At 41.2% G+C, this 60,948-nt stretch overlaps 3 protein-coding genes, 1 long non-coding RNA gene and 1 pseudogene across 11 annotated transcripts; 3 read left to right on the top strand and 2 right to left on the bottom strand.

Annotated features, from left to right (window-relative positions):
* The first annotated feature begins 573 nt into the window (after positions 1-573).
* On the top strand, positions 574-4,819 carry LOC133924093 (uncharacterized). Its single transcript, XR_009910761.1, has 3 exons — positions 574-861; positions 2,393-2,498; positions 3,784-4,819. It is a non-coding gene; the product is annotated as an uncharacterized LOC133924093 (long non-coding RNA).
* On the bottom strand, positions 3,844-16,118 carry LOC133924091 (protein NUCLEAR FUSION DEFECTIVE 4-like; annotated as a pseudogene).
* Positions 16,119-18,849: 2,731 nt separating this feature from the next.
* LOC133924092 (probable LRR receptor-like serine/threonine-protein kinase At1g56140) lies at positions 18,850-23,613 on the top strand. 6 transcript variants are annotated; one of them, XM_062369474.1, is made up of 10 exons: positions 18,850-19,941; positions 20,031-20,174; positions 20,966-21,171; positions 21,280-21,333; positions 22,000-22,103; positions 22,524-22,594; positions 22,704-22,775; positions 22,858-22,929; positions 23,215-23,286; positions 23,381-23,613. In XM_062369474.1, the coding sequence occupies exons 5-10, from the start codon at positions 22,092-22,094 to the stop codon at positions 23,511-23,513; spliced, it is 432 nt and encodes a 143-aa protein (XP_062225458.1). In that variant the 5' UTR covers positions 18,850-19,941; positions 20,031-20,174; positions 20,966-21,171; positions 21,280-21,333; positions 22,000-22,091; the 3' UTR covers positions 23,514-23,613. The 6 variants fall into 6 exon arrangements, 3 of the variants coding, with proteins under 3 accessions (XP_062225458.1, XP_062225457.1, XP_062225456.1); XM_062369473.1 differs by having other exon boundaries at positions 18,851-19,941; positions 22,018-22,103; XM_062369472.1 differs by having other exon boundaries at positions 18,854-19,941; positions 22,018-22,395.
* Positions 23,614-23,831: 218 nt separating this feature from the next.
* Positions 23,832-27,297, top strand: LOC133924090 (mediator of RNA polymerase II transcription subunit 30-like). The gene is made up of 3 exons (XM_062369471.1): positions 23,832-24,293; positions 25,425-25,502; positions 26,946-27,297. The coding sequence occupies exons 1-3, from the start codon at positions 23,943-23,945 to the stop codon at positions 27,042-27,044; spliced, it is 528 nt and encodes a 175-aa protein (XP_062225455.1). The 5' UTR covers positions 23,832-23,942; the 3' UTR covers positions 27,045-27,297.
* A 424-nt stretch (positions 27,298-27,721) lies between these two features.
* LOC133924089 (calmodulin-binding transcription activator 4-like) lies at positions 27,722-37,963 on the bottom strand. 3 transcript variants are annotated; one of them, XM_062369470.1, is made up of 14 exons: positions 37,666-37,963; positions 36,967-37,008; positions 35,793-35,918; positions 35,591-35,706; positions 34,406-34,494; positions 34,134-34,179; positions 33,293-33,457; positions 33,034-33,217; positions 31,619-31,743; positions 30,840-31,238; positions 30,070-30,752; positions 28,917-29,493; positions 28,479-28,802; positions 27,722-28,109 (listed from the first exon to the last, which is right to left on the bottom strand). In XM_062369470.1, exons 1-14 carry the CDS (start codon positions 37,673-37,675, stop codon positions 28,026-28,028), a joined length of 2,970 nt encoding a protein of 989 aa, XP_062225454.1. In that variant the 5' UTR covers positions 37,676-37,963; the 3' UTR covers positions 27,722-28,025. The 3 variants fall into 3 exon arrangements, with proteins under 3 accessions (XP_062225454.1, XP_062225451.1, XP_062225452.1); XM_062369467.1 differs by having other exon boundaries at positions 33,034-33,457; XM_062369468.1 differs by lacking the exon at positions 36,967-37,008 and having other exon boundaries at positions 33,034-33,457.
* Between the last annotated feature and the right edge of the window lie 22,985 nt (positions 37,964-60,948).

Here is a 60,948-nt window from a genome sequence, read left to right as displayed (position 1 = left end):
GAGCCTTTGAAAAAAAACAAATTTAGAGAGAAAATAGAGAGAAAACGAATTTATCTGAAAAAAGGAAATATTTTGTCCCCACCACACAAAAAATAAAATAAAATAAATTGTGGTGCTGTGGTGAAATGGCCAGATCCTCCTAATTACGAAAAGAAGTTTTATACTTTTTGTGACAAACACGAGGCCGTTTTGTATCTCATGCGTGCGCTGATGACAGCCAGGAAGCAACCGATTTGACGTGCGGATTAAGATAAATAATCACATGATCCTTCCGCTACATAAAAAAGGTACAAAATATCAGCTAGGAATGAAAAAAATAATTCGGCCGGATTTGTCTGGACCTTTCACACCGAGAATCATTAATCTTCTTCTACCAGGTTAATATATCATTTTCTACTTTGCAATTAATATATGGGTTTACATTGCCGATAAGTCCATTAAGAAATGCAGTTATTACATTACGAGTGAGCTAAAAAAACATTTTCTTTTCCTTTAGCCTGATTCACATCAGATCTAGTTGACAAACTATAATACCATGGATGACTAGTTTAATAGCCCTGATGGAGCGCTATACAAACTCTCTCTTATGTATATATACAAACTCTCTCTTTCCTGTGTAACAGATGAGATCGGCATAGGCATTAGAGATAGAGTTCATCACGTGTATCTGCCTATCCCGACTCAAACTCTGCTTGTACTGTTCGCCGGGTATCTCTACCGGCCTATATTAATGAACTCGTGCGGCTGGAGAGAGGTGCAAGCGCTTATGCCTATTGCAAGTTAGATGGCATCAGGGCCTCTCTAAACTTCGACTTCATCCTGAAGACCGGTCGGAAGATCATCTCCCACTACCGCAGAAAGGTACTTCAGTGTCGGCTCAAAGGGCCATTCACTCCTGGTTTTACATTCGGCAATGATTTTTTAGCACTGAAAGTCACGTCTCAATCACTACCGGCTCCAAAGAACCCTTCGCTACTGGTTTTACATTCGGTAGAGATTTTTCGGCACTGAAAGCTATGCCCCATTCATTGCCGGTACAACTAGCAGTGAAAATGGCTCCCGGGAGCGAAAAAATAAACGAACCAACTCAGTTGCTGCCGCCGTAGCACCTGCTTGGCCCCCCGCCCGCTCAGCTCGCCGGCTTCGCATTGCTCCGTCTTGCACAAGAAAATTTGGGGGCACGAAAGCCATCACCACAGAACACACCGAAGACACCAATCGCCTCCGCCTTGCGCGCTCCTTGACGGCAAAGGAGTAGCACAACCACCATGACCGGATTTGGCCACATCCACAAACCAACCTCCCCGCTGTCCCCGAGTAGCTCAAGACCTACCAGCAGCCATATGGGCTCACCCGAGGAGGACGCGGACGACACCGGCCCCCATGATGACCATGACGTGAGGCGACTGCCGCGGCGACGGCAAGGAAGGGCGGGAGGGGCTTGCGCAGCACCACGACGAAGGAGGAGGAAGGGTGGCAGCATATGCAAGAAGGTCGATATATATATATATATATATATATATATATATATATATATATATAGAGAGAGAGAGAGAGAGAGAGAGAGAGAGAGAGAGAGAGAGAGAGAGAGAGAGAGAGATGAGCGGATGAGAGTGTGAGGGCACTTAGAAAATATCAGCGTGGAGATGAGTTGGCCAAGCGGATGTGAGCCAAAGGCTTATTGAACCAAAATTCCGGCTCTGCTCCAACCATCATTGCAGACTTGAATTATAAATCAGCAGTGATAGTATAAGTATTGATTTATGCCAAGAGCCGACACTGATACTGTGTGTTAGTGTCAGTTCAATCTGGCTCAATCATTGATTGAGCACGGGATGTTACGAACCAGCACTGATACTTCATCAGTGCTGGTTCTGACCTAGTTGGCACGAATGACCTGTTCTGTTGTAGTGTCCTTCTGTCCCTGGCTTGCTATTCTTGAAGAACTCGGTGATCAACACCACTCAGCCGCTAATAGATCATCATCTGCTGTTGTCGGGCTGCTACTGATGGTGAATCAGTGATTCATTTTCTATTGCCAGAGGTACTATTGCAGGGTGATTCATCTATAGTATCCTGAGGATGGAGTCTTTGCCAGTTAGATATGCAAAACACGTTTCTTCATGGTGTTCAAGAGGAGGATGTGTTTATAAGACAACAACCAGGTTATGAAGAAAATTCTATACCACACTACATTTGCAAATTAGACAAGGCACTATATGGCTTGAAACAAGTGCTCATGGCGTGGTATTCTCGGCTAAGCATGAATTTGCAAGAATTAGGTTTCAAACCATCCAAAACTAACACTTCTCTATTCTTTTATAGAAAAGGCAACGTTATGATAATTATACTTGTATATGTTAATGTCATAATTGTTGCAAGCCCTTCGCAGGAAGCAACTATGGCACTATTGAAAGATCTTAAAGATGATTTTACTCTAAAAGACCTTGGGGAGCTACACTATTTTCTGGGGATTGAGGTGACAAAAGTACGTGAAGGTATTATGTTTACACAAAAAAACTATGTTACGGATCTATTGAAATGTGTAAGGATGGCTACCTGTAAACCAGTTACTACACATCTTTCCACTTTAGAAAAATTGTCAGCTCATGTAGGGGAGTTGTTAGGTCCCAAAGATGCAATATAGTATAGAAGTATTGTGGGTGTTCTTCAATATTTGACTTTGACTCAACATGATATTACTTTCTCTGTTAATAAAGTGTGTCAATATCTACATGCTCCTACAACTCAACACTGGACTACAGTCAAAAGGGTCCTGCGATATGTTAAGTATACATTGGGTTTAGGATTAAAGGCCAGTCGTTCAATTTCTATGTTAGTCATTGCCTTCTTGGATGCAGACTGGGTAGGATGTCCTAATGATAAGCAATCCACTAGTGGTTTTGCTGTGTTCCTTGGAACAAATCTTATATCTTGAACTGCGCAAAAACAAGCAACAATATCAAGGTCTAGTACAAAAGTATAGTATAAAGCTTTGGTGAATGCTACAACTAAAATCATGTGGGTACAAACTTTACTTACCGAGTTAGGAATTTTTATTCTCATACTGCCAGGCTATAGTGTGATAATATTGGTGTTACTTATCTCATGGCAAATCTTGTGTTTCATGCACAAACAAAATATATTGAAGTTGCTTATCACTTTGTTAGAAAACGAGTTGCTTAGAAATTGGACATTCAGTTTGTTCCTAAAGGAGATCGAGTGGCTGATAGATTTACCAAAGCGTTGTCAGCTCGGTGTTTAGAATCTTTTAAACACAATCTTAACTTAGATAAATTATGATTGAGGGAGGGTATTAGAGTCTCGTATGTATGCAAACGCAATCTTAACAGATGAGATCGGCATAAGGCATTAGAGATAGAGTTCATCACGTGTATTTTTGCCTATGCCGACTCAAACTCTGCATGTACTGTTCGCCGGGTATCTCTACCGGCCTATATCAATGAACTCGTGCGGCCTTAGAGAGAGGTGAAAACACTTACGCCTATTGCAACTTAGACCAGAGACTCCTATATCATGGAAAGTAGGACCATGCGTATTACAGCTGAAGTACCCATCAGGAGATGAACATAATGATAATCGTGTGAGTAAATAGTTCTTTTCACTGTACTGAAAGTCTCAAAACTCATAGTCCAAGCATGGACTACACCCAGGAATACTTGTGCTTAAAATACAAGCTCTGAAAAGATCTGAGAATTTACAGATAAAATTAATTTTGTGTATATACTTTTTTTAAAGATCGTGTGTTAACTGTATATGCAGGAATATACAGTACATACAACAACAACAGGACGATTTGAATGTCTTCTGTCCATTGAAGTTTCATGTCTGAACAGACTGATAGAGGTGAGCATAAACCCGTTTAGTTCTGTGAACAACGACGAGGCTCAAGCCAGCTCCCATAATGCAGAACACGGTCATAATCAATGAGCTGACAAAGAAGCAAATAGACCCTTCACACTTCAATGGTCCATCTGCAAGAAAGCCTATCTTGTGAAGCATTTATGGAGACAACAATCCTGAGCTCTGATGGTGGTGAGCTTGTTTCTCAGCTTCGTAGTCATACAAGTTACTGGCAATAAGGCCTGAGAAGATGAGTGATCCTGTGGGGTTCGCTAGTGTGAGAAAATTGTACATTGCACCGAAGTGTTTTATTCGGAAAAGTTCAGAGACAGCAGCCGGCACAACAGCCCAATGAGCTCCTATCCGAGTCCAATCAGGAAGGTCCCTATGTACATAGTTCCAGGCCAAGCCGAAGCAAAGAGGAAATGCTCAGCAGCCATCAGTATCTGAGCAATCGCCAGTGCTATGTGCCTCGGGTCGTACACTCCCTGGTTAAAGGAATAGAGATCCAGGATGAGAACAAAGATTACAAAATATTCAAAACTTGTGAATGCAAAAGAACCATTCAACTCTAAGCGAACCCACATATAAAACAGTTAATGAGAACTAGATAAACTGAAAATAGAACAAGAAATTTGCTATTTATCTAAAAGCACTGCTATTGTGGAGCAAACTCCGAAAGTTAACATGTAAATATCCTAGCAGAATATCTGAATGGGCGTAAAATGTGTATGCCTAATCTCCTAGAAGTAGCAACCTCCAACACGACCTAGGAAGTTCCATATGCTTATCAACGAAACGAAGATATGAGCACCTTCATAACCGACAGCCTGGCTCATCTGACTCAGATTAGGAGAAATCAAGTTGAAATATATCTTGATTTATATATGATAAGTAATAAATAAGATTGTCGAGTTTTCGAATGACTGGGATGTTCGGAGGGTCTGTATATTTGTTTGGATAATCCGTAGAATTAGAGTTAATTCGGTTTTGCGAAGTGATCGTATATTTTTGTGAAGAGTCCGTACTTTTGTGAAGTGTCTGAATATTTTTATGAAGAGTCCGCACTTGAACAGTGCTTTCAACAATGATGAATAGTATTTTCAGCTCTGAACTTCTTCAATGTATTGTAACTTTTTGGAAGTACTTTGAATTGATTCGAGATTTCAATTGAGCATTTTAATTATGGACTAGCTGGAGTTAGAGTTGGAGATATATATTTGCTTGTCTCATGGTATGCAGGTGATGGATGCAACTTGACGGTAGATGGCGGGATGATCAGAGCTAAGTGGGGAGCTTGATGCCGAACGATCGAGAAGGCCGGGCAGAGTCAAGAATGATCCTAGCAGTACACATAGAGGTCAAGCAAGGCATGGGATGAAGGATGATGAATGTGGCGTGTTGGCGAAGTCAAACGAAGGGGATGCCGATGCAAGTCACAAGGCGGCTCGTGGGATCGAGAGCTGGAGAGACTTACCGGTGGTCAACATCTCAAGATAGAGTACACGTATCGACATCGGAGCACTTGCTTGAGGCAAAACAAGTGGCAACTGTCATGCTTTGAAAAGCATGCTAGAGTTCCACGGTTTGGCCACAAAATCGTGAGAGGACTAGAGGGTCACGTGGCATCATTGTGAAGCTTGCGTCAAGACGAAACTAAGTCGTGAAGAAGTCGTGACTGTTTGATGGATGAAGCGAAAAATAGACCAAAATGCCCCGGTGGTGAGTATGTGTATATTACTGATGAGGGGTATTTTGGGAACAAAGAAACTTAAGGGCTCAGGCACCTCCCTAGGTCTATAAATAGAGCAGTAAGGCTGTAGAGAGAGGTTGAGCTGGCCATTTGAGTGCCTAGATATATGTTTTGGAGGAAAGAAAATTGTAGACTTATCCTTTGTAATAGGTTAGAGCTTTTGTGAGAGAAATCTCTGTAATCTGCCGAAAATAGGGCTGGTCTCTGTGCTAAATGAAGATGTTTATCTTGCATATGCTCGTGCTCTTCTCATTCTAGTTTCCTGCTTTTGGTTCCCTTACTTTCATTGCAAGTTTTTCCTTTTTCAAGTTGATTTTTGTTTTTGCCTTTGAGCAGCGATCTTTTTATTTTGTGGAGTTGTTCTTCTTATTGCTAGATGCATAAATCTCACATACTCATGTGTATTGTAGGGTCTTGAGTTCCTTTGTATCTAGATCATCAACCTAGGGAGCACCTCCACCCGGTAACCATCTTTGATCTTTTGGTGATTCTTCTCAAGATTCAAGATTTGTGTGGGGTTTAGTCATGGATTGATTTGCTGAGACACATTGTGCTCTATTCCAACCATGAGACCCACTTCTTGTTAAATCTTCAAGTTTGGTTTTTAATTTTTTGTTGGTTGTTCTGGAAAATCCAGAACCTCCTGACCCAACTTTGGAACCTCCGCATCCTCCAGACTCTCCGAACAATTCTCCAGAACCTCCAGAACTTCTATGTTGGGTGAAGATTTTTTGCTACATGTTTGTGTTGCGTTTTATTGTGATTCTCTTTTAGAGATGCGTTGGGTGATCAAATAGGAGAATGTCATCTATTTTGCAAGTTAGAGATGCGTTGAGTGATCAAATAGGAGAATGTCATCTATTTTGCAAGAAATTTATTGAGGTGCCTATTCACATTCCTCTTGTCGTCACTATCGATCCTATAATTGGTATCAGAACCGGTTTGATCACTTGTTGACCCTAACCAGCTTTGTGATCCGTAGGCGATATGGAAAAAAGTGAGAAGATTTCGTTGTTTGATGGTCGTGATTTTTTGTACTGGAAGGTGCGTATGGAGCCTTATCCTCTAAGCCAAGGAAGTGTAATATAGGAAGTAGTTGATTTCAACTACGAGATCCCTGCTGCTCACACATGACTCAGGTTCAAATCGAATAGTATGAGGACAACAATAAGGCCAGAAATATTTTGTTCACTAGCCTGAGTCGGAATGAGTTTGACATGGTCCAGCATCTCTGTACTGTTAGGGAGATCTAGACTACTCTGAGTGTCTTTCATGAAGACACTAATCAGATTAAGGCCAGACGTCAAAGGAAATATAACCAAGAATACCAAATATTTGTGCAAGGGCTCGATGAATCTTTAGATGTTATGTTTGCTCGTTTTGATGGAATTGTGAGTAACCTTAGATCCACTAGTGTTTTGTCCTACTCTGACCATGAGAGGGTGATCAAGCTTCTCTATACTCTTGACCATAGCATATATGATGTGAAGATCTCAAGCATTAAAGAGCCACTAAATTATGACACGTTGACTTATGATGAACTCTTCAGCAAGCTTAAGTTCATCGAGATAGCCAAGGCAACTCGGATAGGCTTTGGAAACCCCCTGTCTCATAACATGGTATTGATTTTCGGATCTAGTGGTGGCAATCAGACTGGAGCTAGCTTTTCTTGTGCTAACACATTACCGAATGGGTTTGCTTTATCTTTCTTGGTTTTTATCATAGAAGAGCAGTGGACGTGTTTGATGATGAGGACCTTGCGCTGATTGTGAAGAAGTTCACCCGCTTCTACAACAGCTGCTGAGATCGGAGGAGGGGCGGTCCTTGTGCCTGCTTTGAGTGTGGTGATACCACCCACTTCAAGGCAGACTGCCCCAAGCTCAAGAAGAGGGATGATCACAACCACAATATCGATAAGCACAAGAAGACCAATAAGCCCTTATTCAAGAAGAACCGCAATAAGATGGCCAAGAAGGCGGCCAAGGCAGCTTCAAGAGCGTTCATGGCGGCTTTTAGCGATATCGACACCTCTTCAAGCGAGGAGGAGAACTCAGAGGAGGAGGAACCACAAGTGAAGAACAGGAAAAAGGCCAAGGATCCCGAGCTTGATCCTTTGAGGTATTTCCTTCCTACAACCAGCTTTCCATCTAAGTAGATACTTTGAATGATACTCTCGTTAGCCAGGATATGTTACTTAAGAAAATTATGCGTGAGTTGAAAGATCTTAGACCTAAGTATGAGTCTGTGTCTACTGAACTTGTATTGCTTAGGTCCAGGCCTGATGTTGAGGAGTGTGAGAGTTGTTTGATTATCATGACTGAACTTGCTGAGCTTCAGAATGTGTATGCTCAAGTTGCTAGTCGGCTTGAGAGTGCCGAGAAGAAGCTCCTTAAGGATGAGTCTAGGTCTACTCTCTTAGGTGTTTGCAAAAATTATCCTTTACTTGCAAAGGATGTTGAACTGAAAGACAAGCATCTTAAGGAGCTAGAATCTAGATTAGAGAGTGCTAGGTGCTCGAAGGATGTGTAGCTGAACTGTTCCACCTGCATAGTCCTTCAGGACAAGCTTAGCTAGTTTAGAAGGCAAGTTTAGAAACTCTTGACCGAGAATGAGTACCTCATTTCTCTAATGGAGAAGTGCTCAGAGGGCATAGGGAAAATGAATTTGATCTTGGCCAATACCAAAATATGTGCTGATAAAGCAGGTTTGGCTCTTGGGTTGGGTTTTGAGAGAGTGGCTTATAATAGGGATGGCAAGACTGTGTTTACTTAACCTACCACTCTAGAAGCTGAGAAATTCACAATCAATGTCACACCACAACTCATCAAGAAACCTACTCCACAACCCACAAAGAAGAAACATACACCACAGCCAAAGAAAGCTTCACAGCCTAAGATGAGAGCACATGTGAGAGAGTACAGAGTGGCCGACAGTTAAGTTCTTGAGAGACGCTACCACTGCACCTACTGCTAGAGAGAGGGTCACTTAGTTGGGTTTTACTTTCACCGTAGGAGAGATGAGCGGCGTGAGTGGGAGTGGAGTACCTGGGACATGTACTGCCCCTATTTTGGTGTACGTGAGCCTTTTTCTCACTCTTGCCCACGCATTTCTGACACTTTTTATTTCTTTCCTAGAGGTGTTGCCCAGCATAGATTTTATCATGACTCATATAGTTTTGGTCCACGTGTAAGAGGCTTTAAGTCCCAGCGCTTATGCGGACCACATTTTCCCCATCATGGTACTCGCTCCCAGCGTATTGGTATTAAATTACATGCATATACTATTTCTGCTTCAGGACAGATGACCCAGTACTGGAATCCCAAGAGGTTTATGACTAACTCTAGTACTGAGCCATCCACCTATTATTCTTCTCATATGTAGGTGGCAGGCGAAGGCCTAGAGAAGAAGTGGTTTATTGACTCTGATTGTTCATGTCATATGACCAGAGATTCATCATGGTTCTCCAGCCTTACCCTTGTGAAGCAACACGAGTACATCACATTCAGGGATGATCGGAAAGGAAGCGTGAAAGCAAAAGGTATGGTAAGAGTGAATGAGAGTTTCACTCTCAAGGATGTAGCTTTGATGGAGCATCTAGGATACAACCTTCTCTCTATATCTCAGTTGTTAGATGAGGAGTTGGAAATGCATTTCAAATGCAATACTTCTTGAGTTCTCGATTCTTCTGGAGTTTTGATTTGTAAGATTTCTCAAGTTGGGAGAATTTTTGGAGCCGATTTTTCTGAGTATTTCTAGTTTTTCTCGGTGTTTACTTGTTCAACCTTCTTCCGAGTTTTGGATATGGCATAGGAGACTAGGACACATGACCTTTAATTTTCTTACTCGTTTGAGTGCCCTAGGCTTGATTCTATGATTGCCCAAGCTCAAGTTTGAGAAGAACCTTATTTGTGCTCCTTGTCAGTATGGCAAGATGTTTGTTGCTCCTCACCCACCAGTTAATCTGGTGATGACTGAACGAACAAGAGAACTTCTCCATATGGTTCGTTTGGTGGGTAGAAAGTGGTATGTACTTATCATTGTTGATGATTGCTGTCGCTACTCTTGGATCTTCTTTCTTGTGAGCAATGATGAAATGTTCTCACACTTTCAAAGCTTGGCTTTGAGATTGTTCAAAGAAATTCCTGGTGCATTGAAAGCAATTCATAGTGATAATGGCACCAAGTTTAAGAACTATCTCTTTGATGCTTTCTGTCTTGAGCATGGTATTGAGCATCAATTTTTTGCCCCACGTGTTCCTCAGTAGAATGGCGTGGTTGAAAGAAAGAACATGACTTTATTAGAGATGGCTAGGACGATGCTCGGTGAGCATAGGACTCCTAGGAAGTTTTGGACTAAGATCATTAGCACAACGTGTTATATCTCAAATAGGATTTTCTTACGCTCGATTTGAATTTGACTTCTTATGAGTTGCGCTTTGAGAGTAAGCCAAAAGTTTCACATTTGAGAGTTTTTGGTTGTCGGTGCTTCATACTAAAGCATGACAATCTTGACAAGTTCGAGTCGCGCTCTTCTGATGGGATTTTTTTGGGGTATTTTCTTTATAGTTATGCTTATAGGGCTTACAATTTTGATACTAACACCATCATGGAAACATATGATGTGACTTTTGATGAACCAACCCCCTGTGCTAATTCTGTCTTTGAGTGTGCAGGTGATCAAGAGATGAGCGAGAGCATATTTGTAGATCGCTACCTTCCAGCTCTTGGTGATGACAAGGATGATCCACTACTTCCCTCGATCACACCTGCTCCAGAGCTAGCTCCTGCTTCTTTTAATTCAATAGAGAGTCTTGCAGCCTCTACATCCACTTCAGCTGCTCTCGAGCCTACACCAGTTGAGTTTGAGGGGAGGTTCTCTTAAGGCGTGAGGCTCCTCAACACATGCAGCGGTGACACCCTTCACACATGATGATCAGCGATCTCGATGAGAGGGTAACTAGGTCCAAATTCACTCACCATGCTCATTTTACTGATTTTACATTCGTTGCTTCCTTTAAGCCCCATGATGTTGGACATGCTTTATCATGAAGAGCTTCAAAATTTTGAGAGAAACCAAGTTTGAATTCTTGTAGAGCCACTCCCTAATGTTCACACCATAGGCACAAAATGGGTTTTCAAAAATAAACAAGGGGATGATAGGTCTGTAGTGAGAAACAAGGCTAGACTAGTGGCTCAGGGTTTCACTCAAATAGAAGGGGTATACTTTGGAGAGACCTTTGCACCGGTAGCTAGGCTAAAAGCTATTAGAATCCTTCTTGGTTTTGCAGTATCCTAGGGTTTCAAGCTGTATCAAATGGATGTCAAAAGAGCGTTCCTAAATGGTTTCATATAGGAAGAGGTCTATGTCAAGCAACCCCTGGCTTTGAGCACCTCAAATACTCTCAGAGAGTTTACAAGCTTCAGAAAGTTTTGTATAAGCTTAAGCAAGTACCTAGAGCTTGGTATGATAGACTTAGATCTTTCTTGTTAGATCATGTGTATGTCATGGGGTCAATTGATAAAACTTTATTCACTCTCAGGCATGGCAAGGATTTCCTACTTGTTCAGATTTACGTGCATGATATCATTTTTGGTGACTTTTCTCATGCACTTATGGCTAAGTTTGGAAAAAACTATGAGTAGAGAGTTTAAGATGCCGATGATGGGTAAGCTCAACTTCTTCTTTGAATTTCAAATCAAGTAATGCAAGCAAGGTACCTTCGTTCACTAGATGAAGTACACAAAAGAACTGCTAAAGAAGTTCGACATGAGCGACACGAAGCCCTTGGCGACCCCGATGGCCACATTGACGGTGCTTGATCCGGATGAAGATGGCGAGGTAGTGGACCAGCGCGAGTTCAGGAGCATGATCGGCTCTCTCCTGTACCTGACGGTGACGCAATGGAACTTCCACTTCGCCATCTGTCTCTGCACGCGCTTCCAAGCTTCACCAAGGACGTCTCACCGCCAAGCGGTGAAATGTATTCTGAGGTACCTTAAGCACACTCGAGTATGAACTTTGGTTTTTTGCATCATCTTCGCTCTCTCTTCGTGGCTTTTCGGATGCGGATTTTGCTAGTTGTAGAATGGATAGGAAGAATATCTCTGGTATTTGTCATTTCTTAGGTACTTCTCTTGTGTGTTGGTCTTTCCGCAAGCAGTTTACTACTAAAGCTGAATATGTAGTTGTTGCTCATAGATTTTGTGGATGATTACTACCTTGAGGGACTTTGGGTTAGATTTTAGGAGTGTGCCACTTTTGTGTGACAACACCAGTGACATAGCTTAGCCAATAACCTAGTTTAACACTCCAGAATCAAATACATATATGTGAGATTCCACTTCCTGAGAGACTACAATGAGAAGGGAGATATTGAGTTGAGCTACATAGATACCCAACACTAGCTAGCCGACATCTTTACCAAACCTCTAGATGCAACAAGGTTTATCTTTCTAAGGGGAGAGCTTGGTATATGATATCCCTATGGCATTGTGTGAGGAGTTACCTTTTTTATATATTATATCTTACTTTTGTTGCATTTACATTGCATAACATTTTTGTAAGATAATCATGTTAGCAAGCTTTACTTATATGTTCTTTGCACTTTCTTGTACTAGTTGTGAATTTGTGCTAATTGTAGTGGATGTATAACAATTTATGCTAGCTTAGGCTTTTATTGAAATATTGCATAAAATCTGTTGAGCAAGTTTGTCTTTTCTAAGAATGAATTTGAAATATGAACATAATCTCTTATCCTTAAATTAGGGCTAGTTCTGTGAAAAGCTTGTACTAGGCCATTTTGTTCAGTTCAGCGGATTGAGGGTCTTTGACCTTTATCTATGTAAATATTTAGCCTATGATTAATCCTTTGGAGAGCATGTGCTCTTTTGTGTCACAAAGGCACAACTTATTTTGGCTTTGTGAAAATTTGCATATCTTAAATCCTATGTTGAGTTAATAAAATGAATGATCAAGTTTTGAGCTAAAACTGAATCCAATATGGTGGCTGAAGGCTTCATGTGGTTTGCCAAAAAAGTGAACTCATGGTTGCTTAAAGCTCACTTAAGAATAGTTAAATAATCAAATGAGGAAGTTAACTTGTGTTTTTTTAATGTGCTAAGAATGTTCTTTTTCATGTTGTCAAACTAAGACTTAGATTGATATGTGGATATTTGCATAGCCTGTTGGGTTGAATTTGGTTGCCTAGTTTGAACTTGACATAGCACTAGTTTCTCTAATCTTTGCACTAATCATAAAACTGTGGATGATATTGTGGTAACATCTTTTGAATAATTGAACAACATGATCAAAACTTGCTTCACTCCCAGTGCTTGTGACATGAACTCACTTCGAGAACTTTGTGCGCATTTGACTTATATTGTTTACTTCTCATAGTACTTTGACATTTTTAGTCTTTACAAGTGCTTTGTGATCTATATGTAAAGCTTTATAGGCTTCCATTTCATTTGAACATCTTTGGCATTGCCTTGTATTCTTGATGTTTGTATTGCCAAAGGGGGTGAAAATATGACCAAAGATATTATGCACAAATATTCAACAAAGGAGGAGAAAATTGCATTTATCTAAAAATGAAAGGGGCAAAAATGGAAAATGTGCAATCATCAAGGAGGAGTATGTGTTTTTGGGTTTTTGAGTTTTCTTGCTCTTTTGAGGTTTTAGCTTCTCTTTGCCTCTCTTCAGCCTTTTGCAATACTTCTTATGCCGAGTGATGTGTTTTGCTCTTTCGTGAGTTTTTTGTTCACTTGGATGTACTTCATTTCTTTAAACTAAAATTTTTATGTTTTGAGGGTTGTCAATGCACTCATCAATGGGGAGATTGAGAAACCAAGTTGACATGCGTCATAGTTTATATGTGATGAGTGATCGACAAGGTTATCGATTTGGTTTGTCGAGTTTCCAAATGCCTAGGAAGTGCAGAGGGTCCGCATATTTGTTCGCATAATCTGTAGAATTGGAGTTAACTAGGTTTTGCGGAGTGTCCGCATATTTTTGCGAAGAGTCTGCACTTTTCGGAGTGTCCGAATATTTTTACGGAGAGTCCACACTTGAACAGTGTTTTCAGCAATAATGAATAGTATTTTTAGCTCTGAACTTCTTCTATGTATTAGAACTTTTTGGGAAGTGCTTTGAATTGATTTGAGATTTCAATTGAGTGTTTTGGTTATGGACTAACTGGAGTTGGAGTTGAAGATATGTGTTTGCTTGTCTCGTGGTGTGCAGGTAATGGATGCAACTTGGCGGTCGATGGCAGGATGATTGGGGCTAAGTGGGGAGCTTGGTGCCGAACGATCGAGGAGACTGGGAGGAGTCAAGGATGATCCTAGTAGTACATATGGAGTTCAAGCAAGGCATGGGATGAAGGATGATGAAGGCGGTGTGTTGACGAAGTCAAACGAAAGGAATACAGGTGCAAGTGACAAGGCGGCCTGAGGTATCAGAAGCAGGAGAGACTTGTGGTAGTCAAGATCACAAGACGGAGTACACGCGTCGACATTGGAGCACTTGCTTGAGGCAAAGCAAGTGGTGGCTAGTCACACTTTGAAAAGCGTGCTAGGGTTTCATGGTTTGGTCACAAAATAGTGGAGGATTGGAGGGTCACGTGGCATCATCGCGAAGCTTACGTTGAGGCGAAGCTAAATCGTGAAGAAGCCATGACCGTTCGATGAACGGAGCGAAAAATGGACCAAAATACCCCGATGATAGGTGAGAGTACATTACCGGTGAGAGGTATTTTGGGTACAAGGAAACTTAAAGACTAAGACACCTCCCTGTGCCTATAAATAGAGGGGTAGAGCTGTAGAGAGAGATTGAGCTAGCCATTTGAGTGTCTAGAGATAGATTTTGGAGGAAAAAAAAGGTAGACTTAGCCTTTGTAATAGGTTAGAGCTTTTGTGAGAGAAATCTTTGTAATTTGCTGAAAATAGAGCTGACCTATGTGCTTAATGAAGATGTTTCTCTTACATATGCTCGTACTCATCTCATTCTAGTTTTCTGCTTTTGTTTCCCTTGCTTTCATTGCAAGTATTTCCTTTTTCAAGTTGATTTTCGTTTTTGCCTTTGAGCAACGATCTTTTCATTTTATGGAGTTGTTCTTCTTGTTGCTAGATGCATAAATATCACATACTCATGTATATGAAAGGGTCTTGAGTTCCCTTGCATCTAGATCATCAATTTGGGGAATATCTTCACCCGGTGACCATCTTTGATCTTTTGGTGATTCTTCTCAAGATCCGAGATTTGTGTAGGGTTGAGTCATAGATTGATTTGCTGAAACACATTATGCTCCATTTCAACCATGAGACTAACTTCTTATTGGATCTTCAAGTTTGGTTTTTAATTTTGTGTTCGTTGTTCTGCAAAATCCAGAACCTACGGACCTAACTTTGGAACCTCCGCATTCTCCGTACTCTCCAGACAATTCTCCGGAACCTCCAGAACTTCTGTGTTGGGTGAAGATTTTTCGCTGCGTGTTTGTGTTACGCTATGTTGTGATTCTCTTTTAGAGATGTGTTGGGTAATCAAATAGGAGAATATCATCTATTTCGTAAGAAATTTGTTAAGGTATCTATTCACCTCTCTCTAGTCGTCACTCTTAATCCTACATATTATCCATCACTGTCTGGCCTGATCTTGCCCCTAGCAGAAGTGATAACCAAATAAGCCAAAAAATAGCCTTCAGCAATGCCTGCATCAGGGTGAAGTTCTCTCTCCCAGTGTGGTCTCATCCCGATTCTAACCCCACCCCTTCCTGCAGCTTGCACTAACTTGGCCTGCCATTCTGCAATCATCTTCCTACATTCAGATGGAGTAATGAATCAATGACCTTAGGCTCACTCAAAATGACCTCTGGTTGGTCATCCTTTTCTTGTGAAGTGCTTGCCTCTCCTTTCGATGGTTCAGACAGGAGAGACTCTTCCATTGGATGCTCAGTTTTTGACAATAACGTCAAGGCCACAGGGATTGCGATTGGTAAAATAAGAAGGATGAATAGAATCACAGTGAGAAAAACAACCACACTGTCACTCAATTGCACGAAATCTTGGACTAGCATGACACCGACAAGATACGAACCGAGAAGCAAGCAAATTGTGTAGATGAACATGAAGCTGTTCTTGTCGGATAGTCGCATTTGCCGGTGACACCCAACAGGCCTAATAACAAACATCAGGCCAATGGCAACCAATGATGGTCCGATTGCAATCATGAAGACAACTATGGCATGGTCTGGTCCGATTGCAATCATGAAGACAACCATGGCATGGCCTGGTCCGATTGCAATCATGAAGACAACCATGGCATGGTCTGGTGTGTGCATAACTGCATAAAGTTGTGTCAAAATTGCACTGCTAAGGCCGGAAAATGCTTTCAGGATGCCCACTGTTGGGCCCCTGCTCTTTGGGAAGTTCTGGATGCATGTAACAAGTGAAGCCGTATTGAAGTATGTCGTGCTGTTGGTTCCGACAAAGAAATTAACACACATCTGAATAAAAAACAGTGAGATATTACATATTAGCTGCAGAAAATAAATCCAAATATATAACTAATCAAAGTTCCATAATATTGTTTTGTTCACTTTTTTTTTGAAAAAAAATGTTCATTCATTTGACCGCATGGAATTGGCAAAATAAACATTAGCAAGAAGGTAAAAGATTTTTCAACCTTCTCCAAATAATATATAGTTCTGGATAGTAGTGGGGTTTATTGGTCAATTCTAATTTGAGAAATCCAAGCTCTTATATACCATTACACGTGTACTCTTTATTGTTTAGTATGCAAACATGACCACATTTAATCGAAAAGTAGAGAGATTCATAAATATAAAGGGCGTATACTATATTAAAAAATTAAGCACTGCAAGAAAAAATGAATGCATTTACATCATTCCCAATTGCTTGACCAAGCAACTGATGTTCTCTAGATAAATCCTACACCCTTCATGCTTTGGAAATCAGGCAAATTATTTGAAGAAACTAATTGTTTACTTATTGGCACTATGTGGTCATCCACTGCATAATAATAGTTTTTGAGGTGGAAGGTGGATGTTTATGATTTTCCATTAAGTTTCTCCAATCGAACATTGCAGCCTGCCAGGCTATACACATATTCATGAAAATATACAGAATTCAAGCACTATATGAGACACAATTACTTCCTAATTATATAGGAATTGGATGAGCACATCAAGTTAAGTTAGTTTGGCAACCAAACAAGGGAGAAAATAGGTGTAGTGATTCCATAAGAAAACCAAGATAGTTTATGCTATCAAAGCAACGCAAGAATAGGCTAATTCTGAACTAAGAAAAAACAGCTTTAGTTTCCTGATGAACAACTACTTGAATAGTTTCCGATCACTGTAAATGATTGGCAAAATTTCTTCACACAAAAGGGATGGCTCAATATAAGTGACAAAGACAACCTACATTTCATAAACAAATGGATAGCTCATAGTAAAATCGAAGGTCTATCAGTCGAGAGGAAGCAGATCGAAATTTTTTGTCTCTGAAAAACAGAACAATTTGACAGCAAATTCGGAGTTCATGACCGGCTAGAGTGCTAGAAGGAGGCCTTTCTTCCATTCCCCAAGGTCACCATAATTGAAGCATTGAAAAGGTCTCGATCTCTTGATCGCAAGGTACTATCATCCATGTCCATGGTCATTCTTCATCTTTACATTTGTACCACAACCACCATAAACGTAACACTCACAAGTCTCTGTAGCTCCAAAATTCCAAGACCTCCCGAGGTCTCCCAATTCTCAAATAGGAAAAATGAAGATGAGAAGGCAGTGGTGGACCCAAAACAAAGATGATCTTGTGTTCTGGATTGGTCTTTTAATCTAGGTGTCCTACTTATTAGATTAAGTATGTCACGTAGGCTACTACATACTATGACACTATGAACACTGTAGAACAAAAATTTAACCCGTGTGCGGGGCCCACCTCGTCAGCTAAGGACAAGTTAGCACTATTTGTCGGAAAAGCTTATTTTCTGATAAATTGTATAACATAGTTCTGTCACAAGGGAGCAAACATACCTGTAGTTTCAAGAAATTTGGTTTTCAGCAAAATGAAAACAAATTATTGTTGATCCTGCATTTTGCAGTCAGGACGGTTGCCGTACCTTTTCTTTTGAGTCTGAGAGCCAACTAGTTGCCCTCACATGTGCTCTAGAGTCTTTGGTCTCTTACAAAAGAAAAGTTTGTTCTTGTATGTGTGCAGATGGCCAGGTCCTCCTAATCTCGAAGAAATGTTTCATAATTTTATGATAGACAAAAAACAGATTAGGACAAGCCCAAAATAATCCGTATTGATTTCGTACAGATGACAGGTAAGGGTTTGACGTGCTGATTAAGATACAGAATCACATGTTTCTTTCGCTACATAAAAAAGGTTCGGCGTGTATTCCCATGTCATTTCGCATATCAGACACTGAATAATGTTGGGCGTGTTTTCCCATGTCATTTCGCACAGAGAATTATATTATTTCTTCTAGTGGGTTAATGTATGGGATTGTCAATGCTTGCACACAGAGCTGTCCAAATGGACGACCCAGTCCGACACGGCCAGGCTGATCTCAGCCTGCGATATGTAGGTCTGATAGTTTTATTGGCCCGTTATCCTGATTAAAATTGTGAAAAATTTAGCTTGCTAAGAATCGAATTAGATATATTTGGATCACGTGCACTACCACGATAGAGTTATGTTAATATTAGAATTAAATAAAATATATAAAATCTTTAAGAAATAGGAAAATTTAAACCGTGTCGTGCTTAGGTCAGGCTGAAATAGCCATGCCTCGTATCAACCCATTTGATCCGATCACTTGACCAGCTTTACTTGCACATCACAAGAAATAATATAGTTGTAAATGGTTATATTAGATCAAATTGAAAATTTTAACTTGATGATTGGTTCAATTTTGTGCAAATCTAAGTAATACTGTAGAAAAAAATCATCATTGTCGGTTTAAAAAAGATATAATTACTAATTTTTCAACCGATAGTGATTAACCGACAGCGATAATCAGTACCAACTGAAATAGAATTATCACTGCCGGTTTGTATTATGAACCTACAGTGATAGTCGATTTCAAATTCAATATTGAGCCAAAAAAAATTATATATATATATATATATCTCTCCTACTTAAAAAAGCTGTAATGCATGTTGGTCTGCCAAGAATATTCCTCTGCCACCCCTTAGATTCCTCTGCCCCTCCGCACTCCGCTCGGTCGCACGATCGCCCGCTCGCGTCCTCTCCCACACGATCGCCCTCACGCCGCTCGTTCCGCTCCCACATTCCGCTCCTCTCCTAATCTTGCGCTCCTCCAGCGCCGCTCACGCCCGCGCTCACGCTCCGCATCCACATCCTCATCCTGCGCGCCGCCGCCGTCGCCTCCCGTGTCGCCCTCGTTGTCGGTTGCCTCCCCGCCAACGAGTCACCGTCGACGACGTCCGCCGCCGAATATTCCTTCGCTCCCCTCGCGATTCCTTCACTCCCCCCGCGATTCCTTCACCTCCCTTGCGATTCCTCTGCTGTGCCCGCACCCGCGCTCACGCTCCGCATCCTCATCCTCATCGCTCCCCGCCCCTTCCTCATCTTGCGCGCTGCCACCGTCGCCCTCGCCGTCGGTCGCCTCCCCGCCGACGAATCACCGTCGACGACGTCCAGGACCCCACCTTCGAAGTTCCAGCGCCGCCGACAGCCATCCTTGCCGTTTGCATGCTGTGCTCCGCCGAAGGGAACCCATTCCTAGGGTTTTGCCGCTGCCACCAATCCGCGCCTCGATCTGCGCTGTTGCGCCGCCGCCATCCCCGACTCCAATGACGCCGTCGGTTGCAGTCGTCGTTGCGGCTACTGGGATAACAACACCGGAGGCAGGAGTGAGGAGGATGCAACGGTGGAGAACACCGGTGTGGGGAGCGTGTCGGTGGCATCGGGAGCTGGCTGTGGCGTGGCGTTGTAGAGGAGGACGGGGTCCGGGTGGTGGGACTGGTGTAGACGGCGAGCTCGTCCCCACGCTGCCGTGTTCTGCGAGCGCCGCGTCGCCCTCCAGAACTCGCATGGCATCCCCACGCTGCCGTGTACTGCGAGCGCCACGCCACCCTCCACAACTCGCATGGCATTCACACGTGCTACCATTGCCAATCAGAGGCACCTCAATGGAGAACAACCGTGATTCCATGGGCGCCATCCTCCACAATGAACAGAAGAACCTCCCCATCTCCAATAAGGTACGCCTCTAATTGCTGCATGCCAGGCACTCGATGAAATCACCAAGAAGGGGTCGTTCATGCCCAAACAGTGAGTACAACGTCCCACTTCATTGTTGAAATTCTTATTAGGTTCTTACCGGTTACCAAAAGTAATGGTTGTTATGGGCATTGGCACAGACTGGGAGTAGCGAGCATTGGTGCTGCTGTTGAGCACGGTGCAGCTCACTGTCACTGGTGTGGCTCAGTGGGTCGAGGTGCTTCTATTGTCTGCCAAAATTTGGAGCTGGGTCTGCCATTTCCACCAATGTCGCCTCCCCCAAGGTTCGTCTTAACCATTGCCGTTGCCGCCTCCTTTGCTTGTATTGCTTTGGCCAGAGAAATAGTTGCTTGCAAGGTGTTCGATAAAATACCCACCACGAATCAGCGACCAGATTCGCTACGCTCTAGGTCTAACCATTTGCAAGGTGTTGATTAATCAATCAAATTTTTCCACTACTCTGTATGGACAGAGAAACAGAAATGGAACACAAGCTATCAATCGTCGTACAAGAAGTGCTATTTTTTTAAGTGGTTGTCATACTATTCATGCATTTGATTTTCAAAGTTTGTCATTTCCTTTGTGAGATTAGTTCAAACCAGAGAGTTGTCTTTAGTGTAGTCGTCAAAGTTCACAGTGGTAATTGGTTTTGATTTGCTGCTGTATTTCAGTTCATTTACTATCACTCCCATTCTAATGGTTTAGAAGAAGAGTATCCTATGCCTGCGCACTTCTCTGATAACAAGTGCCTGTCTCGATCTCTCATTAGCCTGAGGTGTCCACTCTCCCATAGTTTACTGCAACTGAGAAATATACTTTTGTTGTATTGCTTGGGAACAACTCTCCACTCTGTTGAACATAAATTCTTTATTATTGCTACCAGTGGTAAGCATCACAAAACTATTACATTTGATTTCTATAATTTATTATGCACACAAACTAGAAGAACATTTGTACAGAAATACTGTTGCACTTTATATATCCTCCCAGTAGTACTACTTGAACTTGATTAAGACCCAGCTGGTGATAGGGTACACCACAAGTATTGTTTGTTACATTTTTTTTATGTTTCCAGATCTCGGTGAGAAATTTGTCTTGGCAGCATCATGCGTAGCCACGGCAAATGTGAGATCGCCGGTATTGGTATAGGGGATATGGATGTCAATAGAAGATGGCTTGATGATGGTGAAGATCTATCATGGTCACCCGCTGAAGGATACTAAGATATGGTAGGAAAATTGGCTGTTGCAAAAATGGTGCCAGATCTGCCAGCTAATTCAGGTACCATTTTTCCTTGTTGCTACAATTTATTTGGTATTCTCCTGTTGCTAGGAAATTACTTAGAGCGTATTTTTTTGGCTGAAAATTTCAACCTTTCCATTCTGCTAGCATGTGGACGCTACTGAGTGTTGGAAATTAAATGGCGTCACTATACCCAAGAAGGTAATGGACTTTTTCCTTAATCTTTTAAAATCCCTCTTGTTTTTATGAATCTTCTCTTTATTAGTGTTGATGTAAAAAAAGTTACAGTTCATGAAGGAGTTTTGTCAGGTCCAAGATAATCTCTCCGATTCATGTTTCATAGGTCAAAAGATAATTACAATTATTTTGATTTTCTGGTTACTGAAAGCAACATATGATTATGACCATAGTAGGCGGATATGGTCCAATGATTAGTTTCAAGCAGCATGGCAAATCATGTTTAATGTTTGGAACCAATCACTCAAATTAAGATAGCTTGGAGTGGTTCCTCTGCAGTCACTTCAGCAGAGCATGAGAGCAATGTTCTGCGATATTATTTGTGAAAAATGGTGAACTAATTGGAACAAAAGACACTTTGTAAGTATCTTACATATACAATTTAACATATTGGACTATTAATTTTTTTTGAAAAATAATAGTAAAAACAACTCTTTCTGAAGAAAATATTCTCATGACAACTTTAGACCCTGACCACACCTCGCCACCAACTATTTTTTTTCCTGAATGTTCAAGCTGGAGGGCTGCACCGAGAGGAGCCTTCCATCTTTCCCTTTGCTATTTCCTCTGTATTGTTTGGTTGGTGTATAAATTTTGGTTGTGACAAGCGCTCCAATTTCTACTGTTCAGTTATTTAACCATGTACAGGATGAGGCTCTGAAGATGGAGATGACTGCCAGAAGAACAGACGCTCTAATTGTAGAAATCTGATCCAGTTATTCATGAAGGCAGAGGTGGCAACACTCCAATTTCTACTCTTATTCAGTTATTCAGGATGCATGTGAATCTCGATTCTTTTTCTTTCTTTTTTTTGACAGGGGAAACTGTAGGGGAGACCCCTACTGCGGTAAATATATATTATAAAAAGAAAAGGTAACTGTACAGAAATTAGGGGGGATGGGGAAACCAAACTATACAAGGGCAAGGAAGACCAAACCAGAGGGACAGAGAGAAGAAATAAATGCATAATGAACATTAAGAATGTCAGTGTTATTTCTCAATTCATATGGAGTTTCATATGTTCACGTAAGTTTCAAAAAGTGACTCTTGTGGATCAGATGGCTCATTAGGGCAAAAATCTTGTCTCTTTTCTGCTAATAGCAGCACATGCATATGTGTAATCTCATTCTGAACTATTTACTTTTGCTTTCAAGGGCATTAGCTTGAACAATTTTACCGGCACACTTCCTTCTGAACTGGGCAACTTGGCCAAACTGGGGCAACTGTAAAATGCATCTTTTGAACTGCCAAACCTCACTTCTGAAAGAACTTCAATTTTGGCAACAATCTTTGCATAGTTCAACTTGAGGATTATTGCAATGTTTCAATTGCAGTTACTTTGATAGCTCTGGCTTCAGCGGTCCATTCCCTTCGACGTTCTCAAAGCTTAAGAACTTGAAGACCCTGTATGCTCATTACCACAGCTACAATTATTATGTCCGATGTAATATCACACACTTAATTTAATAGATTTTCCTGTGCTTTCAGGTGGGCAGCCGACAACGATTTCATAGGCAAAATGCCTGATTTTATCGGGAGCTTGACTAAGTTGCAAGATCTGTAAGATTAATTATCAATTGCTTCACAATATATTCTTTTGTAGAAAGTTTTCCTAACCAGGAAATTGTGTAATCTAAGTTTTCTACATATGTTTTTTCCATATGTGTTAGCACAAGAACGTTTTTCACTTGTCACTCCTAACAGAAATGCAGCATATTTTCATGTGGTCAAATGAAACTGATTGACACAACATCCTGAATGTAGAGCTGCTTTTTTGTCATGTTCAAATGACAAATGGACTTTGCATCACCCTGCTTAATAGGGGTTAAAATTATGAACTTGTAGGAGGTTCCAAGGAAATTTTTTTCAAGGCCCAATCCCAGCAAGTCTGTCCAATCTAACCAATTTGACAAGCTTGTAAGTACTTTGTTCTTTGGTGCCACTGTTTGCTTAATGGCGGAGAAAGTCAAGCTTGTCATGGAAACTGATATGTTAATATTCTCATGTGCAGACAGATTGGTGACTGTAATTTTGATATTACGTTGCGCATGACTTGTATTTTTGTTGTAATGCACGAGCGCTCACCTATTCTATTGGAAGTTGGCAACCACAAAAAATTTTTATGGTGGCCCGAGCTCATGTGATTCATCTTACTTAAAAAAATTTAGCTTCTACTGCCTGAAATGCTCTCAAAATTTAGCTTCTACTCAAATTTTTTATGATGGCCCGAGTGCTCGGGTGTCATTTGTGTCTTACAAAATATGAATATTATATGGTGCAAAATAGTCTTTTGTTGTAGCTCGTTGTATGTCACTCAATTAATTATAGTACCTCGTGAAAATTTTTGGCTCCCGTCGCAACGCACGGGTAGATAACTAGTTTATATATAATGTTTATTGTTTGGATCTGCATTCAACTACGGCTTTCACCTGCACTACTACTCCTGGCCTTACACAAAACCGGGCTGGGCCTGGACTTTGAACCGGCCCAGGCCCGGAAAGTCTGAACTCTGAACTCGCCCGGGTGCTGTGAGCTACGGCTGAGCTGAGCTAGGGCTCCGGCGAGGCTACGCAATGTCCTCCGCGGCGGCGCGGCTGCGGCAGGAGCTGGCGGCGGAGGGTCAGAGACATCTGGAGGAGACCATCGCCGCCGCGTCCCAGATCCTCGCCTCCATGAACGACGAGCTCTGCAACCCCGCGCTATGGTCCTCCGCCTCCGCCGGGTCCCAGAGCCAGCACCCCAGCCACCACGCTGCTGCTACTCCCCCGCTGCACTCCGCCGACTCCGACGCCGCTGGCGCCGCCGGAGGGGGCGTGGGGGGAGCGCCGGGCTCCGGCGGGTCGCTCGACGATGCGAGGCACCGGTACAAGTCCGCCGTGGCGGCGCTGCGAGCGTCCATCGCCGCCGTCTCATCCTGCGCTCAGGTGAGAACTTGATAGACCGAGCGGTTCCCGCTGCTAATGTGAACGGTCGAGTTTTTATCTGTATCTACTCCTCAAATCACTGTGCCGCCATGTTTTTTTTGCTCGTTTTGCCGATCGGGGCAGCCATCATCGCGGTCCAGCGGATGACACATCCGCAAATATGCGGGAGGTATGGACCATATCAAAGATTACACTTTTGGTGTTCCCTAAAATCACGGGCATCGTGATGTAGATGAATCATTAGTCATAACTTAATCTTATTGGGACTGATTTTAGGTGTTTGCACTGTGAATAACTTCGGAAATGTACTACACTGTCTTTAGATATGGACGCAGATGAGAAACTTATATTTGAAATATGAATTTGCGGCTATGGCATTATGTAGCGGAGAAATGGCTGTTGACTTGGTGGCACAGCTATAAGGATGAAATTTTGATGTGAAGTACATGGTGTTATGTGAGACATTTTTTTGAGAAAAAAATTCCTTGTCTGTTTATCCAAAGAAGAACACTATTGGCAAACGATAAATGACTATCGCCATATTAAAAAAAACTAGATCAACCTAGAGGAACTAGATGGCTTTATATTAAGAAGAAATAGACGTCTAAATTTGGGTCGAAGAGGACTCGAAGTTGGATGGTATAGGCATACATCCACACCCTTAACCAATTGAGCTAAGCTCAGTTCCTGACTATTGCCATATTTGATTTGAGTGGTTCAAGGAGGGGGCTATTAGTCTGTTTTGTTGAAGAAGCCAAATTGCATATATTACTGTATATGCTTCGATTGCATAATTACAGAACGACCGGTAAATAGCAAAGAACATGAACTTCTGGTAGCTGTAACTTGGCTATCATATTATATATAGACAATTTCCTTAAAGAAAAGAAGCTTAATATTATCCTTACTTACTGTAAACCAGGATAATTTGTCAAAGACCGTTACTTCTATACTGTTCCAGATAAAATTTGTATGCAGCGGTTCTGATTTGAGTCAAGAAAAATGCTTGCTGAAATTGATCTAGACCTGTTGATACTTCCACCTACGGCTGCTTTAGAATCATCTTCGTTTTGATTGAAAAGAAATTTGTCAGATTCACTATGTTTCTGTAATGATGTTGAACTTTTTCAGGACATGGGATCAACAGTATTCATATCTGACCAAGCTGAGGTTGAGAGATTGGAAGAGCATGCATCTTCTTTGAGAAAGGTACTACCTTGAAAATAATCTAGTAAGACGAGGGTCCAGAATTATTCTTACAAAAGTTTATATTTATTAAATTAATTTTCATCTTTTGGTCTTGCTTGACTCTGCTTGCCATGACATTTTTTCCTATTGGACCCAGGCAACATGTCCTGATCTTTGCTAAATGCATAAAACACAAATGGAGAAAATACTGATTTTTCTCAATCCTTTCCATAGTTGTCATGATGTTGGTATAGAGACACCATATCGTCGCCATATCCGCGTGGCGGTTTTCTGGCTCTCACCATGCCGACCCCACGCCTAGGCCGTCAGCTGTTGCCCCTGCGCTATCTGTCCACCACCCAGCGAGATCTCTCCAGTCGCCCCTGTGTCCTACGCCGTCTGCCGTCGCCTCTAGTCCGGATCTCCTTCACCTTGCTGTCTCCCATCCGGATCTTCTCTGCCTCGCCATCTCCCATCCTCCCCTGGTGCTGATCCGGTCGCCCGCCCGTCGCCTCTGCCGTCTGCTCATCACTCCGCCCATCAATGGAATCGGAAGGTGGAGATAGATATGACCAGTGATGGAACCGGGAGGAGCGGGAGGAGGCGATGGCGGCAGGAAGAAATGCAGCGAGGAAGAGGGAGGGAGAAGCGGTGCGGGGGAGAGGAGATAGTAGCGCTGCTACGACACGGGGGAGAGGAGAGTAGCGCTGCTACGGCGTGGGGGAGAGGAGGTAGCGGTGCTGCTGTGGTGTAGGGAGGGGAGGTGAGGAGCTGCACCGGGCACTGTTGCGGCTTTGGGCTGGATGAGCTAGGGTTATAACAGTTGAGGGGTTTGATGATTAAGCTGTTTTGTGGGCTGGTTTAGTGGGCTGGACAGGCTAATAGCCTATTTAACTAGCTAGTGCCTTCACCTTTTCTTTGTTTCCCCTTTCTTTTCTTTTCTTTTAATTATAATATAGTATTGCATATCTATCCTATACTATAATGTGTGTATTTGTCACATTGATGTGTGTCACCACGCCACGCACCATAATCGCTGTAAAGTTGTGAAGGTGGTGTCATCACGCCGCCATAACTATGCTTTTCAGTGTATGTAAGTGTAAAAAATTATAGGGTCAGTGCTTCTGGTGTATTTATACCGAGATGCATGTTTTGTTGTTACTGCAATGGAACAGGTTTTCAAATTTTGTATTGTGTCTTTGGTTTCGAGAAAAAGAAAAGCATTAATTTTCAATCATCATTGTGATCTGATGATTGAAAATTAATGTTTTTATTAGTGATCTGAATAATCTAATCCCATGTAGCGATCAACCTAGTTCAGTATTGCATCTATATTAGCATCTGTTGTATGTGGAACTCGTAAAATCTGATCTATGGCGACTTCTGATATTGACTTTTAACTTACTAATTTAACATGCATTTCTCATGTTATGCTAATATTTCTAGCATTGAAACATAATGCAGGAAATTGAAAGCAAAAACAAGCAAGTAAAGCTCCTCATGGATCAGCTCCGTGACCTAATAACTGACATATCAATGTGGCAGAGCCCTTGCTCAGTGTGAAATGTCAGGCTAATCACTTCAAGTCTGAGGTCGCAGCTGGTTGTGTGTTAAAGGCGATATTGTGTATGCTCAGTCCCTAATCTCTCTGAAGGGAAAACAGATAGGATATGACTGGATCGTACGAAAAAATTACAATGATAATATTGATTAGCTAGTGATGCGGATGAAGATAAGATGTATGTTGGGCACGAATGCTGTTTTGGATATAGCAGTAGATATGCATATCGTTTTCTAAAACTGATTTCTTCACATTGTTCTTTGGCGTATCCTTTTCTACAGTGGATGTAGCATGGAATATTGGAATTTGTTGGCTCAAACGCAATTCTGATTCGTTCTGTTATCCGAAAACGATGAAAGACTGATATGCATTTAACAATTGGCTGCCTTAACAATTTGAGTTTGATTGATATGGCATACCTTCATATAATCTTAGCGTTTTAGCTTTCCGAGTGAATGAAATACATTCAGTTGATCTATCATTTTTATACAAGCCTTGAGAATCTGGATCATACAACAAGCTGCAAAGTCTAGAAGTCAGGTTAGCAACCATTGGAATGTCAAATGGTAGTGAGATACCGCAGTGGCATATCATGAAGCTCGGCTTAGATGAGTGGTTTATCTTTGAAACCTTTACATTATATTAGTTTTACCAGTATTATGAAGCACGATCCTATATGTTGAGAAACTGATTTTCCTAACTGCCTAAGCCAGCAATTCATGAAAATGGTGTAATGTACATCAATTCCTACCATGCTTACTGGATTCTTCCCTTGGAGTTACAGACACCTAAATACAGTGTACATAAACTGCCATTTCCAACAACAAATACAAATAACTTACAGAGAAAAGGTATATAGAAGTTGCAGTCTACATTCAGGTAAACAATGTACAAACTAATTAGTTCCAAGTTGAACCCATTTCCTAAATACTTGATATCATTGCTGGCAGCTCCCGAAATGCTCCTTACACGCTGCACATTTTTCAGTGCATGAAGTTGTTGATCCCTACTAACTCTAAGTCACTGTTAAATATTGATGTTACTTCATCTGATCCACCCAATTCGGCCTGCATTTACAACTAGCATGTGGTTAGTCATAACATGGAGATTTGATTTTGGATAAAAACACAGCAAACTTGAATGCACTCTAATGGTTGTTCTGCCTAGCTCTAAATGCTTTTGACTTATCCGGGTAGGGATTTCCTCTTTACAAATATTTTACATTCAAGTTCATAGTGATTAACCGATTGTCACTTTGTTTATCCAAGACTGATGTTTACTACATGTGGCCCCTCTAAAGAGATTAATGCCTTGGTCTTTTGCACTTGTTAATCGAGTAGTCCCTCTACACTTTTCTTCTAGTATGGACTACTTTCCTTGGGCAACATGACACAAGATGAGAATCTCTAAAACAGCTAAATTCATTAATTTCTTACAGTTGCCAGGCGAAACTCCTCAAGCATTCGACGATACTGCATCCTTGCTTCAGTAGAGTCTACCATGGACAGCACTCTTGAGACAGCCTCCTGTACAGCTTCATCAACCTTCTGCCGACGGAAAATCTTGACTGCTTCGTCATCGTCAAAGTCATCATCTTCCTCATCTTCCTCCACTGCTTCAACCATTGGTTGTTGCTCAGCTCGGAAGCCACGTAGGCCATGTCCTTTCCGGCGCCACCTCAGTATCACTTTTTCTAGCACACTAACAGTGCTTACAAAAGTTTTGTATTTCTTTCTCACTTGATGGCCTCTTACATGAGCCTGTACAAAGGAAGGTCTTTAGAGTAAACAAAGTACAAACAACTTGCCATATATCATGCCGATGAATTCAACTTGAAGGAAGCTTTGGAATTAAACATTTCTCAATTCCCTTACCTGTATTTTAACTGCATTTCTTCGCATGTTGAGAAAATGTTTGCGCCCTTTCCAACCTTTGTATTTCTTCTGAATTGAAACAGCTGCTTTATCATAAAACTGACCTGTCTGGTGGTACGACCTTGATACTGCTGCAAGTTCATCTATATCTTCTTGGGTCATTCCATATTCGTCCCTAAGTCGAGCAGTCTTTTGCTGTCTCTTCCTGAAAGAAAAGGCACGGAAAGCATTCTGGATGCGAGCTGCTGCTTGAGCTGCGTTTCTCACAGCTGCCAAAGAGTCCTTCATTGAGAGCTCATCTTCCGTGCCACCATGCAGTTGAGCGCTCCTCCGAGATATGCTTTCCACTGCTCTATCTGCTTCAACTGCAGCTGAGACTTTAAAAATCTCGCTTTCTATAGTGAGGGATGCAAGATAGCTGGTTAGCGACACTTCAGAAAGATAGCCTGCGAGACCCATGTGTCCTCGTTCAGAAGCCAGGAAAGCTGCTGTTTTGCCAACTGGGTCTTGTGCAGTGGGATCGGTGACTGCTGTAGCCGATGCACCAGCAGCAAGAAGTGCAGCAATCATCTTTTCCCTGCAATATGAAATGAGCTTGCTAATATTTTCTTACAAGATAGTGCTAGTTCCATGGCAATCAATAGCAATCTGTAGAAACATTTGGAAGCACAAAAGCAAAGAAAGAAAAATTGTAAAACAGTACACTACCATTTCACAAGAACTATTTTGATATGTCATTTTGTGTGCACAATTTAGTCCAGTACCAGTACAAAACATCTTGTAAATGAAAATTTGGATTTTCAATTTACTGTAAGTAAACAATTTTTCTTATAGTTGTGTTCAAGTCTTTCGTTTTTCTATAACTTAATTACCAAGTTAGCAGCATGGAGGTACCAAAATTCTTAATGACACCTGTCCAAAACATCTCATGGACTAAAGTTCATTTTTTTTTCTATTTAATGTAAGAAGCTATCTACTTTATGAACTCTAGATCGTTCAGTTGGCTGTTATATGTTTACAAAGTTAATATCATGACTGTATCCAAATAACAGGAAAATGGTTGTCTTCTGTCCATAAAAGTTGTTACGGAGAATGTTCCAGCTAGCAAAAATGAAATCAAAGTCACCAGCTATACAATATAAAATTTGATTACCTTCCAAAATAAGCAGCCCAATGAAGTGCAGTCCATCCATTTGAATCACGGAAATTTATACCAACACCAGCACTGAGAATTGAAGATAGTGCCCACTCAAAGCCTAGTGCAGATATTAAGTGTATAATACCCTGCTCGTGCTTGGACAGAGAACAAGCTGCCTCATTGTATCCTTGGAGTTTTGATGATAACCACTGTTGTAATTTACTTTTTAGCAGTCCCTCCATCATCCAATCAGCCGTGGTTAGTGGATTCTTGCATCCTTCTTTGAGTTCATCAATCAACAGCTCCCAATGCTCATTATTCATCTTAAGTTTCAGACACTGTCCAGACCAGGGATCATCACCTGAAACTTCAGAGCTTCCATTCTCACATAAAAGCATTCTTGCAAACTTTGCAAGAAGCAGTAACTCTTCGCTGGACTTAAGAGGTCTAGAGGATGGTGCAAGGTCAGTGAAACCAGAAGCCGTTGGTTTTGCACGGAACTCAAAATCTTTGACTTCACTGCAAACATCTCTGTTCCCAGAGGTAATGCAGAGCGTGAGCTTCCCACTGCTGTGCAGTGGTGTGTGACAGCGGAGAACACCCGGCTGAACTATTTCAGCAGGTACCTCACTGTCACCAAACATCACCGCCCAATATGAATTCGATGGATCGCATAAGAAATCTCCAATAATGATGACCTGCATCAACGAGACAGTGGAAAGGAACAACTACAAATGAGACAACTGGCGTTAAGATGCAGAAAAGTTATAATATTCATGATTTACCTTGGTGATCTCGTAGGAGAATGCCCAGTCTGGAGAGATCTCACGAATGATAAACTGTTGCTTCTGTCCTAATGTAAGTCTTGTATCTGCTATTTCAAACTGACCATGGCCAAACAACTCTGTTATTTCAGAACCCTGCGAATTGCTTTGAAATGTTAACGATGTTTTTGTTTTCCAGTCTGGGTTCAGAGAGCTTTCGAGTCTACTGTCATGAGCTGAAAGAGTATCAGTTCCACCATTCCCTTTGTTTCTCAGTACAAAGTTCGAAGATGGTGAGTCAATAGTGTCTTCTGGTCCTAAAAGAAATCTTTTAGCAGCAGAAAGTTGTATGCGCAAATCACTATTGTCTAGGCCTCCTGGCGGCTGATATTCCGAATTTTGCTGATACTGGACATCCGACTGTCATGCAAAATGCAAGTTGTCAATACACTTCGGTGAGATTACTAGCGTACAAAGATATTTCTGAAAACAATAGGTATAATTTTGATATGGAGAGAACAAGACATTTAAAATATATTTGGTTATAGATACACTGTAGTAGCATAATGGGAAGATTATCCTCACATACCAAAACCATAATAAATATCAAATGCATAGCAGCTTTAAATGTCCCTAAAAGAGTAGTACTGAGGGTTGATGTGTCAAAAATGAGGAACACTTCGTAGGAACACATAAGAATCTATCAAAAAACAACTATAGACTGTTTTACAACTTCGCATACATTAGTGCGATTTGTGTGTTCCACAAAGAAGAACAGTTGCAAGTTACAATTTCCTCACCTGGTATATAGATGAAGTTGGCAAACCTGTACTGCAGTGCAGCACATCTTCCCACGATGGCGCTATATGCCTGCCTAAACCATTTTGTGTTCCTTCTGGTCGAATTTGTTTTACTTGGTTGTCACCTGAATTAAGCAGCAAAAATAATCCTACTTTGTTAACAAATATCAAACTATCATTTCGTTAATCTGGATATCTAACAGCATGATGCTTTGTATGGAGGCCACAAGTTGTCACATCAAAGGAGAGTTTTTCAAATATCTAGCAATGCATGTGCTTAACATAAAAGTACACATTGGTTTGTCAAAAATGTATATATAGCAATAACGAAAACAATTTTGCCCCAACACAACAAACCATCGTAGGACAAGAGAGAAGAGGAGTGCTCCGGTGGTCCTCTTTTGAACTTTTGAAAAGGTTTACAGATCTTAAAGCAAACTAACAAACACAACCAAAGGGTAAATATGGTAAAAATATATAATCAAATCGAAATTCAGGGCCATCTGTTGTGCCGCAACAAACATGAACCCACCCAATATTACGGCCATGCATGCCGGTGACGCCACTGGGATGTGGCATCCTTATCGTTGTATACTTATTCTAAAGTCTAAACCTCGTAGATGCAAAACTGCACGGATACCAGCCTGCCCATGAAGGCGAGGCGAGTAGGTTGCCCATGAGCGCCAGCGTCCAGCGACGCCGGCACAACGGTACCCGGTACCTCCGCGGTGAGGCCATCAAGCTTGAAGTTGAAGATGCCCTTGGCGTTCATGGAGAAACCATGCAGCCCCATCTCAGTCTGCAGAAAATCTTTTTTTTTTCACAACGAAGACGTCCAGATCTCGATTGGTTGTTTGTTAATTGAGATCCTTACAATCAGAACGACAGAACGTACATCGGATGGAAGAAACTATAAATATTTTGGGTAAGTGCGTAGAGATAAGTATTTAGAAATTTGACGTATTTGCATGTGGACTGTGGCCACAGGGGTAGTTAGGGTCCGATCTCATCTAACTATATGTTGGTACATATTTGCCCTCGCTTAAAATTAACCTTTGCTTCGTAAATGTTTTGAAAAAAAAAGGGACCACCGGAGCAGGTCTCAAGAAAGAAACTTTAAATACACAAAAAATTTAGTGAATCCAAGTTCTGACAGAGTTCAGTCTGGTACAAGAGTTAACACTATTCTTTTTCATCAAATTTAGCTAGTAGAAAGTTGTCCTAAATTATACATATAACACGCTTATCAAAATGTCATCCTTTTTATTTTTTTAGATAATTAAATTTCCTTACGTACAACTAGCATACATAAAACATTTTGAGAATTTCGCTTCCCATGGACCTAACATTAAAAAGAAATGCAGGAATACATGAAGCATTTCCTAGTTTGTTGCTTTTGTGATTACCCTGCTTACCTGCAGCCTCAATATTTTTATCAGATCCCAAAGGCTGCGCTTGATTTGAGTAAATATAGTCATCATCATCATCACCCAAACTTAACTGCTCAGCTATCTTCTTCAAAGCCAGATTAAGCCCAGATTTATTTGTCAAATTACCATTATCTGTCCAACAAACTTCAGTAGTTTGTTCCAGAAAAGTCTGTCCAAGCTCTGGTATGCTTAGTAAACTGGCACTGTCTTTGTTGTACTCTCTGTTCCCAGAATAGGAACTTACCTCAGTTATAGAACTCAAATTAGAGTAGCTTTGATGGGATTCACTACCCTCACTAATGCCAGAAGCGGAGCTGTGATATTGGTTTCCATAGATGGCATTTGGATGTGTCAAGGTTGAAAGAGATTCTGGTGGCCCATTCGACAGTTGTGACGAATAGTATCTGCCCTGGGAGATGAAAGAAACGAATTTTCAGGCACACCATTAGTTATGGAAAGAGCTCATATTATATTTCAAATACAGACAGTAATGAACCAAAGAATCTCTTACTTCCACTGTTCTTTTTGCGGTCTCCAAGACACGACTTTGGCCGCTACTTTTTATAACTTAATATCAATGGTAACAAAATTATACTTTTGTGAAAGTGTTTTCAAAGACAAAAGACAAATCTAGTCATATGACTTTCATATAGCCAATCTTGATAGTTTATAACATATTTTTTTAGGGAAAGTTTATAACATATTGATGGTCAAACTTTACAAAGGTTGACAACACGGATCCTAGGACGTTAAAAAAAAAAAGAACGGAGGGAGTATTATACGAGTGCTTGAGATCAAATCTAATTCATTCAAAACTACTCAATTTTTCACAAATTTTATTTGGAATAGCATGAAAAATTCTCTATAAAATTGCCCAAGGATAAAAGTTAATAAGAGGCATGAACTGATTGTGGCAATTGGAAGTTTGTGTCCAATAACTCAATATGCCATCTGAGTCAGTCCTGTCAGTATGTATTTGCAGTGATCACAAAAAAAAAGCATTTATTTGCAGAGTAGATGATCATGTCAATGATACCAGAAATAACTACACAAAATTATAACATGACAATGTAAATGTTACATACCTCAGACACCTCTCTATACTGCACCAGCACAATGTGTTCATATGCACTGCAAAAATAGAGAATATGTATCATATAAAGATTAGTAACCACTAACCACCATTCTTTTTTCTCACACAGATAGATGTTTGCAAACAGTACAATATATACTAAAAGTAACAAAATGCACACAGTAACTGAGCACAATTGTGACACCAAAGACCACACACAATGCAGATGCGTCATAGAACCAATTTCACAGGATTTGAGCTAACTGAATGGAAAGGTAATCTTACGGTTCCAGCATCCAGAAACACCGCCTCTGGAAACATGGATTTTGCTCACCATGAGCGTAATAGCAACTCAGAGCATCAACATTTCCAACCTGTGATGATGAGAAAATGTCAGATATGAGACGGAGGACGCTGATTAATAATCCACTTCCAAAATTTATAAATCCATAACGAACTAGTGTGATAAAGGTACCTCCTTTGTTTTGAGACCTACAAATTCCCACAATAATTCTTAATTCTTTGAAAATCTCACATTAATGGATAGAAAAAGAAAGTAACTAGACCATTAATTTGATGGGACCTGATTTTAAGGTACAGATTAATCAAATATCTAATAAGGCAGTTTAGCTCGTACAGTTGTATAACAAATACAACCTATAGGCGTTGTTGCACAGAAGGAAAAAACACTATTTGAAAATACAAAGATAAGTCCTGTAGCATCTAGCCATGCAACTATGCAGGCTTCTAACTAGTTTTGATAATAGGATAAATTATTAACTTGTAGCATCCATTAATTCTATCAGGTTACTGTCAAAGTTACTCCCACGCTAAAAATATAATAATTGTTTTGTTAGTCTTGACTGTCGAAGCACAAAACTCCAAACGAAATTGATTGATAGAAAAAGATAACATACACTAAAACAGTCTTTTGTATAAAGTATAAACAAGCTTGCTTATCGTTTGTAAGATCATTAGTATGTGCATGTACGGTCATCAGTACATGTAAATGCCATTTGGAGTATAAGTTAATATAGACAGTACTATCATACTCAAACCACATTAGCTAATCATGAAGTGGGCTGGATAAAGCTATATCAACTATAAATACTTAAGCAAATGCATGGTCCAAAAAATGATATGGGCGTGCATTTTTCTGTTTCCCATAATTTCTTCATATACCAGGGATCCAATAGACCAATATACAGTAATCTAATTCGCAAATTCTCAATAGGAGTCAACTAAATGGAATGTTATTGATGCAATTGGCACATGATAACTGATTTGCCACTCAATATCTTACAATTGCACTCTCTAAAAAGTCTTGACAGACAACACGGTGATTTGCCAAAATTGTGTGTTTTCTAATGTTGACAATAAGCAAGTTCAACCACCATTAAACTAGACTATGTAGAAAACATGAATGTAACTGGAATGCTTTTGTGTTATACTGAGCCTTCAGAAATGAACCTTCAGTCGTTCATGAGCCTCCCCAACAGTTCTTCCATCCTTCTTCCTCCGCCATGAATGGCCATCTCTCCGGAAATACCTATTCACACGGCGATTGTAAAGGAATAGTGAACCACCTGTAGAATAAAACAATGCTGTCAAGGCATCTGCATAACTACACAAATAAGATAAAATTTCTCTAATTGAGGGATCTGCGCCATACTGGGTGGCTTCTTTGGTGGCTCAGGGGTGACTGGGAACCTCTCATGATTATGCAAGATATAGAAGACTTCCGAAGGCTTTAACCACCTCGCCCTTGCTTCTTCACAGAGCACGTTGATGTCAAAACCTACAGCCAGATAAAAAACAAAAGGATAAGGCGATAAGATATAGTAGTAGTTAATTTTATACTAAACCCCACACGATCAAAATAGGGCAAATTCCTTATTTGCCATAAAAAAAACTTCCTCTTTCCTCTGTGCCACTCAATTTTGAATTTCCTTCATTGCCATCAATTTTATTTTTCATTCCTTTCTTGCCATTCCGTCCACATTTTTGTTCAATCCTCTGCCAAATTCATTGTTTACCGATTCACTGCTCACCGGTTCTGTTTCTCCAAAAATCAGTGATCTTCTATTTCTTCAAAAATCCTAGAATTTTTTATGTGTGTTTCATAATCCATGTGTAACCCATTTTAATTGGATTCACCCAAAAAAGGTTATGTAGAATTTAAACTAAAATTCTTCAAAAAATGTTACTTTTATAACTTCTAACAATTGTTAGGGCCTCAAATAAAATCCCAAAAATCTAGGAAAACTCAATAATATTCTTCTATGTGATGTAATAATTTCTAAAATGATTTCTAGTCCTAGGTTATATGGTGAGAAAGTGAGTTCCTTTATAATACTCTATTTACGTACAGTGTTATAGAATAGATGAAATTTGTGAATTACAAAGGAACTCACTTTTTTCACCATATAACCTAGGAAATAATTTTAGAAATTAGTCCATCATATAGAATACTGTTAGTGAATTTTCTTAGATTTTTGGGATTTTATTTGAGGTCCTAACAGTTGTTAGAACTTATGAAAGTAACCTTTTTTAGATAATTTTAGTTTAAATTCTACACAAGATTTTTGGGTGAATCTAATTAAAATGGATTGCACATGGATTATGGAACACGTACAAAAAGTTCTAGGATTTTTTAAGAAACAGGAGACCGCTGATTTTTAGAGAAAAAAATGATGAAACATGGACGGAATGTCAAGAAAGGAAAAGATAACATCTATGGCAATGAAGTAAGTTTAAAAATTTGAGTGGCACAGAGGTAAGAGGAAGTTTTTTTTATGGCAAATAAGGAATTTGCCTATCAAAATAAAGAAGTAACACTAACATACATCTCATCATGGGTTGTGATGAATCGAGGCAATGATTCTCTCCTGAGCACAAAGATAGCATGTAAAGTTCAGAACAAAGAAGCCCGATTCATTTCAAGCTCGTCTAAAAAATGTACTGATTTTTCGGAAGGGGATCAAAACCCCAACAGGGACCACAAATCTTGCCAAGATTTGCATAGCGTTATGGTGCACAATAAGGTTAGTGAAATCTTGACAGCAGGCAAACCTAAAATAAGACAACTTTATGGTTCCAGAACCTTCTATAAAAACTTCATCCACTGCAGTTATACCGAAAGCTAAAGCGAGAGCTAAGACGAATTCGAGCCCCAGGTGATGGAATGGAACACGAGCTGCTCCAAAGTCCAAACTGATGAAACAATATTGACCAACAATTCAACCTTTGTTTACCTTAAACAGCGAATACTAGTTACTACCTCGCACCCTATAAAAAAATTATTCGCTGCGTTTGAAAAGGGCCATATAAAGACCCTATTTGATCATTCACCCCAGAAATTCCCGCACAAACTTGGTAAAAGCGGCATCCTCCTAGTTCCTCAACCTTAACAGGATCAGGAATCAAGAGCCCACAGCCAAGAACTGGACTACCCGACCCATGTCAACTCGCCGGAAGCAAAGACGAGGCCTTTCCAATCAAGAATCACCAAGCAAACGATGAGAGAAGAAAAAAAAGGCACTCACTTTGGCTCATGGTCACTTGTAGAGATCCAGCAGCTTCCAAGCTCCCATGGAAAGAGTCGTCAAGAACCGCAAGAAATGGTCCCCAACTCCCAAGCCCCAACGAATAAAGCCTCTAACAAACAAGAGCTAAAGGTAGATTTCTTGGAGGGAGGGAGAAGTAGGATGCAAGAACTCTTCCTGTACCCTTGAACTCCTCAAAACAGGTGGAGCAGCACAGACAGAGAGGGAAGAGAGAAGGTTGGACTTTGGAGTACAGCTGAGCTGGAATCAGCTCCTGTGACTTTTGCTAAGCTAGGTCGTGTACCGGACACTACACAACTGTATTGATATACTGTGCAATAATACTGTAGTGATACTGTATCAGAGTGGACGGTACATTTTCAATCCACTAAATCATAGCCGGGTTAAAATTATTCATCCTCTGACTTTACTTAACAAAGTCGGAGAAACCGGTTCCAGCTGAGTTAGTTGCTTCTGCAAAAGACAGAGACTAGCATTTTGCCGTGTCCCCTAGGTTAGTCGATTCACTGAATTACTACCTCCGTATTTTATTATGGTTTAAGATATTGATTTAGTCTTTGACCATTGTTTTTTTAAGTATTTATTATCTAAAATTATTAAAAATATAATTATTTGAAAGTATTTTCTATTATAAGTATATTAATATTATTTTCATATGACAAATTTTTATACTTTTATATATATCTATGGTAAAAAAATTTAAAGTTTGATGGTACACATCTTTAAATGTTATCTATTAAAAACGAAGATAATAATTAATAGTGCTAGCGGTAATGATAAATAATTAAAAAAATATTAGTGTGTGGGTGCACATGGAATTTTCATGTTGCCATCAGCAGCTGTGCAATCCGGACTAAACTACTGCCTTTTAGTTTTTTTTTCCTCTAGCTTTTTCTTTGGTTCTCTGTTGTTTATGACCTGACTTGGGGGAGAGATGGTGCCAGGAAACTATTTTGGGACAAGGATTGGTCATTGGTCACTCCTTCACATCTGACTGCGAAAGCAATTATTATTATTTTTTTTCGCAGAGGGGTGAGGTGCGTTGCGTACTAGTCATGAGTACAATTGTAAATCGACGTTTGAGGATCTTCATGAGATTCGATGTTCATACTGATTAATATACGCTAAAGTTCTGGCCATCATCTTGAGCCATTTACGCCTAAGAAGGTCTTAACCTCTGTTTATCAAGGGTGTTACAAAAGGTTAATTATATTTTTTAAGAAATTTTATTAACTCTCGTAGTCACATAAAAATAATACAATCCATAAAAGTTCGTTCTCGGCTTCTGTATAAAAATACACATAGAAAAAAAAGAAAAACATGAACAAAACTAAAACAAGAAAGTGTCTTCAATGAGTTGACTGCGGTGTCAAAACTTCAATGCGAAGATTAGAGCGTCACCCAAATCATTTTAGAGCTCCTTAGCCAATCGATCTAAGCGTGCACATCCAGATGTAATGAATTGACGATGTTCATATCGATGCATCACGACTACATACGGAGCAAATATGTATAAGTAAAAATAACCTGCAAATGAGAAGAATATTTTTTTTAAGATAATGCCATTCGTACATAACTATAGCAACCAATAAAAGTAAGCGCCGCTACTAGAATATTATTCTTCAAATTTTTATTAAGACCAAATAGCCAATTTCCAAACATGTTTGATACACTTCGTGGCTAGTATAGATTTGAAGCCACTTTGACTATAAACCATCACTACTACAGAAAGTGTCATCTCTGCCCCTTTTCACTATCGATTTAGTAATAACCGGTAATGATAATATATCACTACCGGTTCATAAGCTCTAAACGCACGTAAAAAGCCAAGCCAACAAGAACTAACAGTGATATTAGTTATCATTGTCGGTTATTTTTACGAACTGACAGTAATAGTCAAATTATCATTGTCGGTTCTTAAAATGATGTGCCTTTAATAACCAACAATGATAATATTTAGCTCAACCAGTTCGTATTTCAAACCTGCTGGTTCAATAATTCCAACTAATGGAGTAATAATTGACGAAGACGAACAAACAGTGATAGTTGCCTATTATTGCCAGTTCTTAAAATGACGTGCATAAAAAAGGTGTGTCTTTAATAACCGGTAGTGACAATATTTTGCTCAACCGGTTTGTATTTCAAACTGACAACGATAATATTTATCATTGCTAGTTTAATAATTCAAATCGACGGAGCAAATACTGACGAAGATGAACCAGTGGTGCTAATTATTATCACTACTTGTTTGAAAATCAAACCTGCAGTGATAATTCTTCTATAAATATAACATGTCTCCTTTAGTCGCCCCTATCTCATTTTGCTCTCACGAAGAGTGGCGGTCGAAGTGGAATAGTGGTCATTGTCCACATTGCGTTCGTCTCTACCCCTTGCGCTCGACTTCAACGCATCCTCTAAGCCGTAGCTACCTCGTGTTCGCCTAGCCCGTCGTCTCTTGAGCCAACGCGCGGCTTCCCCATCTCATCATCTCTTCTCACTATCTGCACTGTGGCCGTCCGCCGTCCTCCGATCTATAGCCACCTCACGTTTGTCGAGCCCTCCTGTAGGAAACATTCCCTTAGGGAGATTGTAGCATTTACTTTAGGGCATGTATGTGATTTTGGTGATTAATGACAATATAGTCAATAAGACTAATATATTTATAGAGTATATGCTTTAGTAGGTCTTATGGATGCAATCTATGAAGAATCCACCAAAGTCGGGATAAAGTTTGATTGAATTAGAGAAGTCCCACAAAAATAGACTATACTGAAAGGTCTGGCGCAGAGGCATTCGTACATGTCAAATGGTCCAGCGTATGAAAGTGATGAACGTCGGAGTGTTCTGACAAAAGAAGGAGAAGAAGGTGTATATGCTGGATAGTCTGGTGATCTGAGTTATACATGCCAAATGATGCACCGGAAGATTTCTTGCAGAGAAGGCTGCAGAGGCTAGAAGATTGAAGTTCTACTCACCGAATAGTTCAGAGAATGAAGAGAGTGCACGCCAAAGTGTTTTTACTCAAAAGAGAAGATCAAATAACACACCGGATAGTCCGACGCTATGGATTGAATATACCGGACAAAACGCTGGAGTATTTTATCTAGAGAAGATATCAGTGGCTCGGATTGGCTCAAGTACACATGTCGTATGGTCCGGCGATGGAGATGAAGATCACACTAGATAGTCCGGTGTTCATAGAAGTTTTGAGTGGAGTTCCAACGGGTAGTTTTGGAAGATGTACACGCTGGATGGTTCGATGAGTACTATGCTATCTACACCGGATCATCCAGCGTATACAATAAATTTGAGTCGTTGGGGCAACGGCTAGTCCGTGGGGTTGAAGTTATAAATACCCCTCCACTCGGTTATTTGAGGGTGCTAGAGTCTAGAGAAGCCCATATACACTTGAGAAAATATCCAAACCATCAAAATGCTAAAAGTGATCGTTCAAGGCAATTAAACATAAGATTAGAGAGTGATTAGTGCTTATATGCCTAAAGAGAAGTATTGCTAGATGCTGCAACCTAGAGAGTAGATCAATGAGTGATCTAACCTTATACTAAGAGGTACGCCATCACCTTTGAGTCTTGGTGACTCGCCGACACCTTGAGCCTTGGTGGCTCAAGATTGTTGATCCTCTGATTTGGTGTGGAGCGGCGATAAGAAGCTTGTATGGGGACGCAGAGGCCCTTGTCTTGGTTGCTAAAGCTCTAAAGTAAAGACGGTGTACAAGTGATCAAAAGAGAGGTTAGTGGTGAGATCTTACCTTGGTGGCTTGGTGGCTCATCGTGCTTGAAGCCTTCCCTTGGTGGCTTGGTAGCTCAAGAGCCGTGACCGGAAGAGTCTTGATGACCAGAAACATATCTTTTGTGGAGTTTCAATGTGGGTTAGGGTTGGCTTGTGTTCCATCGATACCATGGGATAAAAATATTTGTGCTGAGTTTTCTCTCTCTACCTTATTTACATTTTCACACTTACATACTTGCAATTTACCTTCCTAGAGTAGGTTGCAAATCTTTTGAACAGTAGAGTAGACACACTAGATAAACCTAGAACACATTATAGAAATTGATATAGGTTTATCTTGTAAAGTTTTTGAGCCATTTAGGTTTTTAAGTGTCCTAATTCACCCCTGTAGGACGTCACCAATCCCTACACCGTCGTCCACCGAGCTCCTAGCCGTAGCCACCTCGCGTTCGCTGAGTATGCTGTCTGTCAATCATGCGCCTTCCCCATCTCCTCATCTCCTCTCCCCGTCTCCACTACGTGCGCGAATGTTGTGTGAAGATGATTGTGGTAATAGGTAGATCTAAATGAATGGCAAAAAACACATTCACCTCAAGCTAAGTATGAGTATTAAAGATTATGCTTTTACCATTCGTTTAGAATTATCACTCGGATAGTATTATCACTTGGCTAGCACAAGATGTATAACGGATGGCGCAAGGCTACTGTATCAGGAGCTATTTGACTTGAACGTCAGAAGAGCTCTTGGTACAACACTTTCACAACATTCATTCCTATTTATAGATTTAGGTATAAAATACTCTACCACAAATATTTCGGTATGGGGGCTTATGTCGTAAGTTTGAGATAAGATAGATCCCCATGTTGAAGAGTTCATGGTAGTGTATTTTTTAACATGTGGAATGATTATCATTGTCGGTTCGAGGCGTGAACTGACAATGATAGTTGGGTTATCATTGTCAGTTCATAAGATGACAGAGAGATAATCATGGATTATCACTGCCACTAATTCACTATTAGTTTAAAAACTGGTAATGATGTTAATTTTGAACCAGCAGTGATGACTTTTCTGTAGTAGTGCATGCGGAACGAGTGAAGCAACACTCAAAGAAGAGATGCTTAATCGTCTTCATATTATGATAAAAGCAACACTTCAGATTACCTTGCCATTGTCTTTTAATTAGGTTATTATAGCGAAAATGACCCTATTAGGTCATGATTGTGATTTTAATGATTAATGGCAACATATTCATTGGGACTAACATGTTTGTCAAGTACTACCTCCGTTCTCAAATAGATATCGTCTTAGAATGTGTGCAGTTAAACTTTAGAAACTTTGACCACTAATATAAAAAAAACTATTAGGATTTAGCACATGAAAATGATAGTAATAAATTTGTCATGAAAAATACTTTGACATCATCTAATTTTTATCAACTTTTACCAAGAGATAGTTGTCAAAAGTAATGGTCAAATGTGCTTGTTGGAGATCGTGTTGATGTCCTAAATGACAAGTAAAAGAGAACGGATGTAGTATATGCTTTAGTAGGTCTAATGGATGCAATATATGAAGAAGCCATCGTAGCCGGGGCAAAGTTTGGTTCAATTGGAGAAGTCTTAAGAGATTTGTTGTCACTGGATGGTCCGGTGCAGAGGAGTTTGCACTCAACGGAACATTATGTATAGAGGCTGTTAGCCTCACCGGATAGTCCGGTGTTAGGCCTGAGTGCACACCGAAGTATTTCTGTCAGTGGAGTTCAAGGAAATTACACGCATCGGAAGGTCCGGTGATGAACCGGTGAACACACTGGAGCATTTCTGACAGAGGGTGAAGATAGCCTCACCGGATATCCACTGCTCAAGAAAGCAATACACATCGGAGCATTTCCAGAAGAAGGCAAAGGAAGATGAACTCACTGGATGATCCGATGTACTAATTATACTCACCAAAGTATTGCACCAGAGCATTTCTTACAGAGAAGGATTCAAATGTTGAAGACTGAAGATCAACTCACCGGATGGTCTGGTGATATATGTGTGTACATCGGAGCATTTGTGCAGAGAAGAATGAAGTGGCTCGGTTGGCTCAAGATAACTCACCGTATAGTCCGGTGATAGTTTGTAAGTTACACTGGATAGTCCGATGTTCACAAAGCTTTGAGTAGGGTTCCAATGGCTAGTTTTTGAGGTTGTACTCATCGGATGATCTGGTGTTAGTACTATTTTTATCTTCAGATTATCTGGTGTTAATAGCTTTTCTGGACCATTGGAAAAACGGCTAGTTAGCGGGTTTGAAGCTATAAATACTCACTTACTCGTTCATTTGATTGTGCTAGAGTTCAAAGAAATACAGAGATACTTGAGAAGACATCCAAATCACCAAAGTGCTTAATATGATCATCCAAGGCAATTAAGGATACGATTAGTGAGTAATTAGTGCTTATAGGTCTAGAAAGAGTGTTACTAGGTGATTGCTGCCTAGAGAGTGGATCAAGAAGTGATTCTAGCTTGTACCGGGTGGTACGCTGGCTCCTTGGAGGCTTGGTGACTTGTCGGCACCTTGAGCCGGAGTTTCTCAAGCTTGTTGACTCTCTAACTTGGTGTTGAGCGGTGACAAGGTGCTTGTACGGGGATACAAAGACACTTACCTTGGTGGCTCAAGCTCTAAAGTGAAGACGACGACAAGTGACTGGAAGAGAGGCTAGTGGTGAGACCTTGCCTTAGTGGCTCATCCGAGTTGAGGCCTTATCTTTGTGACTTGGTAGCTCAAAAGCCATGACCGGAAGAGTCTTAGTGATTGGGAGCATATCCTTGGTGGAGCTCCAACATGGACTAGGGGTGGTATTTATGCTATCGATATCACGAGACAAAAATATCTTGTGCTGAGTTTGCTCTCTACTTTATTTATGTTTTCACATTTAAATTCTTGCAATCTACCTTTGCGCATTTACCTTCCTAGAGTAATTTGCTAGGATTGGTTATATGTTGCGAATCTTTTAAGCAGTAGAGTAGACACACTAGATAAATCTAAAGCACATTTAGATAGAAATTGATGTAGGTTTATTTTGTGAAGTTTTTAGAGCCGGTTAGGTTTTTAAGTATTCTAATTCACACTCTCATAGGATGTCACCGATCCTCACAAGTGATATCAGAGCTAGGGCTCACATTTAGCTCTACAATTGGTATCAGAGCCTTGTGCTCTTGATAGGTTTAATCGCATAGAGCTGTCATGTCTGGGGTTGGGATGGATACCCCTAGCGCTTCACATTTTAATGACACTAATTTCCCTTATTGAAAGATTCTAATAGCTTATTATTTACAAGCTAAAGGTTTAGATGTTTGGATAGTCATCGAAGAAGGGTTGAGACTACGTTTCACCAATAAGGAGAGATAATTAGATACATTGGCAAAGAGTATCTTTTTATCGTCTATATGCGTTGATGCATTTAATCGTGTTTATTTTCTCACCAATGCTCATGATATTTTGACCAGTCTCATTGGAATACATGAAGACACAAATGATATGCACAATGAAAAATATCATATGCTAGTAACTAAGCTCAATGGCATCGAACAACTACCCTATGAAAATGATAATGACATGTACTCATATTTGAATGTTTTTGTTAATGAGATCAATGGGCTACGTTTGACGCTAATTGACGACGATCGAGTGGTGAGAAGAATACTTCAAGCTCTTCTTTCAAAATACAAGATAATAGTCTCCATCATCTATAACAATAATAATATCAAGAAGATGACTCCAAGTCAAATACTCGACAAGATCACCGTCTATGAGATGACCATGGACATAGGGGTGGAAGCCACTTCTCATCCGACACCAAAAACCTTACTCTCACAAACAAACAAACTCAATGTCAACACATGAAGTCAAGGATGAGGAGATAAGAGCAAGAGTCAAGCTCAAGCGAAAATGATGGTGATCAAGATGAAGAGAGCTATGAAGAGGATGATGAAAACACATCAAGTGATGTATAAATTGATCTCAAGATGGCTAAGCTCATATCACAAGTGAAAAAGAGCATCAAGAGGATCAATGCCAATATTGATCATCCAATCTCAATTGAAGATTTAGTCAACATAATTGATCAGATCAAGAGGGAGAAAAAGATCAAGAACAAGAGAGATAAGGGGAAGAGCCAAAACATTCACAAATATAGGAAGATGAGTGAGTGAAGATGAAGAGTCAAGCTCAAGTGATGAAAGTCTCACCATCCTTCCTTTCAAGAAAAGCTTTTTCTCAAGGACATCATCACATAGGGTATCTCGCAAGCCATCTCACAACTGTCTTATGGTCAAATGTATGGATAACAATGTAAGTAATGATAAATCCGATGAGGATTCCACCTCTTAAGAAGAACTCCTTTATTTAAACAATGAGAAACAAATGGCCCTTAAGAAACAAATTAAAGAACTTAAGAAATTCAATACCCTCAATAACATTCATGCTACATTTTTTTCTAATTATGAACAATTATTAAGCAAATTCAATTTACTAAACAATCTACCTCACTCTTTAATTTTAATCCTAAGGTATATGCTTCTACTTCATGTGACGATTTAAATGATTTATATAGCTCACCCTTTTGTAATGAGACATGCATTGAGAATGTTGTTATAGAACCACCTAATAAACTCATTGCACAAGGGAATGATGAGCTCAAGCAAGAAATGAAGAAGCTCAAGAAGGACTTGGCAAGATTAAAGGGCAAGAACCATATACAACCTACTCAAGATAACCATGCTACCATGATGAAGAAACTTACCTAGGGGTCAACCGTGACATACTTCAAATGCCATTAAGAAGATCATAAGTCCTTCCAATGCAAGCAAGTCAAGAAGGAGATCAAGAAGAAGAAGAAGAAGAAGAAGATCATGAACCTATCCAACAAGACCTCCAACATCTACACCAAGCCCAACTACGAGAACAAGACCAAAAGTAACCACTACAAGTTAGAAAAAAAAAACAATGGCAAAGTGGTTGACCACATGCTTGGGAGAAGGGATCAGGGGTAGAACCAACCCATTTATGTGCCCAAGGAAGTCATCACCAATATAAAAGGGTCCCAATCAGTTTGGGTTAAAAAAAGACTTGAAGCCTAAGGCTTCCATGGAGATTTGGAAAGTTGGCTCATAAAATGAAGTGAAGGCTCAAGCAAAGAAGTGAAGTATATAAGATTGGGTGCATTGATGAATATCATGATCATCATATACCTAAATCCCCATTCAAAGGTGAAAGGTACTAAATGTAAAATTCTTTCAATTTATCCTTTTGCTTTGTCTAGGATTGCATATGCTTATTTTTATTTATTGCAATACATAGTATAGGTTTTTCATAGGATAGATTGCTTACATTTCTCTCTTTATTATAAGAAATCTACATGGTTTATTAATAGTAGATTTCTTGCATGATACTAGTTCTACATTTGGTATTTTTTATATGCTATGAACCAATCTATAGGGTACCCTCCTCATTGCTATCAATAACAAGTGCATATTTCTCAGAAGTATCTAACACTTGTATGCATACATTTAGGGGGAGTATATCGTATGAGTTGTGATTTTGAGACTAACATGTGTTTTAAGTAATATATTTTGTAGTCTCATGGAGTGATCAACTAGTCTCCAAAGATATGCAATGCTTAAAGGATTCAATTGGTATTATTGTCAATTCATTTTTCCATGCATGATATAGCTTAAACTTCCTATCTCTACTTATTGTCTAGTTGTGCATATATTACGCTATTCCTACAAGTGGTATTCACAAGTAGATCTCATTATATGTATGCACATATACAGGGAGAGTTTAGATTATATCATGTGAATTTCATGAATTATGATCCTTGCTTGTCTTTTTTATATCAATGCCTCATATCCTTACAATTGATATATCTTTTCAATTGATATTATCTCATTAGATCATGATTTATGAAACTCTCTCCTATGTACTCTAACGCTCTTCCTCGAGTTCAACATGTGTTTGTAGCCCTTTTCAAGATTGTTGACAAAAGGGGAGAAATTTGACAATCAAATCAAGAGACATGCCTAATGGAAAACAAGCAAGATGCCAAGGTTAACAAAGGGGGACTCATATACATTTGGAATGAAAAATATGCAATGGAGAAACTCTTGCATGGGTCGATAAAGGTAGATAGTGGCAATGGAGAAAGGGAGCCACAACAAAAGGGAAACTAAGTAGTAGGAACATGCATCCAAACAATATGGTAAGTCTTTGTGCTCTCTACAATTAGTATCATTTATTATTTACTACTTGTTTTGGTTGTGTTATCATCAATCACTAAAAATTGGGAGATTGTAGCAAAAATGGTCGTATTAGGCTATGATTGTGATTTTGATGATTAATGACAATATAGTCATTGGGACTAATAAGTTTGTTAAGTATATGCTTTAAGGTCTCATGAATGTAATATATGAAGAAGCAACGATAGCTGAGACAAAGTTTGGTTGAATTAGAGAAGTCTCAGGAGATTTGTTCTCACCGGATGGTATGGTGAAGAGGAGTTTACACTCACCGGAGCATTACTAGAAGTCCGATGTTAGGTCTGAGTGCACACCAGAGTATTTCTATCAGTGGAGTTCAAGGAATTTACATGCACTGGAAGGTCCACTGATGAACTGGTGAACACACCAAAGCATTTCTGATAGAGGGTGAAGATAGCCTCACTGCATGATCTTGTGCTCAAGGAAGCAGTACACATCGGAGCATTTCTAGAAGAAGTCTGTCACATCCCAAATTCTTAATCACGTATTCAAGCAAAATCATGCTTCTTAAGCATTGTGCTTAATTTTGCATAATGATAATTCGGAGCGCTAATGCACTTCATTAAAAATCATTTGGATAAGAGAAAGAAAATTGGGGGAGAAAGTAATCGAAGTTGCATTGGAAATACCCATTTTCTCTAACATGTGGGCCCCACATATGGCCCCACACCTCACCCACTCCTTCTCTCAAGTGGGAAGCACCCCACCTGCCCTCTCTCTCTACTCTCCTCACTCCCCACGTCCCCACCAAGCTGCAACAGCAGCTCTCCCCCTCTCACTCTCCCACTCAAGCTCACTCTCTCTTTTCTTCCAAAATACGAGCTCAAGTGGAGGATTCAAGGTATGCATGTGGTACCATTGCATTCTCTAGCTCATGAGGTACTCATCTATCCAATCCACTTTAATTTTCGTGGAAGAATCGAGTAGTTCTTGAAGTTCTTGAGCTTTTTGAAGCAAAAATAAAGTTTTGGTCAGAAATGAGCTCTAGAGTCGTGTTGATAGTTGATGAGTAAGTTCCAGGACCTTTAGACTATGCCTAAAATGTTCCCTTTAGGCTTGGAAAATATCGCAACTTGAATCAACCAAAAATCCACTCAGAACAGCTTTTCTGGGCTGGCCAAGATATTTCGGACTCACCCGGAGACTCCGGTTCAGCAGAATTTGTCTGTTGAATTGTGTTCAAAATTAGTTAGGGTTTAGGGTGCGAGATTGGTTACCTTTTGGATAGGGCATATGCACATTTGTGTAGCACAGATTTGTAAAGTAAGTCAAATCACCTGAGTGAAAAAATCGTGAAGAACCCAAGTATGTATCACTCGGATAATCCAGTCAAACCCAGAGACTCCGGATAGTTATGTGGTCATGTAGCCGAGAGCTTCCTTCGGAACATCACTCGGAGTGTTCGGTATATCCCGGATAGTCTGGACCAACCCGGAAGTTCTGGGTCAAGTTAGAATAGTGGCTAACTGAGTGCCTTCACCGAAGGATGGTTCGGATACTCCGGAACTCGGACATTCCGGATTCACCCGGATACTCTGGGCCAGTCAAGTAAAAATTAGCAACCGAGCGCCTCTTCCAGAGGGTCACCCAGAGGGTCCAAGCCCGGATACTCCGAACCATTCCAGATGGCTGTTATTTTTCGGTTTTTGTTTAGATCGTTTAGTATGCATGTTTAGTGAGTCAGTGTCGGGTACCAATGGGTAGAACCTATGCCGGTTGCATTCTTCTACCTTGAATACTTGTGTATTTACATTCCTTGTAGCCTTGGGATGTTGTTAATGTCTAGGTATGAGTTCGACTTATATGCTTAGCCATGCTTAGGTCATTCGGTAGAAGTCGAACGATGGCGCATCTCGTTGTTCGCGAGCATACGACCTTCTTATGATTACATACACTTGTTGAGGTTGAGACGGTTGTATGAGTGGTGAGTATGAGACGAAGTGTGGGTGGTGCTAGGATGGTGTTTTGTCCTGCTCGGATGTGGAGTTCCCCTGGGTAGGTCGGTAGAGGAAACCGGACACCGTAGACCGCTTTGCGCCGGTTAAGCACCGATCGTTGGTGTTGTTGGCTTTAGCACTTACCTTACTCACCACATACCGATCTAATGGTAAGGCGAGCCGAATAACTTCGCAGTTATGGCTTTTTGGGCTTGGACATCGACCGTGTGAGCGGGCGGACTTGTAGCGGTACTAGTTTGCTCCAGGAGTAGTTCTAGTACCGCCACGTCGAGCGATGCATGATTCAAATAGTTGGGGCTGGTTGGGAAAGGTTGTCACGAGTACCCCCTTGTGTGCACTTTGGCCGGTGGCACAAGCCGTATGGTTCTTGTGTCGTGTGGGTCCAAGAGTATCCCCTGCAGGGTGTATAAACAGTTCGAACTGTCGCGCTCTCGGTAATGAGCATGCTTCTGTTTATCTGCATCGGTCGTAGAGTTTCGAATAGGGTTTGTGGTTTGGTATGTGGTAGATGGTGATGTTGGTTTTGTTACTTATTGATACACATGTCGGTTATAGTTACTTTTGTTCAGTTGTTAGTTGAATGGTAATTTTTATATGTTTTGTTTAAGTTTCAGTCGCTCACACATATGTCTAGGATACTTAGTGCATATGTTTTACCTAACCTGTTGCTCCTCCTTGCTAATGATCAATGCATAATCCTTGGAGTCGAGCTATGCATATGTGCTCTATATGGTTTAAGTCTTGCGAGTACCTTTGTACTCATGCCTGCGCTTTTAAGTACTCCTTCTGCTGGGAAAGAGGCTATTTTTGGCTACTTCGTGCCTACTGATTAGGGTGGCGGGCAAGAGTAGTGCATCCTACTCTAAAGGTGGCGTGTTGAGACAGTACCTAAGGGCATGTGGCACCGTTCTCTTTGTTGTTCATAAGTTTAACTTTCTGCTGCGTAGTTCTTTTGTGGTTAGGAGTTTAGGAGTTTTGTCTCCTCCCAGCTCGCTTTTGTTATAAATTGTTGAAATCAAGTGCATGCTTAATACTTGTAATATAAAAGTTTATTACTCGCTTTTTATTAAGCCATGTTGTGATGTACATGTTGGAAGGCATGTGTTCCGATCATTGGGTACAAAATACGTGCCGAGACTATCGGGATGATATTCTGGTTAATCATCGAGGTTGTGATTATGGATAATGATCCTCCTGGTGATTAATTAGAATGCTGTTTGGATAGTTCTCCACAACGTGATATCAGAGCTTGGTTTAATGAAGTAGCCTAAACATGATTAGAACGTTGTTTAGTAAGTAGTTAACTTCACTAAGCAACTCACTAAAATTTCCTTTATGCATATTTTTGCCAATATGTATGAACCTGCTATATTATGCCCCTAAGTATAACGTGTGTAGTTATGATGCTTGATGGGGAGAGATGCATTTGAGAAAGATACGTGTAGTTCAGAAGCGAGCATGCCTTCATGTTTCATTGCTCATTTTGCATCATGTCTTTGATCGTGCATTTTCATCAGTTTATAGTATGCGGATCCAAATAAGCAAGGTCTGCCATAGCGAGTAGCATTGGTTGTAGTTGGATTTTTCACCTAGGATGGAATTTAACCTTCACCTTTCTTCCTTCTCATCGCCACAACAGCATGGGAACCTGTGGCAGTTTGGGAGATCTTCCCTAGGGTTCTAATGAGAATAATCCTTCGCCACCTCCACCACCGAGCATGGCGGATGTCCTAATGCAAATCGAGCAAAACTGTCAAGCTTAGATGGCGCTCCTCGAGGCTCTCGTGTGCAATACGGCTCCGCACATGAGTTCGCTGACTTCAGCAAGTTGGTGAGCACATCTCTCACGGTGGAGTTCAAGCTCAAGAACCATCAGGAGGAGAAGAAGCGAAAAAGGGGTCGATCGCCTTCCATGGGCGGGAGCTCTCAACGCACCCGCACGGAGAGTCAATCTCCACCATCTCACATGTCAACCTCGACAGCTCCATGACCGATGTGGATGGTGCGGTGCCCATCTTTCTCCACTCCACAAGGGTAGCTTACAAGACTCGTTGGCTCTCAAGTGAGCGTGATCGGCGGCCCCGGCGGCCCGTGCTAAAACTGTGGCTGTGTTGGCTACTATGCTCAGGATTGCGCATATCCAAAGCTGGGAGCCATGGTGACCGCTCCAAGGCCACCATCGGCTCAGTCTACACCTCAGTCTTCTCAGGCGACCCACGTCCCCAAGCGTGGCCGAGCACGCCACACCACCACTGAGGACGTTCACAAGAGTGACACCGTCCTGATGGGTACGTTACTTGTGCATTCACATTCTGTCATAGTTCCAGCAATTGTTCTTTTCGATTCTGGAGCTTCTTACTGCTTCATAGCGACAAGTTATACTCGGCATCACCCCTACGCCCTATCTTATAGATGCACCTGGAGCCAAGGTCCTTATTAAGTAATGTGTGCCCAATGCCTCGGTAATCATCAATGGGATGTCCTTTGGTGTAAATTTGTTAGTGATGGGCTCGAAGGGGATAAACATCATATTGGGGATGAACTGGCTCACCAAGAATAAGGCAGTCTTAGATTATGCTCAGTGGACGGTTACCCAGAATGGTCCGTCCGGCACCCGTATTCAATTGAAGCTTGAGTCTTGTCTCTTTGCTGTGAAGGTTGTCCCCACTATAGAATTGTTAAGTATTCATGTGGTGTGGGAATTCCCAGACGTCTTTCCAGATGAATTACCAGGAATGCCACCCGACCGAGCACTGGAGTTGTCTATTGATCTCATGCCCAGAGCGGCCCAATATCTAAAAGGTCTTATAGGATGCCGCCAAACGAATTGGTGGAACTAAAGAAGCAGTTGAAGGAGTTACTAGAGAAGGGTTTCATTCGCCCAAGCTCCTCACCTTGGGGATGCTCAGCACTCTTTGTGAACAAGAAAGATGGATCTCTTCGGATGGGTGTTGATTACCGTCCGTTGAATGAGGTCGCTATCAAGAACAAATATTCTCTCCCTAGGATTGATATTCTATTTGATCAACTGATCGAAGCCCAAGTCTTCACGAAGATCGACTTGAGACTGGGCTATCATCAGATTAAGGTCCAGCCGGTGGATATTCCAAAGACGGCTTTCTCGGCCCGCTATGGGCTATATGAATTCACCGTCATGTCCTTCGGATTGACGAATGCGCCGACATTTTTCATGTATTTGCTGAACACGGTGTTCATGGAGGAATTGGATAAGTTTGTCGTGGTTTTTTCATCGACGACATTCTCATATACTCCAAGACTGATGCAGAGCATGTAGAGCACCTTCATATTGTTCTTGGCTGACTCAGAGATCATTAGCTTTATGCCAAGTTTAGCAAGTGTGAGTTCTGGCTCAGGGAGGTAGCTTTTCTGGGTCATGTTCTGTCAGAAAATGGTGTTGCAGTTGACCCAAGCAAGGTGCAAGATGTGCTTAAATGGGTAGAACCCAAGGATGTCACGGATATCCGGAGTTTTCTCGGACTTGCGGGCTATTACCGCCAGTTCATTGAGAATTTCTCCAAGGTTACCAAGCTAATGACTGAGTTACTGAAGCAAGGCAATAAGTTCGAGTGGTCAAGTGAGTGTGAGTCCGCTTTCTAGACTTTGAAGAAGTTGCTCATGACCGCTCCAGTTCTCACTTAGCCAGATATGACCAAGGGTTTTGATGTCTATTGCTACACTTCTCGCATGTGCCTCGGATGTGTCCTTATGCAAGAAGGTAGGGTTGTCGCTTATGCCTCACGACAGTTGAAGCGTCACAAGGAGAATTACCCGTCACATGATTTAGAGTTGGCTGTAGTCATGCACGCTCTGAAGATCTGGCGTCATTATCTGATGGGAAACTTGTGTCGTATCTATACGGATCACAAGAGTTTGAAGTACTTTTTCACTCAAGCCGATCTGAACATGAGGTAGCGAAGATAGATTGAGTTGATCAAAGATTACGAACTGGAGGTTCATTATCATCCAGGCAAAGCGAATGTGGTCGCTGATGCACTAAGCCGGAAGGCTCATTGTCATTGCCTTAGAGTCGAGCCCGGGAACGCCACACTTTGTGATGATTTTTGTCGGCTTGGGCTAAAAATGGTTCTGCATGGCTTCGTTGCCAACTTGGAGATCAAATCCACTCTCCTGGACGATATCAAAGCAGCTCAAAAGGGTGATAAGGGAATGACCCGAATCCAGGAGAAGATGAAGATCGGCAAGGCCATATGCTTTTCTGAAGATGATCAGGGTGTTCTGCTGTTTGGGAACCGACTAGTGGTTCCAAGGGTCGAGGCACTGAAGAAGAAGATTCTTGATGAGGCTCATGACTCCTTGCTATCCATTCATCCATGGAGCACAAAAATGTATCAAGACCTCAAGCCACGGTTTTGGTGGACTCGCATGAAGCGAGAGATCGCTCGATATGTATTTGAGTGCGATGTCTGCCGAAGAGTGAAGGCCGAGCACCTCAAGCCAACTGGTACACTTTAGCCTTTGCCCATTCCTTCCTGAAAGTGGGAGGAAATTGGAATGGATTTCATTACTGGCTTGCCGAAGACCTCGAGTGGGTACTACTCTATATGGGTGATTGTGGACTGATTGACGAAGTCCGCTCATTTCTTGCTCGTCAAGACCACATTCTTGGCTAAGCAATATGCAGAGTTGTATCTCACCCGGATTGTGTGCCTACATGGGGTTCTGAAGAAGATCATTTCTGATCGAGGCACACAATTCATTTCTCACTTCTGGAAGAGTTTCCAAGAGGCTATGCAAACCGAGCTCTTTCATAGCACAGCTTACCATCCTCAGACCGACGGCCAAACCGAGAGGGTAAATCAGATCTTGGAAGACATGGTTCGAGCTTGTGTTCTCACTTATAGAAAGAGGTGGAACATATGCTTGCCCTTCGCGGAGTTCTCATACAACAATAGCTTCAAGGCTAGTATGGAGATGTCACTGTTTGAAGCTCTATATGGCCGAAGGTGCCAAACGCCGCTGAATTGGTCCGAATCCGGTGAACGGGCTTTCCTAGGTCCGGATTTGGTCAAGGAGGCCGATGATAATGTTCTGAATATCCGCAAGAGTCTTCTCGCAGCTCAATCCTGGCAAAAGAGCTATGCGGATCATCGCCGTCAAGACCTCGAGTTTGCAATTGGAGATCATATGTATCTCAAGGTTTCACCACTCAAGGGTGTTCGCCGATTCCAAGTACGAGCAAATTAGCGCCTCGATACATGGGACCATTCCAGATTGTTGCTCGACGTGGAGAGGTGGCATATCAACTGGACTTGCCTCAATCTCTCTCCGTTGTGCATAACGTCTTCCACGTGTCGCAATTGAAGAAATGCCTCCAAAGTCGTTGATGTTGCACCTCAAGAGTTGCAGCCGGATCTTACATATTGTGAATGACCTATCCAGATATTGGATGTAGCGGAATGCAAAACTTGACATCATTCCATAAAATTCATCAAAGTCCAATGGAGCAACCACACCGAGGATGAGGCAACTTGGGAGCGTGAGGATAAAATCCGCTCCGAGTATCCTGAGCTCTTTGCGAGCTTGTAAACATTGTGTAAATTTTGCGCAATTGGGACCTCTTGCATGTCTATGCTCATTATTGTGTTGAATGAAAGTACTGCATTAGGTTCCGTACTTCACAGCTTGATATCTCTCACAACGTGTTTCCTAGCCTCATCGTCCTCTCCCTGACTCGTGCCGAATCTCGGGACGAGATTCTTCTTAAGGGGGGGGGGGGAGGTTTGTCACGTCCCAAATTCTTAATCACGCATTTAAGCAAAATAAGAATTCTTAAGCATTGTGCTTAATTTTGCATAATGGTATTTCGGAGCGCTAATGCACTTCGTTAAAAATCATTTGGATAAGAGAAAGAAAACTGGGGGAGAAAATAATTGAAGTTGCATTGGAAATACCCATTTTCTCTAACATGTGGGCCCCACATGTGGCCCCACACTTGACCCACTCCTTCTCTCAAGTGGGCAGCACCTCACCTGCCCTCTCTCTCCTCTCATCACTCCCCACGTCCCCACCAAGCGACAGCAGCAACTCTCCCCCTCTCACTCTCTCACTCAAGCTCACTCTCTGTTTTCTTCCAAAATCCGAGCTCAAGTGGAGGATTCAAGGTATGCATGTGGTACCATTGCATTCTCTAGCTCATGAGCTACTCATCTATCCAATCCATTTTCGTTTTCATGGAAGAATCGAGTAGTTCTTGAGCTTTTTGAAGCAAAAATGAAGTTTTGGTCGGAAATAAGCTCTAGAGTCGTGTTGATAGTTGATGAGTAAGTTCTAGGACCCTTAGACTACGCCTAAAATGTTCCCTTTAGGCTTGGAAAATATCGCAACTCGAATCAACCAAAAATCCACTCAGAACAACTTTTCTGGGCTGGCCCGGAGATTCTGGGCTCACCCGAAGACTCCGGGTTCAACAAAATTTGTCCGTTGAATTGTGTTCAAAATTGGTTAGGGTTTAGGGTGCGAGATTGGTTTAGAACCTTTTAGATAGGGCATATGCACATTTGTGTAGCATAGATTTGTAAAGTGAATCAAATCACCCGAGTGGAAAAATCGTGAAGAACTCAAGTCTGTATCACTCGGATAATCTGGTCAAACCCGGAGACTCTGGGTAGTTATGTGGTCGTGTAGCCGAGAGCTTCGTTCGGAACCTCACTCGTAGTGTCCGGTATATCCCGGATAGTCCGGACCAACCCAGAGGCTCTGGGTCAAGTTAGAATAGTGGCTAATCGAGAGCCTTCACTGAAGGATGGCCCGGATACTCCGGAACTCAGACATTCCGGATTCACCCGGATACTCTGGGCCAGTCAAATAAATAGCAGCAACCGAGCGCCTCTTCTGGAGGGTCACCCGGAGGGTCCGAGCTCGGATACTCCAAACCATTCCTGATATTCCGGATGGCTGTTATTTTTCGATTTTCATTTAGATCATTTAGTATTGCATTTGATTCGCATATCTTATACTTCTAGCATGTTGTGAAGCTTTGTGGCATACCTTTTGCACTTCATTCATACTTATTTGATCCTTTTTAGAGATCACCGATCCGTTGATCCCAGAGGCCAAGGGCGATCCCAAGGCGCCCCACCTGTTTGAGCCAGTGCATCCAGGCAAGCAACTAAGCATATTGATCCCTCTTGTGTAATTGGATAAGTTTAAAATTGATGAAATATGCTTATGTATGTATGCATGTTTAGTGAGTCAATGTCGATTGCATTCTTCTACCTTGAATACTTGTGTATTTACATTCCTTGTAGCCTTGAGATGTTGTCAATGTCTAGGTATGAGTTCGACTTATATGCTTAGCCATGCTTAGGTCATTCGGTAGAAGTCGAACGATGGCGCATCTCGTTGTTCACGAGCATGCTGGAGTCCAAAGAAATTCCTTCGACAAGGAGAAAAAAAAGAGCTATCTAGAGACACTTGAGAAGATATCCAAGCCACCAAAGTACTTAATGTGATCATCTAAGGCAATTAAGCACATGATTAGTGAGTGATTATTACTTATAGGTCTAGAAAGAGTGTCGTTTGGTGATTGCTGCCTAGAGAGTAGATCAAGGAGTGATCCTAGCTTGTATCGGGTGATATGTCGATGCCTTAAAGTCTTAGTGACTCACCAACACCTTAAGCCAGAGTTTCTTAAGCTTGTTGACCCTCTAACTTGGTGTGGAGCGATGGCAAGATGCTTGTACGAGGACGCAGAGACCCTTATCTTGGTGGCTCAAGCTCCGAAGTGAAGACAGTCATAAGTGACCAGGAGAAAGGCTAGTAGTAAGACCTTGCCTTTGTGACTTGGTGGCACATCCGGGTTGATACATTGTCTTTGTGACTTGGTAGCTCAAGAGCTGTGGCTGGAAGAGTCTTGGTGATTAGGAGCATATCTTTGGTGGAGCTCCAACGTGGACTAAGGATGACATTTATGCCATCGATATCATGGAATAAAAATACCTTGTGCTGAGTTTGCTCTATCTACCTTATTTATGTTTCTGCATTTACATCCTTGCAATCTATCTTTATACATTTACCTTCCTAGAGTAGTTTGCTAGGATTGGCTATACGTTACAAATCTGTTGAGCGGTAGAGTAGATACACTAGATAAACTTAGAGCACATTTTGATAGAAATTGATATAGGTTTATCTTGTGAAGTTTTTGGAGCCAGTTAGGTTTTTAAATGTCTTAATTCACCCCCTCTTAAGACGTCACTGATTCTCACAAGTGGTATTAGAGCTAGGGCTCACATTTAGCTCTATAGATATCCTTTGTTAACAACACACATTTGCATAAGTACGAAAGGAATATCTTAAGTTTTAATGGAAGTTTATTCTCTACATCTGTTTGGACTAGATAGGTTGATCGCTATAAATGAGGGGTCTATAGATTGAGTTGACAGAGAATCTTCCCAATTAGTTTAAGTTTCATCGAAACTTATCTTGTTCTTTATTCAAGTTAATGTTTGTAAGGCGAGAAAGGATATCATTCCACAATATTTGTTTTGGACAATTAGGTCCCTTCTGAAAGTGATTTTTTGTGGGAAAGTCGGTAAAACAGTAGCCATCGTGTCTTGTTTGTTTCGTACTATGTTATATAGCTTTGGGTATTGGTTTTGTTGGGATCTTGATCGCAACATAATGAACAGTAGACTCATAATAGTGGGTGTAATAACTGTTCCTTGACATTACATCAGTTAGGTGGGGGTATTTATAGCCATGCCTCAACCACCCTAATCACTATTACGTTTGTGCTCCTTATCCACATGAATATTCTACTTGACATTAGAAATATTCTAGGATAGTCTTGGGGTATTACAGTCAATGTACATTTGTAAAGCCCTAACCTAACTGAGCCTGACATGTGTCATAGTGGACTTGTGCCGGATCTCTCTTCGGGGCTGCTGATGAATTCCTTCTAGTCATCATCTCGCCAAACTCTTGCTAACCCGCAGGTTCCTCTTTGAGTGGACCTTTCTTCTCTTATCGAAGGTCTTCTCATTGCATGCCTTCATCCTCCAGGCTTCATCGTATCCCTTCGTCCTTTGGGCCTCGTGGTGTCCCTTCATCCTCTGGGTTGTGGTATATGCTCTTCGCCCGGGATAATACTTCTTATGTTATTGCTTTGCTCTTTCAGCATTTCAAACACACAGTTGACCGCGGACCTCGGCCCATTTTCAGGAAGGAGAAAACCCTATCATCAGGCCCTGGCTCAAAGAGGACTGTATTAGATGCAATGCCTTTGGCCATGGAGTACAAGGGTCTTTATATGCTTCGTGTGACTTGGTGAAGATTTTTTTTTCGGCATCTTGATGGAGATTTTGAAGATTATTATCATGAGCTAAGGGCTATCAAGGATGCCTTTAATATTGAGGCCCAAGAGTTCTAGCAGAATTTTAATAATTCTGTGCTAGAAGCCCGAAGGAAGCGTAGGGGTGCGCAACACTTCTCAGAATCAGAGCTCCTAATCCCTAAGAGGAGCCTATGGAAGAGTATCGATTGACCGCTCTTAGTGCTTTTGTCGAGATCTCATCCTTTGAGTCTCTTCGCTCTGCGGACTAGTCCTATGAGGAAATAGACCCTGAAGCCCCTTTTGATGCTAGGCATGGCTTCACATTTCAACTGGCTCAAAGCCGTAGATATAGGGAGACGTCTCCTTTGAGGTGATCCTTAGGGATCTTCGGACAAACCCCCAAATTGTTTGTAATTTGTAACATTATTTGTTAAAATAATGTGTTGGCAGTTTTCTTCATAGTTTGTCTTGCTTGTTTGCTCTGCTCAAAGCGAGACATCCGGTTGCAAAGACCTTTTTTTTGCCACGATTAGTTATGAGCTATTCGCCATTGTGGCATTAGCCTTCACGACCTTTATTTTTTTTTGGACAATGGTTCCTTAGATCCCAGCTTCCTAGGAACCTTGAGGTAGCTACCCTTCAGGGCCCCTAGGCATGAAAGATCTTTTAAGTGGCGGGTCCTTAGACCTCTAGACGGGGGGAAGCATTGGACTACACCTTTTTATTAGTGCGGGTGAGTCCTTTAGATGTTTGTACTTCGTGGCCCTTAGGCTTGCTTGATTTTTGAGGCGTCCAATCCATGTCTGGACTGGGGCCCTTTGTTATTGAGGGTGGGTCCTTAAACGCCAGCCCTCTGAGGTCCTTAGGCTCGCTCATTTTTTGAAGTGTTGAGCCCACACTTGGACGACAACCCTTCGCTATTATGGGTGAGTCCTTGGACATCAACCCTCCAGGGCCTTTAGGTTCACCCTATTTTTGAAGCGGTGAGTCCTTAGACATTAGCCACGGGGGAGTCCTCAAGCTATGACCCTTCATTATTGTAGGCGAGTCCTTTGATGTCAACTTTTCGGGTCCCTTAGGCTCACTCATTTTTGAGGTGCCAAGCCCATACTTGGATTGCGACCCTTCGTTATCATGGGTGAGTCGTTAGGCGTCAGCCAAAGAGGAGCCCTCAGACTACTACCCTCTTTTGTTATGAGTGAGGCATTAGACATCAGCCCTCCTGAGCCCTTCGGCTCGTCCGGTCCTTCAAAGTGGCGAGTCTTTAGATGCCAGCCACAGAGAAGTCCTTGGACTACAAACCTTCGTGCATGAAGCAAAGCCAAATTCTCCTTTTAGGGAATTTATTTTCATTCAATTAGGGATTATAGAAGGAGACTACCTCATTAAAAACCTTGCACTCCAACATAGGGGCTTCCCCTGCAAGGAAAAGAGTACAGCTCCGAAGGCATTTGCCCTTACATTTTATAGAAAAGTAAACAAATGTGGGGTGGTCCTTAGACCCAATACTTGCGGAGCAAATCTGCATTCCACGTGTGAGACAATGCTTCACATTCGAGATTGGCCAAGCAGTATGACCCTGGTCTTCAGGACTCCATCACAAAGAAAGGGCCATCCCACTTAGACTGGAGCTTCTCCACTGCTTTATGATTTAGCTTACACTGGAGAACAAGGTCTCTAGGCTGGTATGCAGTGCCCCCAACCTTCTTGTCCACCCATCGTCTCATTTTTTTCCTAGTACTTTGTGAGATTTGCAGCTGCTACCAAATGTGACTCTTCAGTGAGGTCCTTCTATAGTGCTTCATCTCTAGGTTCAGAAGACAAAACTCTCAAAGACCTACCGGGGTCATGGCCTTGTCTCCAAATAATAACTAAAAGGGTGTGACACCTGTGGGTCAAGTGACTATTATACGGAGGGACCACAGAACCTTCAACAAT

The sequence above is a fragment of the Phragmites australis genome, chromosome 7 (assembly GCF_958298935.1).
Source record: "Phragmites australis chromosome 7, lpPhrAust1.1, whole genome shotgun sequence".
Lineage (NCBI taxonomy): Eukaryota > Viridiplantae > Streptophyta > Magnoliopsida > Poales > Poaceae > Phragmites > Phragmites australis.
Note: the sequence above shows the minus strand (reverse complement) of the source record. Positions and strands in the feature narration are given on the sequence as shown.

Coding starts and splice junctions, on each gene's coding strand:
- LOC133924092 (XM_062369472.1), top strand. CDS start 22,351: ATGTCAGTGTTATTTCTCAATTCATATGGAGTTTCATATGTTCAC. Junction 22,595..22,703: donor TTGGCCAAACTGGGGCAACT/GTAAAATGCATC, acceptor TTTCAATTGCAG/TTACTTTGATAGCTCTGGCT. Junction 22,776..22,857: donor CTTAAGAACTTGAAGACCCT/GTATGCTCATTA, acceptor CTGTGCTTTCAG/GTGGGCAGCCGACAACGATT.
- LOC133924090 (XM_062369471.1), top strand. CDS start 23,943: ATGTCCTCCGCGGCGGCGCGGCTGCGGCAGGAGCTGGCGGCGGAGGGT. Junction 24,294..25,424: donor CCGTCTCATCCTGCGCTCAG/GTGAGAACTTGA, acceptor GAACTTTTTCAG/GACATGGGATCAACAGTATT. Junction 25,503..26,945: donor ATGCATCTTCTTTGAGAAAG/GTACTACCTTGA, acceptor AACATAATGCAG/GAAATTGAAAGCAAAAACAA.
- LOC133924089 (XM_062369467.1), bottom strand. Junction 33,458..34,133: donor AGTATAGAGAGGTGTCTGAG/GTATGTAACATT, acceptor TTCATCTCCCAG/GGCAGATACTATTCGTCACA. Junction 31,744..33,033: donor TAAAAATATTGAGGCTGCAG/GTAAGCAGGGTA, acceptor TGCTTAATTCAG/GTGACAACCAAGTAAAACAA.